The sequence below is a fragment of the Engraulis encrasicolus genome, chromosome 23 (assembly GCF_034702125.1).
Source record: "Engraulis encrasicolus isolate BLACKSEA-1 chromosome 23, IST_EnEncr_1.0, whole genome shotgun sequence".
In the NCBI taxonomy this organism is placed as follows: domain Eukaryota; kingdom Metazoa; phylum Chordata; class Actinopteri; order Clupeiformes; family Engraulidae; genus Engraulis; species Engraulis encrasicolus.
This window is the reverse complement of record NC_085879.1, coordinates 15,117,196-15,189,284: the sequence shown is the minus strand read 5'-3', so window position 1 is coordinate 15,189,284 and position 72,089 is coordinate 15,117,196. Positions and strand designations below refer to the sequence as shown.

Sequence of the window (72,089 nt, the reverse complement as noted above, 5' to 3'; positions counted from 1 at the left end):
ATTTCATTTGTCAATTCAATTGTCAATGTATGAATATGAAAGGGGCAGATATGGGACACAATTCTTTAGTGTAGCGCTCCCACTGCAATAGCCTAGCAGCAATTTGTCAGGTAATTCATGACTGTAGGCCTATCTGTATCTGAGGACTTCGAATGTGTCAGCGTAGCGTACAATACCGCCCCTTTGTGGCCACATTAGCTCAGTTGCTTGATTGATATGTGACGTGGGATTATTGAGGGAAGAAACATTCGTGCCGTCAGTATTTGTTCTTTATATAATTGAAAAGCACGGTGTGGTGCATACTGTGCATTGTGGTGCATATCTTTTGTGTCTTCTTTGACAAACTGACCGATTTATTTTTTTCACATGTTCTTACACACATATTGATTACCATGGTGCCCTATGTAATAACACTTAACTTTGATGTGAATTATTTCCAGATGTACATCGTGAAATGTTATTCTTCTTTTTTGGACGCATACAGCTGTGCGCCGTGCACCTTGTTAACTTGTCACGGTGATTGCACAGTCAACATGCAAAGAGATGAGAGACATGCAAAAACAGGTCTATGAGAAGTCCCATTGTGAAAATGGTTTTCTTTAATTATCTTCGAAATGACACAAGTTATGATCATTCTTGTTACGCATGTCGTTCCATGACCAGGTGTAGCGTCCGACACAATTGTTGTTTTCCTCGCACGACACCAGCGGCGTCGGCACAGTCCGAAATCTGTAAAACCTGTTCTGGCTGCGAAAAAATGAATTGAAGTGAATGGGACCGTAAAGTCCAGAGTAGCTGCGGGTAGCTGCGGAAAGCTGTGGGGCGCTTGACACCAGGTCAAATCAAGTGTACTTTATTGTCAAAAGTCTATGTAACAGGGTAAGCACCGAAGTTTGAAATTGCGATTAACCATAATCCAATGTGCAGTTAAACTAAACGTATAAGTAAGACATTGTCTGTAACCACACACACACACACGCACCCAAAAAACATACCCTACATACTGATAGCCTACATGAATTTACATTCTTCCTCTGTGTGACAGAGTGCTCTGTCTAGCTCCTCCGTACAGCACCTAGTTAATTGTCTCTGGTCACTGGAACAGGGGTGCACACCTGTATTTAGCTGACTAGCGGCTGATACCATCCTTTTAACAAGCGTCAGTACATGAGAAGCACACACACAGTCACTAACAATAACATTCATCCACAACGGTAAACACAGACTTGGCAACAAACATTAGTATTTACAAACATTTTTGCGCAATGCACGCGACTTCAAACAAACATTCATTCACACGAACACAAACACTGAAACTTTTCCCCCCGACTTCGGCTACACTCACGCGACAAATAGTAAACAAACACTCACCGAGTAGCGCAGGTTAAATCCTGTTTGATAAGAGCCCCCTTTCTTTGTGTTTTGTTAAGTTCTCCATTTTTGCCCAATAGTTTTAACTCCAGCAGCATTTGTTTGGGGAGGGTTTGTATGGTGTGCGCGCCGCCATGACAGGCAAACTCGAGCAGTGGGGTTGAGGGCTTGTTCAAGCGCCTCAGCTCTGCGCAATGCAGTGTGGGTACGGGGTAAACTACTTTTTACGGGGATTTTGATGAAGTATTGAAATATTGTGCTTTACATGGGGAAACTGTGCAATGATTATGATGCATATGAAGTGTATTATTTTGCAACTAACTACTGAATGTAGAAGTAATGTGTTAAAGTGCCTATTAGTGATTATTGTGTTTAAATGTGAAGATAGTATGACCTGTGGGAGGGGTTGAGCATTTGAAATACTGAGCTGTGATCATTCTGAGAGAGAGAGAGAGTGAGCAGAAGCATTGAGTACCAGCTCAGGTAAACTGTTGTACTTCAGATTGTGGCTGTAAGTGGAATTTACCTTTTTGAGACTGAACTACTTTGGACATTATCTTTTGCTTATTTTTGATGGACTTGAATAATTATTTTGGACTCTCAAATTAGTTTATTTTCTTTATTGAATTTTTCTTTTTTATTGGCCAACTTTATTTACAAGCCACAATTTCACGTTTTTGTCACTTTTTTGGATTTTGGGTGCACTTCAAATAATAAACACCCTGCACTTAAGTGCTGCTGTGGCGGAGCCAGTCTGTTTTTTCTAAAGGAACCCAACCTGAGCCGTGGTACTTTGTGACATATGGTGGCAGCGGTGGGATTGGCCAGCCACAGGAAGTGCATCACCAAATTTCAAGATGGCCGACGTGAAAGGTGAGAAGCAAGAAGAAGAATGGCAGGAGGCATCGGAGGTGCATGAAGAGGAGCCAGAGCCGGTGGTACGCTCGAAGATGACTTCGAGTACTCCGACAGAACAGAAACCCAAAGCCCGGTTCCAACCAGAGGTGACGGCAGCAGCATCACTGGAGGAAGCAGAACGGACATCAGAGAAGGAGGCGGAGCGTACAATGGGAGATGTAGCAGGCCTGCTGAGGGAGTTCCTGACGGTGCAGCAGCGTCGTGAGGAGACCATCCTGGCAGAGATTCGTGGCCTGGCTACACACCTGGGACAAGGACAAGCCGGAGGACAGCATGCAGCATCGAGGACCGCAGCTACGTCAGAGAGTGCCGTAGAGTCGGAGAGTCCACGGATGGGCCTCCCCACACTAACCCCCCCATCGTCGTCGAGGCACCAGAGAAGAGCCAGCAGACTTGTTTGATGAGCCGTGGTCAGTTCCTGCTCCAGCGCAAGACCAGCCTGCTGCAGTTCAAGATCGACCTGCTGCAGCTCCAGCTCAACAAGCGCAGCCAGAGAGGGTTGTGCGTAAGGAGCCCAAGATGCCGGTGTACCAACAAGGTGAAGACATAGAAGATTACCTGCTTCGTTTCGAGCGCATGGCCAGAACGTGGGCGTGGCCAGAGAGAGACTGGGCGTGCCGCCTAGTGCCACTGCTGACGGGGAAGGCGCTTGCTGCCTACACAGCGATGGATGAGGAGAAGTCCAACACCTACAAGCATCTACGAGAAGCGATCCTGGAGAAGTTCGACGTGACGACTGAGACCTACCGACAGCGCTTCAGGACGCCGACGACACCACCAGGAGAGACCCCGACGGAGACGTACAACCGCCTGAAGAACCTGTATCGGCGCTGGATAAAGCCGGAGCAGCATTCCAAGGAGGACATCGCGGAGACGATCATCATGGAGCAGCTGATCAACGTTCTGCCGTACGACGTCCGGACCTGGGTGAAAGAGCACGAGCCGAAGGATGCTAAGACCACTGCAAAACTTGCCATGCAGTACCTCAACGCTCATCGGCGTGGCAGTCAGCGACCTCAAGCATCACCACACTTTCAGAGTAATCAGCGACCCCAAGCACCACTGCACCTCCAAGGCACTCATCGATCTCAAGCACCCCAGCGATCTCAAGCAACCCAAGATGTCAAAGACACACGGGACGGTAGAGGTACCATGGGTGGGGCTGTGAGATGGGATGGTTCGCAGAATAGAGGGCGAGAGATTGTCTGTTATAACTGTCAGCAGCAAGGTCATAAGGCTGTTGTGTGTCCTATAAGAAAGCCAAAGCTTAACGGGTTTTGCTATGTGCCGAGGGAGGGAGACTGTCTTGATGGGGATGATGATGATAATGATAATGCTGATGAAATGAAATCTGAGATTCTGTTGAATGGACAAGCTGTGAATGCACTGGTTGATACTGGTAGCTCTGTGACTCTCGTGAACAGATCCCTGCTACCATCTGATAACCTGAACTATGAAAAGAAAATGTTTGTGCAATGTGTACATGGTGATGAGAAGGAATACCCGACTACTGAAGTGACTGTAACTGCAAAGGGTCAAATGTTCCTGATTAATGCTGGTGTGGTGAGAGATTTGCCAACTGATATAGTCTTGGGGAGGGACTTACCAGTGTTGACAGAGCTACTGGATGCACCTAAAAGTGAAGCTGCAGGAGGGCATCTGTCTTGTGCAGTGTTCACCAGATCCCAAACGAAGGGCGGGCTAGAGCCCCTACCAGACTTGTGTAGTAGTTTGTACCAGGGTGGGTCTAAAGGCCCCAGGAAGACGCGCCAACAGCGGCGCATAGCGAAGCATTTGGGTACCCCGGTGGCTAAGCCGGAAACCACTGCTCTTAAAGCTGATGGGTTGTGGGAGGTGCCAGAGAACATGGGAGCATTGCAAGCTGGGGATGTGTCGTTGAAACCTTTGTTTGACAGAGTGAATGGGAAGGGAGGTGATCAAGTAGGGGTGGATGGGGAAAGAGTAATGTTGGAGAATGGGCTGTTATACATTGAAGGGGATAATGTTAAGCGCCTAGTTATACCGAGCACATGCCGACCTCTAGTCCTTCACCTCGCACACACACTACCCTGGGCAGGTCATTTGAAACTCCAGAAAACGTACCTGAGATTAAGCTTGCGATTCTTTTGGCCCTCCATGTATACCGATGTGCGTACATATTGTGCTAACTGTCCAGTGTGCCAGAAAACAGGTGCTGTGCGGAGAGCGGACAGAGTACCGCTGCACCCATTACCCGTGATCTCCACCCCCTTCGAACGCATCGCCATGGACATCGTCGGACCACTGGAGAAGAGCAGCTCTGGGTACCGATTCATCCTGGTGATCTGCGATTACGCGACCCGCTATCCGGAGGTCTTCCCGTTGCGGTCCATCACCACGCCTAAGCTCATCAGTGCCCTGGTCCAGCTTTTCTCCCGGGTTGGATTCCCGAAAGAAATTCTCACTGACCAAGGGACGAACTTCACATCACGACTGATGCACCAACTCCACCAGCAGCTGGGTATCAAAGCCCTCCGGACCAGCCCATACCATCCGCAGACGGACGGACTCGTGGAGAGATTCAACCACACCCTCAAGAGCATGTTGAGGAAATTCGTCTCAGACACCGGCAAGGACTGGGACAAATGGCTTCCCTTCCTCCTGTTTGCATACAGGGAGGTGCCTCAAGCCTCGACGGGATTCTCCCCATTCGAGCTGGTGTACGGTTGGCAGGTTCAAGGTCCATTGGACCTGCTGAAGAAGACGTGGGAGAGGCCAACAGAAGCTTCATCCGAGGTGGGCATCGTGCAGTACGTGCTGCGAATGAGGGACTGCCTGGACCAGTACCGAGAGGAGGCTGAAGAGAACTTGCGGAAGGCGCAGAAGGCACAGAAGCTCTGGTATGACCAGTATGCCAGGCACCGTGAGTACCAGCCAGGTCAGAAGGTCATATTACTGCTCCCCACCAGCACCAGCAAGCTCCTCGCGAAATGGCAAGGCCCATACGTCATCGCCAAGAAGATGGGTCCAGTCACATACCAGGTACACCACCCTGACAAGGGCAAGACCACCCAGGTGTACCATGTGAACATGTTGAAAGAGTAGAAGGAGATGAAGACTGAAGAAACAAAGGTGAAGTCGGAGCATTCAGAAATGAAGATGAAAGAAGTAAAGACAGAGATGGTGGACACAAAGATGGAGACAGCAGAGGTGAAGAGAAAAGGTGCCAAGGTGATGATGGTGCGGAAAGTGGATGCAGATGCAGATGAAGAAGATGAGGATGACATGCAGACCTGGAGGCCACGGAAAGAGGCTACAGTCACCCTTGACCACTTGAAGGCGGACATGAAGGCAGATCTTCTGGGGGTCTTCAACCACTTCCCATCACTGTTCCAGCCTAGACCAGGGCTCACTGGAGTGCTGGAGCACAAGATCCACTTGAAAGACCCCACTCCAATCCGGCAGAGGCCTTACAGGGTGCCAGAGACCCTGGTGTCTGGACTGAGAGAAGAGGTCCAGACCATGCGGGAGTTGGGTGTAATCGAGGATTCGATGAGCGAGTGGAGCAGAACGCCTAGTGGGCTCTTCCAATTCACCGTCATGCCGTTTGGTTTGCACGGTGCGCCAGCCACATTCCAACGGCTAATGGACAGAGTCCTCCAGGGGTGTGACGATTGCTGTGCTGCTTACCTGGACGACGTTGTGATCTTCAGCGAGACCTGGACAGAACACTGCCAGCATCTGCAGAGAGTTCTCCAACGGATCCAAGAGGCAGGACTTACCTTGAACGTCCAGAAGTGCGAGTGGGCCAGGGATGAGACCAAGTACCTGGGATACCTCGTTGGCCATGGAGAGGTCCGACCGCAAGTCGACAAGGTAGAAGCCATCATGAAACGTTCTCGACCTCGGACCAGAAAGCAGGTCAGGTCGTTCCTTGGACTTGTTGGATGGTACCGCCGTTTTATTCCCCATTTCTCCACCATCGCCGCACCTCTAACTGATCTCACCAGCAAAGCCGCCAGGAATCCAGTTCAGTGGACTGAAGAATGTGAGAAGGCCTTCACTGCATTGAAGACATGTCTTTGTTCCTCTCCAGTACTGCAAAGTGCAGACTTCACACAGCGGTTTCTGGTGCAAGTTGATGCCTCGTCAGTAGGGATCGGAGCTGTCCTGGTTCAAGGGAAGCCAGGTGAAGAAAGGCCAGTGCTCTATCTGAGCCGGAAGCTACTGCCCAGAGAGCAACGTTATTCTACAATTGAGAAGGAGTGCCTTGCAATTAAGTGGGCTCTGGAGAGTCTACGCTATTACTTGTTGGGCCGAGAGTTTGATCTGGATACAGACCATCGAGCTCTAACCTGGATCCAGACCATGAAGGACCACAACGCGAGAGTGACCAGATGGTATCTCGCACTTCAACCTTACAGATTCAAGATCCGACACAAATCCGGAAAGCAGAACATACCGGCGGATTACCTGTCCCGATTGCAGATGCTCTGCAATCTAGGAGAAGGGGAAGGTGATGTGACAGAGTGCTCTGTCTAGCTCCTCCGTACAGCACCTAGTTAATTGTCTCTGGTCACTGGAACAGGGGTGCACACCTGTATTTAGCTGACTAGCGGCTGATACCATCCTTTTAACAAGCGCCAGTACATGAGAAGCACACACACAGTCACTAACAATAACATTCATCCACAACGGTAAACACAGACGACATCTAACATTAGTATTTACAAACATTTTTGCGCACTACACGCGACTTCAAACAAACATCCATTCACGCGAACACAAACACTGAAACTTTTTCCCCGACTTCGGCTACACTCACGCGACAAATAGTAAACAAACACTCACCGAGTAGCGCAGGTTAAATCCTGTTTGATAAGAGCCCCCTTTCTTTGTGTTTTGTTAAGTTCTCCATTTTTGCCCAATAGTTTTAACTCCAGCAGCATTTGTTTGGGGAGGGTTTGTATGGTGTGCGCGCCGCCATGACAGGCAAACTCGAGCAGTGGGGTTGAGGGCTTGTTCAAGCGCCTCAGCTCTGCGCAATGCAGCGTGGGTACGGGGCAAACTATTTTCTACGGGGATTTTGATGAAGTATTGAAATATTGTGCTTTACATGGGGAAACTGTGCAATGATTATGATGCATATGAAGTGTATTATTTTGCAACTAACTACTGAATGTAGAAGTAATGTGTAAAAGTGCCTATTAGTGAATATTGAGTTTAAATGTGAAGATAGTATGACCTGTGGGAGGGGTTGAGCATTTGAAATACTGAGCTGTGATCATTCTGAGAGAGAGAGAGAGTGAGCAGAAGCATTGAGTACCAGCTCAGGTAAACTGTTGTACTTCAGATTGTGGCTGTAAGTGGAATTTACCTTTTTGAGACCGAATTACTTTGGACATTATCTTTTGCTTCTTTTTGATGGACTTGAATAATTATTTTGGACTTTCAAATTAGCTTATTTTCTTTATTGATTTTTTTCTTTTTATTGGCCAACTTTATTTACAAGCCACAATTTCAATTTTTTTCACTTTTTGGATTTTGGGTGCACATCAAATAATAAACATCCTGCACTTAAGTGCTGCTGTGGCAGAGCAAGTCTGATTTTTCTAAAGGAACCCAACCTGAGCCGTGCTACTTTGTTCATTCACTCACAACACAAATCCACATCCACACACACACACACACACACACACACACACACACACACTCAACTTTGTGTGTCTCGTGTAATTGAAAGTGAATTATGGTGTGCAGGAAAAAAAAAAACATTCATTCATTAGTTCATTCATCTTGTGCTGCTTTTTTTCCCTCCAGAGCTCAGTTGGTTGACTGTGACTTTGGCAATGACAGGAAGACTGGTTGTGATCGGGGTCTATACATTTATTGATGTCTATTCCACGGAACTCTTCCCCACTGTCGTCCGCAACATGGGATTGGGTGTCTGCACTATGGCCTCTGGAATTGCAAGTGCTGTCTCACCGTACATAGCCCATATTGGTAAGTACATTGATATGACATGCATATGATATGAAATCCCCTAAAAGTAGACATTTTGGTGAAATTACATACACAACATGAAATCATTTCTTTGCATGGAAACAGTCAAGGTGGTAGGTGATGATTGTCAAGGTGTCTTAGTTACCCTTTGCAGTAAAGAGCTGGGGAAAGCCCTGCACACTACATACTACATACATACATACACTTCTTGTATTCTTTTTCCTTTTAGGTACATATAACAAGACACTACCTTTTATTCTGATGGGCACAATCTCCCTCTTCTCTGGTGGTCTGAGCCTGTTGTTACCAGAGACAAAAGGAGAAGAACTCAAACAGCTCATCACCCAAGTTAAACCTATCCGGTGGTGAGTTATACACCTTTGCATTTGCATTTGTTTCACTGTCATTTCAGCATGGGATAATATCAAGAAAGGTTGCTTTGGATTTTTACAGGTATTGCCACAAGAAGAGAGCTGGATAGAGGTCTGCATTTGAGGCATGAAGAGAAGACAGACCAACACTAAGACAACAGGATACCATCACCAAACTTTGATGAAACACTTTTAAGCAGCAACTGTTTTGTACGTATCTGTGGGCCTGGTGTACATTACAGAGTGCGTCACTGCACTCATCCAGATTAAACTTTGGTGAACTACATTGTGTAAGACATGAGGTGTGGAGATATTGTGGTGCACTGTGATAATACATCACAACATACAGTCCCAGGAAAAAGTTTGTACACCCTTTGAAATTTCTTACATTTCTGTCAAAATTGGTCATAAAGCATGGTCTGATCTTCCCGGAAATCACAAGAAGGAACAACCAGAGTCTGCTTTAACTAATTCAACCCAAACATTTACAAGTTTACATATTTTCATTGGCCATAAGATGTAAACATTCACAGGACAGAAAGGCATAAGTAAGTACACCCTTGCATTCAATAGGTGTTAACCCTAAGTTTGTCGCAATAACCTCAACCAGATGTTTCCTGTAGTTGCAGATCAGATTAACAAAACAATCTGGATGTATCTTGACTCCCTCTTCTTTAGAAAACTGCCCTTCTTCAGCAAGGTTTCTGGGATATCTGGAGTGAATAGCTTTCTTGACTTCATGCCATATCATCTCAAATGTTTTTTGTCAGAGCTTTGACTGGGCTATTCCAGAATGTGTATTTCATTGTTATGAAGTAATTCAAAAAGTCAATTGCCTCTAAAGTATGGGTTGTTGTCCCATTTCAGCACCCATCCTCTTGTGTGCCTCAACTGTGTGACAGACTACCTCACATTTTTTCTGTAAAATATCTCAATAAACTTCTGAGTTCATTGTTCCACTGATAATAGCAAACTGACAAGGGCCTGAGGCACCAAGGTAACCGCATATAATGATGCTCCCGCCACCATACTCAAAGGTGGAGATGATGTTTTGGTGAAGGTGTGGTTCTCCAGTTCTCCTCCAAACATGATACTATGTGTTCCCCTGAAAAATTCAACTTTGGTTTCAACGTTGGTCTGCAGAATATTTAGCAGTAATTTTATGAAGCATATAAATGCTTTTTCGCAAACCTCAAAGGTGCAGCAATATTTTTTGGACAGAAACCCCATTAATTTTAGATTGGCAGAATGAACCCCATTTTTAGTTATTCTTGGTTACATCTCCACTTCTGAGTATGGTGGCGGGAGCATCATTATATGCGGCTACCTTGCTGCCTCAGGCCTTTGAAAGTTTGCTATTATCAGTGGAGCAATGAACTCAAGTTTATTGTGATATTTTACAGAAATAACGTGAGGAAGTCTGTCACACAGTTGAAGCACACAAGAGGATGGGTGCTGAAATGTGACAACAACCCATACTTTAGAAGCAAATCGACATTAGAATGGCTTCATAACAATGAAATACACATTCTGGAATAGTCCAGTCAAAGCCCTGACTAAAAACAATTGAGATTATATGGCATGAAGTCAATAAAGCTATGCACTCCAGACATCCCAGAAACCTTGCTGACGAGAGGCAGTTCTCTAAAGAAGAGGGAGACAAGATACATCCAGATTGTTTTGTTAATCTGATCTGCAACTACAGGACAAGTCTGGTTGAGGATATTGCAACTAACTGAGGGTTAAAACCTATTTAATGCAAGGGTGTACTTACTTATGCCGCTTGTGAATGTTATGGCCTTTTGGCCAATAAAAATATGATAACATGTAAATGTTTGTGTGGAATTAGTTAAAGCAGACTCTGATTGTTCCTTCTTGAGATTTCCGGGAAGGTCAGACCATGTTTTATGATAAATTTTGACTGAAATGTAAGAAATTTCAAAGGGTGTACAAACTTTTTCCTGGGACTGTATATGGGCAGAGTGCAATTCTGTGTGGGACATTTCCCAACCCACCTCATCTCTTTCTCCCACTCTCTCTTCTTCTGGCGCTTGTGGACTGAGTATGATACCAGCTTAATGACAGGCTACAAAAAGCCATTCACTTGCGCTAGCCTAGCGCCAGCGACCTCCAGAATTACAAGGACTGCTTGGAATATCAAAAAAGGCCTAAGGGCGAATCCCATTTCTAATTCTACGCCTTCCCCTTGAAACACAATCCCTACGAATTGAGACAGCCCTTGAACAATCACGGAATGACACCCATAGCATTCAAACACCAGCATGTCTACGGTTAGACCAACGATATTGCCGGTAAGCTTAATTACTCGGGCAACAATTTAAAAAAGGACAAAGGTGTTGCACAACCCTTGCAATACCTTCATGACTTCAATGCATTGTGTTGATGTTAATAGCGATTTTTTTTTCATATGCATTTCACGGAGACAGAATACCATTGCCATTACACATTGGGACAATGTTAAACTTAGTACAATGTAATAATTATTACCACTTTAAAACCGTCAATTACAGCGAAAATGCTTATATTTGTGTGGATGCCGCTAATTTTTAAAGGCATTCGCAATTCATTCGGGGAAATCTGTCGTAGCCCTCGGTTTGGAGGGGTAGAAAGCCATTCCCCTAACACCTACCCCTCTGTCTTAATGTGAATTGGGACGCCACTACCTGAGCTAGCTCTCTTCTGAGACTTTCATTGGGGTGTGTCCATTTCTGCACCACCCTAATTTACTCAAAAATAAATAATATGTTATGTAAGTCTATACAAGTTATATAAATATTATAAAACTTTATGTTCAACAAATATTGTATTAAATGTAGTTTATAGATATTGTGGAGATACCATGCACTGAATAGGGCTTACTCTAATTCTACCAGGTACCGCTTACTGTGGTGGTCGTCCATGAACCAATACAGTATATCACGAAAGTGAATGCACCCCTCACAGTTTTGCAGATTTGTGAGTATATCTTTTCATAGGAAAGCATTACAGAAATCCCACTTTGACACAATGATTAGTGACCTTTTAACAACATATTTAACCGCTTAAATGTCTTGTTCACTCAGAAAAAAACTAAATAAAGCCATGAATGTTTGAACATGTACTCACAAAAGTGAGTACACCCAAGATGAAAATCCGGTAGAGAAGGGGCTGTGTTTGCTAGAATTGTCTCGAAATGAAACTAAATGAAAAGGGATGAAAAGGGAGGTCATCAGTGTGCGTTTCAACCTTTCTTTGCATTGAACTTTTACATTTTGAGTCTGCATCTGGCTTAAATAGATTGGTGTGAGATTTGAATGCAATCCTATGGAGAATATCATGATCTGCTTCAGTAGTCACAGTGCATGTTGACATGCATGTTTCTTTTAGGTGTATTTCAGATTACCAATGTTGACAGCAGCCATGCATCCCCAAACCATGTCAGTCCCACTACCATGCTTGGCTTTTGATAGGATACACTTTTTTTTGTAAAACTCACTTGTTTACCACCACACATGCTTGACACCATCTAAAGTATATTTGTTTATCTTGGTCTCTTCAGATCACACAACATGGTTCCAGTGATCCATATCCTTGGTCTGTTCATCTCTCTTGAGACCAAGGTTGAAACGCACACTGATGACCTCCCTTTTCATCCCTTTTCATTTTGTTTCATTTCGAGACGATTCGAGCCAACACAGCCCCTTCTCTATCGGATTTTAATCTGGGGTGTACTCATTTTTGTGAGTACATGTTCAAACATTAATGGCTGTATTATGTTTTTTTCTGAGTGAACAAGAAATTTAAGTGGCTAAATAAGTTGTTAAAAGGTCACTAATCATTGTGTCAAAGTGAAATGTCTGTAATGCTTTCCTATGAAAAGATATACTCACAAATCTGCAAAAACTGTGAGGGGTGTATTCACTTTTGTGATATACTGTATATACTAGTTGTGTACCTCACTGAACAAGACCTTTTAATCTGTGTGGGTTTTTTTTTCAATAGTATTTTTACAGTAGCGGAGGAGACTGGGAATGGAAAAAGATTCCACTTTTTGTATCAGGATCTACAATATTACTTAGAAGCTATTTGGATTTATGGTTCAATACAATACATACACTTATTGCTTTCTCTTAATTGTCAAAACCATTTTAAGATAATTACAGCACAATTTCCATTTGAACAGTACAGTAAGGATGTGGGTACATGCACCCAATCCACCTCTGCTTGTGTCATGTTGTATGTAAAATATGTGGGCAGCTGGCAGTTATGATGGCAGTGCCTGTGGAGTAGTGTGTGGGGACAGTAGGTACCGTCCTCCAGGGTGCTTCAGTGACATTTCCTGCAGGTGAATGATTCCAGCCTGGTCATGGCTCCCTCTCCTGAAGCAGACAGCCTCTCCTACTCCACTGACCGTGGCAGAGAGACAGGCGTGGGCTACCCTAGTGCGACCTCTGCTGGAGATATCAAGAAAAACATGCTTGATGAGGAAGTGTATTTTACAAGAATCTCCTGCTAATTCCAAGTCCATATAATTATGCTTCTAACATACCTCATGAAACGTTTACTTAACGTGACAGCTTTGTGTCATCTACCATTCAGGGGCTTTTGAAATACAGTATGCCCTCCATACCCATGTGCCTGGGTTAAAGTTTTACAAAGTGCTTATGTTTTCTATTAGCGTATACATGGATTTTTGGATCTCAATATTCTTAATTTTGGGGCCGTTTTGTGAGTGGGATGAGCGCATTGGGGTCCTGGATTTCGCCACATGTTCATCACAGCTGTTTGATTGCAGTTTGGAACTGGCTTTCAATGGAGTCTTGGAATATAGTGGGCCCAAACTTGGGTTCCCATTACGTTGGAGCCCTATCTCGCGTCGTCGTAAAGTCTTCACGAACAAAATGTGGGAAATTCTGGGGGAAATTCTAGGCAGAATGTACAAGGGCGTGGTGAATTCACGTTATTGCCCGTGTTTCGTGGTTGATTTACGGTTTCAGTCTCGTGGTTGATTTACGATATGCATTGAAAACTACGTGGTTGATTTACGATAGGCCTATGCATGCGTTGGCATTTGCGTTGGCATTTTTGCACGGCCGGCAGCTTTTGTGATATGCACCGGAATTCTCATCCGCCCTGTATCTGCTTGTAGACCGAGTAAAGTTAAGTACAGGGTACAGTGGGGTAAATCAAATATACCTGTGTAACAACAAGACTCTGATCTAATTCCAAAGTGTAGGCATAACATAAATGACAGTCCCAAAACAATTGCTGACCATATCGAAGATTGTGTAAATCTCTGTTTATGTTGACATTCGGTTCCTGCCATACATTTGTCCCACATCGCTTGATGAGAATTCCGGTGCATATCACAAAAGCTGCCACACCGGCCGCGACAGAACACTGCAGATACATTCCTTTGATCAAAGTAGCCTACATCAAATGCACTGTAGCCATGACAGAACCGGCCGCCTCCCGATTTAAAACACCGCTGATAGCCTGATTACACTCATGCCCGTAGGCCTACTCCTTCCCAGTAAAAAAAAAAAAAATAACGATTGAATAAATAAGTAGCCCCTCGTGCCTCCTTTATCGGAATGAGGAGGTAGGTGCAATGAAAATATCGGAGTGAGGAGGTAGGTGCAATGAAAAGCGAAAATCCTTCCCAAAACATTTTATTATTGCCCGTGTTTCGTGGTTGATTTAAGATTTGAGTCTCGTGGTTGATTTACGATATGCATGCGTTGGCATTTGAAAACTACGTGGTTGATTTACGATATGCATGCATGTAGTCTACAACTTCTGTTTAAAATGACACGGGGAGGGAGTGACATAAGCCGCCTCCGGATTTAAAACACCGCTGGTAATTACACTCCTGCCCGTAGGCTATCTTTGAATTTACATGAAGCCGCCCACCGGCGATTTGAAGCCACGGGTAGGCCTACTGCGACAGGGCGGTGGGTTAGCGAAAATCCTTCCCAAAACATTTTATTATTGCCCGTGTTTCGTGGTTGATTTAAGATTTGAGTCTCGTGGTTGATCTACGATATGCATGCGTTGGCATTTGAAAACTACGTGGTTGATTTACGATATTGTTAAATGTAGCGCTCTTATTATGACATGGAATGTTGTATACTGTATGGATGGTTCAGCCAATCAATCACCTGCGTGTGATATAGCGTGTGATGTAATCACGCATACTGGTCAGTTCGGGTCCAGCATGAACAGACAGAAGTCATGCTGAAGTTCCGCTCCGTCTTTATTGAATAAAATAACAAAACTGTGAATCTCCGCTCCGCTCATTATTCGTCACGTAGGTTAAATCTGCTGCTGCCGGATGAACACCTCAACAGATATGCATGCATGTAGTCTACAACTTCTGTTTAAAATGACACGGGGAGGGAGTGACATAAGCCGCCTCCGGATTTAAAACACCGCTGGTAATTACACTCCTGCCCGTAGGCTATCTTTGAATTTACACTCCTGCCCGTATCTTTGACTAGGCCTATACACATGCATTTCCGCCTTCTGTTTAAAATGACACGGGGAGTGACATGAAGCCGCCCACCGGCGATTTGAAGCCACGGATAGGCCTACTGCGACAGGGCGGTGGGTTAGATAGAAGGTGCGGGGTTGTCCACCCGAAGTCCGGACAGATGGTCACCCTATGATCATGCCCAGACGTTGATGCTCCACTGATGCTGATGCACCACTCCTATTCACCTTTTCTCTGAAAGATGCTGATGCTGATGTAGGCCTAGTCACCACATTGACCAGTGGTTTTCAAAGTGTTGATTACTGTATTATTTTATGTGTTCTTTCTATCTATGGGGTTGTAGGTTTTACAGTATAAAGAAATGTGCCATTTATATTAAAAAAAACAACACAGATGCATACTTGAATAAAAATAACATTTTGTTAAACAGGTGCATGAGTTAGGGACAGCTCTTCCACATGGCTACCCATGTCAGGGGCAGGTGTTTGCTTACATTTCAAAAAAACATCTTCATTTATTCCCAATAACATTCAAAAGGTCATGCAACATCAGCAGACAACTAGCAAACAAACAGTGATACCTTTTGGGATAGTATTTGGATTAGGCCTATGTTAAGAAGGTTTTTAATGCAATCAAAGTCTGGCCCCATTAGATTAGCTCAGATCTCAGAAAGAGCTGAGTCAAAAAAGGCCAGCATCACTGGGTAGGCTACTGACAAGTCAAGGCTAGCATGAGCTATACAACGGCATATTGAAATTGGCAGAAGCTATCTTTTAAGAGGCAAATGGCTGAGTAATCCAGTGCCACTTTGATGTTATGGGCATTCTAATTTGCCAGAAATCACCAGACATAACCTTCCATTCATTTTCAATGTTTTTTTTTTTTTTTTTCTGGTGAGTTAGAATGTCCATACCACCAAAGCACCAAAACGTGGTATGGAAATCTATGGGACATAATGAAGAGGGAAGTGTGGGTGACCAGATCAAAAAACTTTGCTGACATCAAAGCATCAAGGATATCTGGGCTTCTATAACCCTCATGCAATGCCAATGCCCATTGACTTCAATGGTGCGACACCTTCCATTCTGGCACACATTGAGACACACTGCCATGCAAAGCAAGAAAGAGTGTGGGGAGATATAATCACAAATAGTAGCTACATTCCTGTCCTGATGCATCTGCCAGATGGCAATCTAGCAAAGAACTTGTGCCGAGGGTGCAGTAACACATGGAGAACCATGATGTGATGCCGTATGTGATGGTTTATTAGCAGTTTTGTGGTTGTAGTGTCTTCTACAGGGTTCACAAGAAGTGTAGATTTTGCAGAGGTGTTGGTGGCCCATGACTGGTCCTGGATGGTGCACCACCTTCACCGAATCGCCCCTGATGCAGATGAGTTGGACATGCTGGAAATGTCATCTGAAGATTAGAGGAGAGTGCGTGTGTGTGTGTGTGTGTGTGTGTGTGTGTGTGTGTGTGTGTGTGTGTGTTATTAACCTATTTCAGCCTGAATGCTGAATACACGATGCATTGTCCAAGGCAATTAGCAATGCATTTCTTTTTGCAGTGATGTAAGGGTGGGAATCAGTAATATATCCTTAGTTACAATGCAGTAACCATTTGACAGCATACTTTCTACAACTGTATTAACATAGGTCTAATGGAATCTTCCAACATGCAGCTTCCTACGAGTGAAATAGCTGATGCACACAGACCACACCACTGCCTGTGAGTCTGTGACCGTTCGAGACCAGTTGTAATCGGAAGGGGTGATAGTTATGGAAAATGAAGACACATTACTTGGCAATCTATTTTCAATCTAATATGAAATTAATCATTGTATAACATGCATGCCTGCGTTCACAAACTGTTCATAATGCAGGGGTGAGGAACCTATGTCTCGAGGGCCGTTTCACCAGGCCTCCGACATAATTTCAATGTTATGCAGCTTCACATGAAATAAAACATATTTTGTAAAGGAATCTTAGCAATGACATTTGCAATACGATTAAGTCATTTGCAGGGGACCAAGAGAAGGTGGGGTCTGTTTTACAGCTGGCTGCCTTCAATATAGGCAAGTGCAGGGGGAAATCCTGATTTCTGTTCATAGTGCAGCCCTCGGAGGACTTTGACAGTCCTTGGAGGAATTTGAAGTGGCCCCTCGAATGAAAAAGGTTGCCCACCCCTGTCCTACAGTTATACATTCACATCATATTGTTTTCTTCATTAGATACAAATCAACTTACTGCTTGAAGATTGCAGTCTGTCCCCATGTCAGTCTGTATGTAGGGTGCATAATAACATATAAACAGGTACATTAAACTATTAAAGTGTGGATCAAAAAGTATAGATAGTGGAGCTTTGAGGAAAAAAACAGTGAACAATATTTGTACATACTCACAAGGGGAGTGCTCTGAAAATGAGATTGAAAACTGAATGACCCCTTTTGCAATTTTACAACTGTGGGTGATAGATGGGAGAAGTTGTTAGCTGAATGCACTTACCAAAGCAAAAAGGTCCAAATGTTCCCACATGAGGAAATACTGAAACAATACAAATGAACAGGGATTAATAGGATTATTAGTGTGTATGTGTGTGTGTGTGTGTGTGTTATAATATATACAAGATGTAACACACACCTCTTTAAATGATGGACTCTTTTATTGCAAGTCTGATTCTTTGATAAGCAAATAAATCAATTTACATCACTACGAATTGTAGGGTTATTAGAAATTATTATACTTTCAAACCTAGTGGTGAAATGACAAGGGATTTTATGTAAACAAAATGCTTATTTCAGTAAGTGTACATACAGTAAACAGATCTAAGAGGTTCCCAGAGCACCCTACGATAGCTGGCATGGTTGGCACAAAGACCCAAAGAGCAAAATTGTCCCAAGATTGTCTTCCGAACAATTCCACTCCAAACATTCTCCTGAAATAAACAATGTCCATATCCAACCAAACCTCAGTAGGCAGCTATCTCGTCAGGTCGGCCTTACGAGTGGCCCGTAAATTTACAATCTCAAACGTCATCACCATATAAGCCATGGCACAACACAAGCGTTTTTTGAGAATAAACAATATATCTTGGCACGTTTGCGCTAGTTATCTGAACACTGTTTTTAAGGAATGCCCGAAATAGTGCAGAGCTAGCTGCCATTTATGTTATGCTAGCTAGGGTCAAGTCATCTCATCCAAACTAGCCACAGTAAGGGGGAAATTACGCTTCAACGTGAACGTGAATGACTCCAAACTTTAGAAATATATTGTTAGAATGTACCGTATACACGGTTAGTCTATGAGGTTAAATAGTTTTCTTACATATATATTTTTTAATATCCCAGTTACGTACCTTATCTTCTGCACGAATCGAGGCCTCCTGTTTCATTGGCACGAATGAATGAAAAATCCTGTCAGGGAGCGGAGCAGTTACTGCAGCCTTTTGTTTACAGTTGTTACCAGGGCAACGCTGCTAGGACCCCAAAGCGACAGATAAGGCAGAAGCGACAGATAGGTGCACGACAGGGGCTACTTATTTATTCAATCGTTATTTTATTTTATTTTTTTACTGCATTTGATGTAGGCTACTTTGATCAAAGGAATGTATCTGCAGTGTTCTGTCGCGGCCGGTGTGGCAGCTTTTGTGATATGCACCGGAATTCTCATCAAGCGATGTGGGACAAATGTATGGCAGGAACCGAATGTCAACATAAACAGAGATTTACACAATCTTCGATATGGTCAGCAATTGTTTTGGGACTGTCATTTATGTTATGCCTACACTTTGGAATTAGGGACTGAACGTTATTTACCGGGGGGGGAGGGCTGGTGCGCTGGAAGTCCGGTCAAAAAAAAAAATCATGGCCCCCCCCTCCACCTCAATTTTTTTCCCCATGGCCCTCCCCCCACTTCAATTTTGTTTTCCCATGGCCCTCCCCCTACAGGTACAAAAATGTAATATGTAAAATTGGTAGATGAACAACCATCATGGCACATAGAGTAGCCTACATCAAGGGCGGTTGTCTGCACTATTATGTGCTATCGATATCAGTGGATACCTATGAGAAGCCGCTAGAATCTACCTCTGCGGCTGCATGGGATGCCTTTTAACTCCACTGTCACCAAGACAAATTGCAGGGACGCAGGAACTCATTTTGACCAGGGGGTGCTGTAGTCAGCGAAGGGTCTGGGAGTCCTCTCCCAAAAAAATGTTTTTTTTTAGATGCAATTTCCTGCATTCTAATCAAGTTTAGGATGAAGAATGGCGAATCCCATCTGACTAACTTCTTCATGTTTTATGTAGCCTAACCAAGGATGACTAGATTTTACCTTTTTTTTGTTTAACATTTCACTTCAAAATTATTAAGTTCTTATGGAAGGGAAACGCGCACCTATGTGGAGGTGAGGGCGTGTTCAAGAGCAAATCGCGCTGCCGTGACAGTTTCTCTCTTCTCCATGGGCAGTCTACAATGTGTGAAATTAGTAGAAATGCATGACTAGGCTATGCGATGCACTTGTGATAGGTGACCGGGCTTTCAAACAATTTAGATTTTCTTGCAATTGCGACTGTGTATCTCAAGATGCATACGATCAGGACCCCTGCCTTGTCTCCCCGCCCGCGCACAAAAGCACGCACACACAGACAGGCATAGGCCTACTGCTTCCCGAATGTGATTAGGCTACACTCTGATGGCCAAAGAGTTTGTGCTGTGATCGGCGAGAGAAGTAGGTTAAGCGCCAAAGCAGCTGGTGCCATTGCTGGCTATTGATACAGGGAGAGTGTGAAAGCCACCTTTAGTTTGCATTTGACGTTGGCCATATTTAAGACGCACTAAAAGGTGCCGCTAAACGGTGGTCAAATCAGCAGCAAGAGGCAAAAGGAACAAATCGCCACCACTACAAAAGTCCAAAACAACAGCCATTTCACACCGCGGCAAGTTATGATAGACAAGCCACGCACACCATCGGCTGTGCTATAGATTCACCCCATAGCCAACTCCGAGGCTAAGATAGACTTCACCAGCAATAGGCAAGACCTAGCCTACCAATGTGCTACTACGAATCCAATCTCCACCGCAAGAAACAAAAGTCACTTCTTACCTGACACGATGCACAATTTTGGTGACATTCCCTTCTTCCGTCGCACTTTAAATTCACCTAATTCCTTACTTAGTTGGTCCGTTTTTGATCACCAAAGTGATGAGAAGAATTCTCTTCACAACAAGTTAGCTCCTCCAATGGGTTTAAGACCGTGTTGATGCATGCCCAAGCCAACATATCGCTGTTAATACCACTTTTATTAATACCTTGACACCACAAGCTAAACAAAACAAACGTCTCTCTCGGCGGTGCTATGCGACCATTGAACACAGATGTAAAGCACACGGCGGTGCCATTATATAAAATCATGACTTACCAGAGGCTGTGACCACCAGTTGACTACAACACAACACCTCTCCAAAATTCCTCTGGAAATGCCCATCCAATTCGTTGTCAAAACTTCCCAAACTGTTTAGCCCATAGGCCTATAGTTCACCTCAGCTAGTTTGATATTTGCTCACAGTCATTTTCTATGATGCTCAATAGCTGTGTAGATCGGACTAGATGTGATTCGATTAGTCTGATTGGAATGAAGTGTATACATTACATTGACCTCGAACGTTCGAATACCTGCCACGCGCAGTTACCAGGGACAGTGGTTAGCAACAGACCGGGCTATATGGTTGAAACTGCGATAAACATGAAAGTATCGCTTGCTTTATTTATCATCTTAGTCTTTCTGAAAGTGCAGCGGGAAGCGACACTGCTGTACTTAATCTTAATGTTCCTCCGTAGCACTAGCAATCCTACAGTGAAAGAGAGTCAGCGCGGGCAATCTACAGTAGCTGCACCTGATAGTTCTACAGATACACGCTTCAGTGCTAAAGTATGCACCCGGGACCTTGCATAGCAAAGCGATGTGTTTCAGAGCATTTCTTTATTATTATTTAAAATAATATATGAAAATAAAATAAAATAAATTAGTTTTTTTTCCCATGGCCCTCCCCCTAACTCCGATTTTTTTTGCCATGGCCCTCCCCTCCACCTCATTTTTTTCATCATGGCCCCCCCCCCCCCCCCCCCCACCCCCCCCCCCCCCGCCCCCCCCTACGCACCAGCCCTCCCCCCCCGGTAAATTACGAACAGTCCCTTAGATCAGAGTCTTGTTGTTACACAGGTATATTTGATTTACCCCACTGTACCCTGTACTTAACTTTACTCGGTCTACAAGCAGATACAGGGCGGATGAGAATTCCGGTGCATATCACAAAAGCTGCCGGCCGTGCAAAAATGCCAACGCAAATGCCAACGCATGCATATCGTAAATCAACCACGAGACTGAAACCGTAAATCAACCACGAAACACGGGCAATAACGTGAATTCACCACGCCCTTGTACATTCTGCCTAGAATTTCCCCCAGAATTTCCACCAGAATTTCCCACATTTTGTTCGTGAAGACTTTACGACAGACGCGAGATACGGTTGTACATTGTATGTATTGGGTAGGGGGTCCTTTTAGATGACTTTGTCCTGGGCCCCATGAAAGCTATACCAATGGCCCTGCTGACTGTGACTCTGATGTACAGTATGCTGCCTATGCATGGTGTGAAAAACAAGGCCCAAAATTTGAGTATGCCAGCTTGTGAATGTTAAGTCATTCTGTAACACTATTCCCAAGATGAACCTCTGCAACTGCAGCATTTTCTCGTGATCACTGAGGCCATATGGTAATCCTGGTAATCTGTAATAAAGACTCTTTATTTCTCAACTCTTTGTTTAAGATGGCCATTTTGTGGCAGCCCAATGGTGCTGCCCACACAGAGGGTGCTCGACACTTAATAAGTAACACCTCAAGGTAAACTTTGGTGTAGCTCTTTGTATTTACTCTATCTCTCAACTCCTTGTCTGTTTAAGATGGTAATTTGCTAATTGCCCCATGGCTCTGCCCACACAGTGGGTGCTCAACACTTCACTTCCCAAAGACCCAAGATAAACTGGCCTACATTCAGTCCCAGGACGTTGGACAATAGAACAAATTGTCATTTGATTCCTGGAGTTTGAGTTAACCAGCAACACAGAGAGATCGAAAGCCAATCAAGTCAACAACCATAGATCAATGTTGGGGACCATTGACAGGAATTGACAAAATTAGGCTAATTGTTGTTTTTTTTTCTTCAAAGTGGAGGTATTGCATAGTAGTTCCTGCTCAACACATTACACATTGCACGTACAATGCAGCAGTTGTTTAAGTACATGTTATTGATTACAGTGCCAGATTACAGGAGATATGGGTGGCATTTGAACCTACAACCTTCTGGTCCAAAAGAGACCTTGCCCATCTGCTCCCTCAAATCATGTATGAACTTTATAAATATCACTACAATTAAGAATACAAATATATGACGGTTGATAGTCTTCTCCTCCAATGGATTATATGTTGATTGGTCTGAAATTCTTATAGTAACATTGCATGATGAAGGATTATGAGAAAACATGTTTAGGGGAGTTGCTGATGTCATAGAAAGTCCCTCATGTTATCATGTCTCTTTGTAGATTTGCAAATGGAATGAGAACTTAAGAATGGAATAAGATTATGGAGGTACACAATCCCCTCCCACAGAACCATGTATTGATCCTGTCAACATGGATACTATCTGACGTTTGGTGGGTCAGTTGTCACAAAAGTTTAGGACTTAACCCTCAGGTTCAAAAGGTCAGCCTTAAGTGCTCACAGTAAAATCTTAGTCCTGGTGATACCAACCCAACTTCAACTCCACCCCTTCTTTCTGCCCACTGCCAGCTAATTTCCAGTTTACACTTTCTGAGGATACTCCAGATGTGCTGGTTGTACTGACTTATTACCTCTTTCATTGATATACCAAGATGAAGTATTATGAGGAAGCCATTAATTTTTTGGGAGAATGGGGTAATTTTCAAATAATGGTTTTCATAGTTTTGAGTCTAAGTTACATTCCCATTGGATTTATGTCCCTAGCAATGGTCTTCCTGGGAGACACTCCTCCTCATCACTGCAGAGTTCCATCCCTGAACAGCAGCTATGGAGGACTGGGCTACAATCTGTCCATCCCGACTGAGGAGCTGAAAGGGGAGACCATCCTGAGTCGCTGCAGACGCTACACTGAACAGGAAAACTCTGGCTCTGTCTACAGCAATGACACAGAGGGCTGTGTGGATGGCTGGGTGTTCAGCAAGGACAGATATGAGTCCACTATTGTCACAGAGGTGAGTCTACGTTTGAGCAGTGTTATGCACATGACATCTGGACTAAAAATGGCAATAAATGAACTAGTTTATTTTTTATTCTTTCCTATTCATCTAGGTCTTGCATTTTGAGTTGCCAGTATTTTTTTCAATTGCATGTTACTTTATTCTCCCATGGTCCAGTTGACATTTACATGCAATTGCCTAATTATCTCAAGATGAAATCATCATCTAATAAAAAATAATGATAATGCATTTTATTTTTAAGTACCTTTTAAAGCACACAGGGACACTATACAAAGAGAAACAATCATAAAAACAAGACACATTAAAAGATATGATGTCATAATGAATACGCTAACTGAAACCGCTGAGTTTTTAGTCTGGATAAGATAGGAACAGAGCAACTTAATGCAAAGATTGCAAAGATCAATGTGAAATGCATGATGAAATGCATGATCAATATGGCTAATGTCATAATGCTCTGCTCCAGCCTAGCCAGACTCTGACAGGAAAATGATGCGGAACCAAGCCTTTATCACATCAGTATAAAGGGGGATTTAGTATACTGTATACTGCAAAAAAACATGATTAGCTCTAGAGGTAACAGAACTAACATTAATCATAATCAAAAATCATCAATAAAAAATAAATACATTCTTGGACTCTGGGCACAGCCTCTATCGCTATCTCCTGCCTAGGTTAAGAGGACCCAGAGCTAGACACTGGACCCTCCCGGTGTAAGTCTTGTTATTGCATGCCAGTCTTGTTATTGCATGTGTATGTAAACAGCTGCATGTAGAGTAGAGTAGAGTAGAGTAGAGTAGAGTACAGTAGAGTAGAGAAATTTTATTGATCCCCAGGGGGAAATTCAGGTGTCAAGTAGCTACATAAATAAACACAGACACAGACACACACAGACAGACACACAGGCACACACACAGGCGCACACACACACACACACGGCAAGAGGTTTCCCGTGTGAGGCATGTAATATTAACAACTTTAGGTACGCTGCAAAGCATTGCGATGCATGCATTACTCACATCTTAACTCATTTAGATAAACTGGATAAATGGTCATCTACAGACAGTCTCTAACACCATTTCCTTATCATCATGAACTGAAGACTGCACATGTAATGTTTGCCAACAAGCAGAGTGTGGCTGCAGGTATGGGGTGGATTATACAGACATATACAGTGTATAGTCCTACCCAGAGGCGGACTTTCCATTAGGCAAACCTAGGCATTTGCCTAGGGCCCCAACCAAATCTGTTCTCCCAACTGTCACACCAGTCACGGTAAAAACACAACATACAAGCTTGATCATAATTTGTGACAAAGTAATTGAAGATATAAATGAGACAATACACTGAAATAGCATCGAAACGCTGAGCTTTAGGTCTATATAATGACTTTTGAAGGGCCCTTGTTTTTATTTCGCCTGGGGCCCCACAATGGCTAGATCCGCCCCTGGTCCTACCTTATGCAATATAAATTTGGCAAATAACAGAGTTATTGGCTCATATCGGCATATCGTGATAAATTATTGCAGTGGAATTTTGGGCAAAAAAAATGTATAGTGTAAATGAATCCATTGAAAGAAATATTGTTTACTTCAATGCCAACTTGAATGTTGTTTAGTTTAATCTATTTTATTAACTGCCGTGAAGTACCACTTTAGTGTGACTTATCTACCTGCAAAGATGTACTTGACCACTTACATAATGCACCTGAATGATTCAAGAATGTATTTTATTATTATTATTATTATTATTATTATTATTATTATTATTATTATTATTAAAAAAGGGAGATGTAACATACTGGCCTCTGAGGCTACTGTAGATGTGTGGCTACATCAGCACGCACCTCTGTGTATTTTAGGCAGACGAAATAGGACTAAGGTCCAAAGAGTTCATTTTAAGTGTTTCATTTGCATTTCCATATACAGTATTATTACAGAATCTCCACAAGATTTTTTTTTGTAGATGACAGAATCAAGCTGTATCTGGTGAACAAAAACCCATTTTCCAACAGTTGGCCAGATGTAGAACAGTGTGCATGAGGGAGGTGAATGCGTGTCCAAGTCAACAATCGAGAACAAGATCAAGAACAATCAAGAACGCTTCACCATTGTAAATTCAGAGGGTTTACCACAACATGTAAACAATTATTGAGCATCAAAAATAGCTATGCTAGATTCAGCTTTGCCAAACAAAGTGCGCTGCACTTTTGCTCTAACATCAAAACTCTGACATTTGGTTCCTTCAAATTGGGAGGCACATATCAGGGTATATACACCAATCTTGAAGTCAAATACTACCATTTAATACCTTTTTTCACTACCTTTCATTGTGAGTCTTAACAAGACTTTTTTTGCAAAAAGATGCCCGAAAGGAAGCAGTGCGGCAGGACGGTACCATGCTCAGCGTACCTCAGTCATGGAGGAGAACAAGGGAGAGCACTGGTTAATTACTCCATCCACCAAACAGGCGACAACTTTTGGGCTAAAAGTCTAACCTAAACACTTAATTTTGAATCAAAATGCTAAAAAAATAAAAATAATACCTTTTGAGCGAAAGAAAGAAATTGGATGAAAGGCTACAGAAATAGCCTATTGAAATACACTGCAGTAGCCTATCTGGTTGGCGTTCATATTTGCCTCTGTATTTCGTTGCGATAGCCTCACCACAGCTTTAAAGTAAATCGCTTTAACATATTGCAAGTATGTTAGCATAAGTGCACCATGGTTGTACTTCACCCAAATATCTTCAAAGTGCGCTTATGCAAAGTGCATTTACCCATCATGCACCATCATGCATGTCCCATCATGAACTGCATTTTTTGGAGCTAAATTTCTCAAACAGAGAGCCATTTATCTCGGAGGAATACCTTTGGTTTGCATGAAAATATTACTCATTGTTATATTCTGCATTTATTGTAGGGTTTTTATTTTATTTTAAGTGGAACACAAAAAATGGCCATGTTCCCACCATCATTGCGACGGTCAAGTATACAGTATGTATGTTCTGGTATATATATGCTCACACTTCCAATTATCTCATATTGGGGGGTAAGACAGAAGAAGTTGACAAAACTAAGGATGATGTGTCAAAGTAAATGTTCAAGTGAAGGAAATTGAAATTAGACAGAGTCAAAGTGATATGTGTACTTGAAATCTCTGGGAAGTTTCAATGACTGTGAATGGCAAATATGCTATGCATGCATATCACTAATGTGACCTGAGGATCTGGTTAATGTACACGTTCTGAGAAACAGTATGGATTATAGTATTACATTGATGTTATTTCATGTACAGTGAGTCCAATATGTATTTGATCCCTTGCTGATTTTGCCCGTTTGCCCACTAATAAAGACATGATCAGTCTATAAATTTATGATAATATGTATTCAAACATGGAGAGACAGAATATCAAAAAGAAATTCCAGAAAATAACTTAAAATAATATATTTTAATTTATTTGTATTTAATTTAGGCTAATAAGTATTTGACCCCTCTAGCTAAAGAAGATAAAGTGCTTTGTGGCAAAGCCCTAGTTGTCTAGCACTGAGGTCAGATGCTTCTTTTAGTTGATGACAATGTTTGTGCATATAGTAGAAAATATTTTTGCCCATTTTTCTTTGCAGATTATCTCCAAAACATCAATAGTTTGTGGCTGTAGCTTGGCAAATGGGAGGTTCAGTTCTCTCCATAGAATTACTATAGGGTTAATATTTGGAGACTGTCTAGGCCACTTCACGACTTTAATATGCTTCTTATTGAGCCACTCCTTCGTTGCTTTGACTGTATGTTGTGTATTATTGTCATGTTGGGAGATCCAAAAATGGCCCACCCTTCAGTGTAGTGGTGGAGGGAAGGACGTTTGCACTCAGGATTGCACATTACATGTCTCCCTCCATCCATTCGTTGACGATGTGAAGTTCTCCTGTGCCTTGGCCAGACAAACACCCTCAAACCATAATGATACCACTTTCATGCATGATGGTGAGGAGGGTGTTCTTGGGATCATAGACAGCAGTACTCTTCCTCAAAACACATTGAATTGTGTTAATGCCAAACAGCTTGATTTTGGTTTCATCTGACTACAGCACCTCCTTATCATATCCTAAACCAGCCTGATGTCCGTTGGCAAACCTCAGGTGGGACTGCACAGGTTCCTTCTGAAGTAGAGGTACCATGTGTGCACTACAGGATTTTAAACCTCTGTGACATTAATTTCTACCAGTAGTTTTCTCAGTGATTTTGGTCCCAGTAGCTTTGATATCATTGCCTAGTTCATCCCGTACAGGTCTAGGGTGCTTTCTTTCTGTTCTCATGGTTATCAAATCCCTACAAAAGGTCAAATCTTGTATAGAACCCCAGACATGCTGATGTATAGTCATTTCGTATTCCTCATATTTTGGAAGAAATGCATCAACAGCTGGGTCATTAATACCCAGTCTCTTTCTTGTGGCTTTGCAGCCCATTTAATCTTTGTTCAGGTCTAAAATCTTGTCCCTGATATCATTTGACCGCTCTTTGGTCTTTCCCATGATGGTGAGGTTGGAGTGTGACTGATTCACTCATACTATGGACTGATTCTGCTGATTAAATGTGTCTTTTATGCATGTTAGTATGTACAGGTGTCTTTCATTCAGATGACAAGTTGAACGGAAGTGCCCATCTGGTCTGTGAGCCCGGAACTGTAATCAGTTGGCAGGGGATTGAATACTTATTTTGCTCGATGAAATGGAAATAAATTAATATATATTCTCTTAAGTCAATTTCTGGATTTTCTTTTTGATATTCTGTCTCTCCATATTAGAATACATATTATCATAACATTTATTGACTGATCATGTCTTTGTTAGTAGGCAAACCAACAAAATCAGCAAGGGATCAAATACTTATTGGACTCACTGTACTTGGGAGTATGCTGTAAACGTACTTCAAACATACCTGTTAATACATTTACAATACTTAATATGATATACTTTTTACAGACTTGAAGTGTTCCAATGTAGTCCAAAGAAGCATGAAGTTAATATACTTTTATTGAACTTCAAGTAACAATAAAATGTCATAGAAGAGTACTCCAGCACACTCTTAATGCCATACGAATGCATGAAAAGTGTGTTTAGAGCAGTGTTTCTCAACTGGTGGGTCGCGACCCAAAAGTGGGTCGCGGAGGGGTCATGGGTGGGTCGTGGAGCCTTGGTGTAAAAAAAAACGTAATTCTAAAAAAAAAAAAAAAATCCAACTTTTCCTGCAACAATTTACAACTTTTATTTTGATAGGCTAGTGAACTCCGTGTCATCTGTTGTCTTAGATACAATCTGAATGTTTATGCGAGTTAGATAGCGTGCAGTCATTCGAGTCTTGGTTACATTTTGAGAATTGCATTGAAATGACTTGAACGCTAAAAAAATTGGGTCGCGACCAAGGAGAGATAGATAGATAGGAGGGCTTACTCACGTCATAACAGCGTAGTACAAAATGATGGCGAGGGGAGTACGGAAATTGTATTCTTCTTCTACGGTCAGTATTGGAAGCATCAGGGAAGCATGCAATGCCACTTCCGTGAGGGTCGGAGTGTGGAACAGGTCATAGGACAGCGTGAATGTTTGTCAGCTGTCCATAATTACCCCCACCAATTACTGCTGACCAACAGCTGCAGTTAATTTGGCCACAAATTATCCATCATGGTGTCGCCCCCACTGACCATGCGCAAGAGAGTACGGAAATTGTATCCATCGCACCCACTGACCAATGACCATGCACGAGGGAGTTAATTTTCCANCCACTCGTGTCCTCAGGCAACGCCCGCGTACTACACCGTGGCCAATCCATTTCCCCCCAAGAGATTGTTCTTCTCTGTCGAATTTCTTTTGTCGCGACCGAATGAGAGTGGAAAATGGTGGGTCCCAAGACTGTTCCAGTTGAGAACCACTGGTTTAGAGCATACTTTCAAAAGTATGCTCGTAGTGCACTTAAAGTTGTCCAAAGGTTGTCCAATTTAGCAGCCTCAGTGTGCTGCAAGTGTGCTGAAGTACTGCTTTAGCAGTGCTTCAGTGCGCTAATAGTGCAATGAAGCGCACTTTAAATCGCCGAAAATAGTACACTTTGTACATAGTACGGTCAAAAAAAGTACACTTTAAGTATATAGGTTTTCACCTGGGGTGAGTTTGTTAAGACCATGTGCAGTGCAGCCAAAAAGGGTGAGTCGTTTTATTTTCGCGGACAATACATATTATTGCCAAAATAATGTTCTGACCTTATCTAATTAATTTGGCGATATCCCTCACAACAGTGCAACAACACAGAATAATGGCGAGAGTTTTTCACTCGGCACGTAATGAAAGCTAACCAGACGTGTACTGACAACGTGGTGCTGCTGAAGGACAGCGCCGGGGGGAAAGAATTAGCAGGTGTGAATTGCATTGGTTCGGCTCGGCTCAATTTGGTTCGGTTTTGTCAGTCGAACGGAAGACTTGTGGATATGAAAAAATGAACAGCGATTTGTCAAGACAGCTGCAGGGTAGATATTGCCGTCAACAAAGCATTTGGATAATTCGCGCGACAGGTAGCCTATCTGTGGCCTACTGCAGTGGTTCCCAACCTTTTTCTTACGGGACCCATGTTTTTACTATTGTAAGCTTTGGTGACCCAACCACGCGAGCGCCCGCACGAGACGGAGTCACAAGATGCCCTCCGTTTCCTGCGATAACTCATTTTAGTTATTTTATTCCTCAATTCGTCTTTGGTCAAATATAGAATAAATGTTTAATGTAGCACTTACAATTTGTTGCGTCTATGCATTTATTAGTTAAATGCTTTGTCTTTTATTCAACATGGGCTATATATATTTAAAACGAAAACCCTTAAAATCAAGAGGGCTCCGCGACCCCCTGTGGATCTTTGGCGACCCATAAGGGGGGTCCCGACCCATAGGTTGGGAACCACTGGCCTAGTGGACTGGTTGTCTACCTAGCTTTGCGAGTGTATGGTGGAATGTAGCGTCACATGCAGGACGGCCCGGTACTGGCACCTGTCACCACACAGAAGTGAGCAAAGAAAGGGAAAGGGTCTCTACGCTGAGTTGCTATCTGTTCTCTGTTCATTGTGTTAATGGAAATTATGATATGAAATGTACTCTATTTAAATGTGGGAAAACAAGAGCCTCAGCTTTTCCAACTAAATAAAAGCAGCATTTGCAATAGGCCTGAATAAGTTTCCATGTGAAACATGTATTTCAAAAACCTTTTTGTTTTACTTCAAAACATGACCTGAAAGGGGGCCTACATGACTATGATCAGTCATCACAGCCATCACATTGACTACCATATAGAAATATAATTACTAGTTACTATTAAAACAAGCTATTCAGTGTAATGACAACTATCACACCTAACCACTTTAGATTTTCTGTTGCCTTAAGACATGTACATTTTTTACTTTTACTACTAAATTTTACATGTCTTAGGCAAAAGAAAATCTAAAGTGGTTAAGTTAAACAGTTAGACATAATGAACCTAATACATAAACCATCACACCTATTGTATGGCCCATTTGAAAGAGGAGGTTGTCATCTTCAAAATAAGACCAACTTGACTTACTGTGGTTAATGTATGGGTTGATTATTTGAGTCAAATAAGTAACAGTATTCCGAACATATCTGACCAAATAAGTAACAGTATTCCTTACAACTTCATTACATTAAAACAGTGCATTACCAATGGTTTTCATGCGAGATATAATGCTGGTGTGTTTGTTAAGTGTTAAACTAATTCTTACCCCTTCAAGAAAGAGTTTGAGTGAATATAACACGGTAAAAATAAAATAGCAACCGCGTACGGAAGTACTGTTCTTGGCTGTTCTATACTATACACTCGCCTCCAAAAGAGTTGTCGCCTATCCATCTGTTTGGAATAACAGCTAATAACCTGACTTTCAATTAATCACTTGGCTTCAGAAGTCACTCATATGAAAGCTACAACCCTCTCGAATGAAAATGTATGTACAAAAATAAATGTCATGCACCAAAGAAAGATTGACCCTTCAATGAACACAGACAGGGCAGATTTTGACAAGACAAAAGTTTTGTCGCCTATCGAATATAATGTGAAAATGAGCAGATAAGTCACTTCAAAACACTTCAAATACGCAGATCGGGTGTCATACTTAATCACTGATTCACTCACACCTCTCCGGAAAATCAACTTTGGCCTTAGGTGTATGTTTAGGGTCATTGTAATCATGGAAAGCAACACAATGAAAATCAATGGAGTTCAATGAGAGATGGTGACATATTTGCTATTCGTAGAGCAATACATTTTTAACTTCATGATGTAATCAATGATAAAAGCCCTCACACACCAGCAGCATGCATGCAGGTCCACATAAGAGCTGTATCCCTCCCATGTTTGACTTTAGGCACCATGTATTTTTTCCAATTCTTCACCTTTAACACCAAAGAAGTCTCTCCCACTGTCCTGTCCAGCCAAGAGCATGTCAGGCCTAATTCTGACAAAAATTAAGGCTAATGGGACTCATACTCTGAAGTCAAGATCCCAAGATCAACCATTTTAGAACTGATAGCATCAAAACTATATGGTGTTGGAGATGAAGAATATGAAAAAAGATAAATGGTGCATAAAGTGAAACATGGTACAGATACAGCTCTTATGACGAGCTGCATGCATGCTGCAGGTGTTTGAGGGCTTTTATCATTGATTAAATCATGAAGTTAAACATGTATTGCTCTACAAATAGCGAATATGTCACCATCTCTCATTGAACTCCATTGATTTTCATTGTGTTGCTTTCCATGATTACAATGACCCTAAACATACACCTAAGGCTAAAGTCGATTTTCTGGAGAGGTGAGAGTGATTCAGTGATTAAGTATGACACCCAATCTGCGTATTTGAAATGTTTTGAAGTGACTTATCTGCTCATTTTCACATTATGTTCGATAGGCGACAAAACTTTTGTCTTGTCAAAATCTGCCCTGTCTGTGTTCAATAAAGGGTCAATCTTTCTTTGGTGCATGAAATGTATTTTTGTACATACATGTTCATTTGGGAGGGTTGTAGCTTTCATATGAGTGACTTCTGAAGTCAAGTGATTAATTGAAAGTCAGGTTATTAGCTGTTATTCCAAACAGATGGATAGGCGACAACTCTTTTGGAGGCGAGCGTATTTATAGTGCAGGCTATGTGGGCCAACTCTAATACACCTTTGAAATGATCTCGCGGGACAAATAAAATGACTCCGCAGACCAAATTTGACCCCCAGGCCTGAGTTTGACATCCCTGATCTAGTCGATGAGACGTAGCCCAACTTGTATTGTGTTTGGGCACTTATTTGTCTGTTTCCCAAATACTGATTTCCATGTTGTCTTCCACAGTGGAATCTGGTGTGTGATGATGCATGGAAAGCTCCCTTTACATTAACTGTGTTCTTCACTGGAATGCCAGTTGGATCTTTTTGTGCAGGACTTTTGTCAGACAGGTAAGCTAAGGCTTATGCTGAAAACTGTGATTACACTGAGGTTTCATTCATGTGCACACACATTTTGACAAATGCACTGTATGTTTATCATCTGTTACAAATGAATGTATCTCTATTCATGAGCCACACCAAGGAATTCAAGAGTTATATTGGCTTTCAGCTGAAAATGCTACAAATTATAGTTGACATAAGAGGATTTTGGAGCATTACATTTACAATGTAAATTAAGATACAGGGTAAAGAACCCTCTGTTTCATTTGAATTGTACCAATTCCTTGGTCCTCTCGTTCCAGGTTTGGCAGGAAGATCACTTTTGTTTCCACAAAGGCCCTGGAGACTCTCATCTCCCTACTCCTGGCTTTCTCTAACAGTTGGGAAATATTCTGTGTGGTTTACTTTGTTTTTGGAGTGATGTCGACCGCCTCTTGCTGTGCCTGCTTTGTACTTGGTATGACTGAGTTGATACAACACAGTTGAATCAGGGCATTTCAAGAACTACTATACAACTGTATAAGCATTGGCATTTTCTCTCTCATCATATGTGAAACTGTTCAATTCCTTGAGCTCCTGGCATTTAGTTTTTTTAATTCCCTCGCTATTAGGTTCAGAGCTCCTCAGTAAATCGGCACGTGAGAGTTTTGGGATCCTGGGGGTCAGTCTGTGCTTCGCAACTGGCTATGCCTTCCTTCCACTCTATGCATACTTCATTCGGGATTGGAAGACACTGCAGATAGGACTGTCTCTGTTCGGAATTCTATATATGCCCCTCTGTTGGTAGGCCTACACACACACACACACACACACACACACACACACACACACACACACACACACACACACACACACACACACACACACACACACACACACACAGAGCGCACATGTACCGTTGCAATTTATAACAGTAAGACACACATATAAGAGAACACCACTGGTTTCCTCAACAGTTTTTTTCTTTCCTCCCATGTGTTTTTCCCAAAGTGTCTCAGAATACAGCTTTACTTCAAACATAAGCCTGCTGTGTTTCTGTTCCCCTCAGGTTCATCCCAGAGTCCCCCCGCTGGCTCATCACTCAGGGCCGGTTGCAGGAGGCAGAGGCCATCATTCGAGCTGCTGCCAAGAGGAACGGCATCACGCCACCAGAAGACATCTTCCAGTTGGAGCATAGTGCTGACACTGAGGTGAGTCAGGCCAGGAGCAATACGAGTATTATTTCTGAGCTCCAGAGAAATCAGGAACTGTGTTCAAGACAATGGCGTGGTTGAAGCGGAGACGCTCTATTGGGACTAAGAAAATGTTTGCTTCAAACTTCATCTCAGCCTTTTCTGGCATGAACCAGTAGCAAAACAAGGGAGGCGGGTTAACCAGGCCATTTGGGAAACACTACCTTGGCGGAGGTAATAATTTTCGGTCGCGTTGTTTTGTCTGTCTGTTTGTCCGTCTGTCTGTTTGTTTGTCAGCAGCATGACTAAAAAACGAATCAACGGATTTGGACGAAACTTTGTGGAGTTGTTGATAACGACCCATTAAATTCTGGTGGTGATCCGGATCACAAACCGGAACCAAGACTTTTTAAAAGATTCTGACAGCAGGATAACTCAAAAACTGATCAACTGATTTGGACAAAACTGTGTGGAGTTGTTAGTGATGACCCAAGGAACAAGTGATTCTATTCTGGTGGTGATCCGGATCACGAACCGGAACCAGGACTTTTTAAAAGATTCACCATTGCTGGCCTATATATCTAGACGCCCATAGTGACCAGAAATTGAATTGTGGGGAATCCACAAAAAGAAGGCAGAGAGACCTATGGTGTAACAGTCAAATATTCTATCAAACAGCTTCCTGGCGGAGGTCTGCGCTCTCTGAGTGCTTCTAGTTCTTTATCCTCTTGGTCAGACCAACATCTCGGTACGACATTTGAAAGTCGATGATAATCAAGCAAGGAGAATGGCTGAGATCCCTGGCTTTGAGAGCGCCATGCTCAGCATCTCTATGTTGGTACACCTCCCTCTTAACACCTCAGAGTTCATGACTATTCAGGAATGCTAATGTAACCAAGTGGTAAGGACAGGAGAGTTTTAAACTCTAAATTTCACAGTTTTTCTTACTTCAAAATAGACTACGCCACCCAGGGATAAGAATGGGAACTACAGCCCAGGGACTGTATGAAAACCTTAGATTTGACCCCCACACAAGTTCTGTTGCATTAATGAGGAAACGTGGATTCCGTAACAAAATAATGTCTTTATTGACAATTTCACATATAAATATAAAAATCCGGACATTTAAAATATTTCCCACCACAATGCACACACACACTCACGCTCATACACACTCACACAAATCAGTACAGAAAAGGAGGGTTCTCAACTACAGGGCAGGTGCACCCAAGAGGGGGGAATTATACTAAGCCCCCTGTATAGGCCTTGAATAAGTACACACAAACACGCATGCTCATGCACACACTAAGTGAAGGTGAATTATTGCACTCACACACAGGTAACACTGCACTGCACTGCATTTCACTGCACACCACGTGACCGGACCCACCAACAGGGGGGAAGAGGACCTCCCTCCGGGATTACCTGCACCTGTTAACTCATTGGCTGCCTTGGGCGGCGAATGACGTCATTTCGAATAGTGACGCCCCCTGCCTTTGGCGGCGTCCCCCGATAATTGCGTTTTTTTTACAGCCACGCCTTGAGGACGGTCTGACCTATGTTGTGTATGAATTTCACGTCTCTACGCATGTTCTAACTGTTCCTGTACGTGGCAGAAGTGTCCTTAGGAACAGTCAGGGCAGGGCATTAGCTCAGAGCAAGAGGAAATGTCAAGACAAAAACATCCCCATTTACTATTATAATCTCAAAAGTAGCATAGCAAAATCATTTTTGAAAGTAAAACACCTGTGACAGTAGTATAGGCCTACTTTCTTGCCCTCTGATTTTAACACAGGTAGGCTTCTGATTTTAGTAGTGTCAGAGCCTCACAAAAAAACTTCCTCTCATGAACAAACACCCTTTTGATATCTAGCTAGTAGGCATTGTAGCTAGCTTGCCCAAAATACACCATGTTCAACCAGAGATGATCTGTGTGGCAACTGTTTCATTTTGGATATGTGATCAGCCTACACAATATCAGGATGATGCGTTCAAAAGATCATCTAATAGGAAAATGCACTAGTATGGGGACTGGTGGTGATAATAGTCACCTCAGTTGGGGATGCTAGTTCGCTACGCTAGTTAGCTAGGATGAAATCGCTAACAACTTACAACTAAGCCTAAATAAAGGAGCCTGGGTAAGTCAACTAATTTAACTCATTCTGCTGTAACTTTTTATGGATCTGTACAGTATGATCAGCTTACTGTATCATCAAAAAAAGACAGGGGGGTTGCAGATTCTTGGAACAAAGTAGCCTTGTGTGGTCAGATGCATTCAGCTCACAGAGCCCATTCTTGGGGAAAAATCAACTACATGCTTCGTGGTGCCGCTACGATATAGCCTCATTTTTCGTAGTTGGGCAACGCACGCTGTCGTCGAGAGTGGGTGAGGGAGAGTTAGTGAGAGAGAGAGACCACCCGAGCAGCGTGCGTGCATTCCGGGAGGGGAGCGCTGTCGTTGTGTCAGCTTCATGCCATGTCTCCCTTCCTCCAACATTATCCCTAACCTTAACCCTACACTTAACCCTAACCCTAACCCTAAACTTAACCCTAAATCACTTGTTTGAAAGGTTTGATTACCTTAGTTTCCAGTTAGCCTTCAGTCGCGCTTGTTTGTTGACGTCCGTCCGCAGTATTCTTCCCCCCAGAACCAAACTACCCCAATTGTCAGTCCCCCCTTTCGTCGCCCAACCATGAGAAACAAGGTTATTCGTAAAGGCACCACGAGGCTTAAAGTGGATTTTTTTCTGTTTTTCTCGTAAAGACTTCACGTTTGGCTTGAGTTACTGTTGGCTCACATGAGAAAGCATTGTTTAGCCTCAGACCAGCTAGCCTTCACCACTCCAATCGGCTTGTGAAATGTTGTAGGCTATATGTGATCAGTACTTTATCAAAAGAAAATGCATTGAACAATATATGACAAGATCACTATAGCAGAAACCTGATGACAGTAATCATCAATCTGCAAATTGTCCGCTCTGCCAAAGAAGCAGCAGTAAGCTGGACTGCCTGCCTCCCCTTCACACACACACACACACACACACACACACACACACACACACACACACACACACACACACACACACACACACACACACACACACACACACACACAAGGTACTGGAGGAAACAAACCAGCTGTGATTGTTTATTTGTGCTCTCTTCTCGTTGGGGAACCAGAGGGAGGACGATGAGACTGTATTTCTGTGAGTTACGTGCACCTGCTGTCATGATCCATTGTGCGCGCCAGCAACAAACCAAGACACTCTTGCTTTCGAGCCCACCCCGTTATATTTCCGTACATTATTAGGTTGAAAAGATCATACAAACAATCTTTTGTTCAGGCTACAGATGACAGAAGACTCTGTAATTGCATCTGATAGGTTTGGTGTTGTTAGGACGATGTCATTATGGGTTTGCAATTATAGTTTTACTTCAAATGGCGTTTTCTCAGCTTTTTGGCTAGAAAGCAGCATTTTGGCGGATTCCACTTATTTTCAACAGATGATTATGAAAGAACGAAAAGGAGTAGAGAGACACCGTTTTTTCTGGTGACAGATGAGAATCTAATCTGTGTTTTAGGTATGGTGTTAACATAGAAACAGAACTCAGTTTTCTGTGAGCCTCCAGAAAACACTCAAAATGCTGAAAAGTCTCTGGCACTGTGGCTTACTCTTTTATGAAAATGACTGGCAGCCAATAAGTTAACAGAAAAGAAAGGGTAAATAAAGGGGTAATCAAGGGCCTGCCACTTGCCCAGCAAATAAAGACAAACAGAACAAAATAAACAGAATTGCAGAGCCCACCAGCAAAATTCAACTCGCCACAGACCCAAAGAGGTTGCTACAGGCGAGAGCAGGACTGATGGAAATTAGTAAGCATTGGTTTAGCCGGCGTCCCAGCTGGAGTGAAATCAGCTGTGAGATCAGCTGATAGGTCGGCGTTACGTGATGACGCACGCACCGCAAATTAAAAAGGAACGTTAAAGCCCACTTTGCTACACTAAGGCTGCATTTTTGTCCACATGGGAGCATGTCTTCCTTCCAGTCTGGAGATGCTAGCCAATGGACTCTCATCATGATGACCTCTGGTACATTACTGCCATGTCCCAGACAAGATTGGCGCTTAATTGGATTATCTCCATGACAGCACAACACAAATCATCTTTATTAAGTGCAGATGGAGTAGACTGTTATATCTGGTTTCTTTACCAGTTGGGGGTCAGTGTGTACTCATTACTAATAGCATAAATAATCTCCATTTTGATATTAATTTCTTGTACTTTTTTCCCAGGAAACTGATCAAGAATCTAAAGCTCGGGACAAGTACACTTTCTTTGATCTTCTAAGAACTGCAAATCTGAGGAACATCACACTTATATGCATCATGATGTGGTTAGTGAAGGTTTTTGAAGTTAACTATATTTTTATAAAATGCTACCTATAGCGATCTGTGTTCATTGGCATGTTATTACACTTTTAATGTTATAACTGTTTATAACTGTGTGTCATTACACCTTTCATACCATTTTGCATTATTCTTCTGCTATTAAAATGATCCTAAAATGATATATTTTTCTACAGGTTTACAAAATCCTTGATGTACTACAGCCTGTCCTTAAACACCTCCAATCTGGATGGAGATCCTTATCGCAACTGCCTAATTTCTGCTGGCACAGAATTCCTTGGTTATACTTTTGTGTGGTTCGCGGCACGTTATGCTCCTCGCCGTTTTATTCTGCCATTCGCTTTTCTGCTTGGAGGTTCTTTGCTGCTGCTCATCCAGCTTGTGCCCACAGGTTTGTATGAGTTTACAGTAGTACGCATTACGGTACAAACACACACCGACGGCACGTTTCCTTAACGTCTCCATGAGCAGTGCGAGTTCAAGGTTCACGGGCTGCCTTTCACACTGCACAGTCAACGTCCATGTTCTATCCGCGGGCAGCAGCCATTCATTTTCAATGGGAGCCGCGCATTGAACGCGGACGTCCGCTCAGGAAAATAGACTCGAATTCTATTTTCAAGGAGCAATGCGGAGATGTCCGGTCGGGACGGACATCCGCCGCGCTTACGCCGTCCTCCTGTGTACAAGGCATGATCTGTTTTCATGTATTATCACCGTTTGGATTGATAACGGACACATGAAGTGGACGTATAGTGGACGTCCACGCCGTTGGTGTGAATGCACCGTTAGACAATTATGTTGATCTCTGTTGATTATCAGCCACCTGTGTAAAATGAAAATTCAATCTAGATAGTGGACAGGACCCTGCCCGATAAAGCTTGAAGACAAGTGTTTTATTGTATTTATTTATTTTTACCTCGGCCAAGGAGGCTATGTTTTCAGCCACTTTGGTTTGTCTGTCTTGTTTGTTTGTCTGTCAGGATTACTCAAAAAGTTATGAAGGGATTTGAATGAAACACTGGAGTTGTTGGAAATGATGAAAGGAAAAAGTGATTCAATTTTGGTGGTGATCACGATCTTTAACCAGGATTAAAAAAAGATTATTCACCTTTGCTAGCCTAGAAATCTTGACGCCACTAGTGACCGCAAATTGAATTGCAGGACAGGTAGAATTTTCACATTCCAGTTTCTAACTCAACACGTTCACATTTGGGTCGTTTGTGACATGTGTGGCAGACAGATTATTTATATGAAAGAATTCCACTTTCGATCGTTACACATAATGTTGTCAAAAGGGATGAAAGGCACCATTAAGTTAAACATTTAATACAAGATCTAAACATTAGGCCTTTCTTTCAGAAAACTCAAAATGATCACAACTTCTTTCATAAGTTCTTATTATACCCTTCTTGTTCATACCTTGCGGATCTTTAGTCTGTATGATTTTAACAGCATATAGTGCTACTCTGGCTAGACTAGAAGCTCTTTTGTCAGTCTTTAAGCAATCATCACAATTCTACTGTACATACAGCAGCCAAGTCCAAGTCAAGTCTTGAGAAAATAGCATTCAAGTCAAAGTCGGAAGTCATTTGTAATTTTGCCAAGTCTGAAGTAATCCAAATTGGTGGTTTAAATCAATCATGCCCACATTAACGGTTGTAAACTATTCAAATACTGTATAGTATATTTAATGCTAGTTTGGCTACCTGTAACCCATACCAAACTACCTGGACCCATCATAAAAGCTTACTCTTAGCTTCACTTGGGGAGCCTTTTCTCCATGCTGTTAAACTTTGAAGTTAAGTCAGGTTAAGTCAAGTATACTTTATTGTCCAAATTCTATGTAACAGGGTAAGCAGAGAAGTTTTAAATTTGAAGTAAGACATTGTCAATAACCACACACAAACACACACACACATGCAACCACCCACAAAACTAACATACTGATGCATGAATTTACATTCTTCCTCTGATTCACTCACAACGCACATGCACATTCACAAGCACACACACTCAACTTTGTCTGTCTTGTGTAATTGAAAGATAAATTATGGTGTGCAGAAATACAAAAACATTCATTCATTCATTCATTCATTCATTTGTTCATCTTGTGCTGCATTTCTTCCTCCAGAGCTCAGTTGGTTGACTGTGACTTTGGCAATGACAGGAAGACTGGTTGTGAGCGGGGTTTTTTCATTTATTAATGTCTATTCCACGGAACTCTTCCCCACTGTCGTACGCAACATGGGAATGGGTGTCTGCTCCATGGCCTCTGGAATTGCATCTGCTGTCTCACCATACATAGCCCATATTGGTAAGTACATTGATATGATATACAAATGGTATGAAATCCCCTAAAAGTATATACAGTATTTTTTTTGGTGCAATTACATACACAACACAACACAACTCGATAAAAACGAAAGTTCGAGAGAAGCGTGGTGAAATTTGGCATGCCTAATTTACCACCTGCATTCTGTTCTCCACTTAACTGTCATTTGCCTGAATTCAGTGCGAAAAGATAGGCACGCCTTTTTAATCATCTGCATCTCATTCTCCGCTGTGCCGTCATTTGGTGGAATTTCAGCGCACTGGAATTTGGAACGCCCCTTGATTAACTATACAGCATTTATTCTCTGCTCACCTGTGTCCAGCCAGAAATGTTCTTTCTCGCTCGCATGACTGGCTTCCAGGCGACCAGGATGGGCTTGGTCTCCAGCTTCGGGTTCCGACCTCCATGACTGCATCCCTAAATTCTAATCAATTCTACTCGCTTCCGGTTACGGCATTAGGCTGAGCGGTTGCAAGACAGGGCTCTCCTGAACCAGAGTGTACATATAATAGTTGTACAATATTAAATATTGCGTTCAGCACAAATATTCAGCCACTCCTGTGTTTAAACCAAATCAGCAACTAATATGCCGTCAGGCAAGCCTCCTAGACCTCCGAAGTTGACTACAAAGACGGACGGCTCGTCTAGCCCAGCACAACTAGCATCGGACATCGAGGCCGGTGGCAGTTTTGGCTCACGCTAGTCAAATTATCACTGCTCTCGAGTCGATTAGGCAGGATTTTGCTGCGAAATGTTATACCTTTTTTATCACAATTCAGGGAACACAAGGCGAACTGAAGGAATTGTCTGGACGCACTACAGAAGCCGAGGAGAGAATAAGCAGTAATGAAGACGAAGTTACGGCTCTGCGGGCTCAAGTGCAAACAATGCAGGCGACAATAGAAGGGCTGACGCGAAAAGTGGATGACTTAGAAAGTCGTTCACGTCGCTCCAACCTCAGACTGGTCAGGCTTCCTGAAGATGAAGAGGGGCGAGATGTGTGTGGTTTTCTTGAGTTACATGCTCCTTGAGGTGCTTGGTGAGTTCCCAAGGCCCCTAATTATCGAGAGGGCACTTCGAGTAGGTAGTGTTCCGGTGCAGATGGCGACAAGGGTCCCCCTCCGCTTCCAAGGGTGATTTTTATGAAGTTTTTGAATCATGCTGATAAGGAGCGGGTCATGAGAGCTTCGAAAGAGGCGGCCGAGATAACATACGTCGGGAAGATTATGTTTTTCCTTGACATCTCTGTTGCCCTGCGCAAACGGAGACAGATCTTTGACCCTTTAAAGTAGGGTGACCAGACATGTCCTACTTTTGAGACCTAAAAAAATGTCCGGGGGGAATTTCAGAAATGTCCGGGATTTTGTTGGACTGCCTGAAATATAGGCCTACACCTAATTCATCTGCACTGTAATTTTCACTCCGTTCCATTTGACTCCACTCCAGGTTTCTCTCTACCGTTCACAAATTACGTTGTAGTCACGCCCTTCTCATTAAATCGCACCATGTGTCCGAAAGAAGTAGCCTAGGGGACTAGCCAGTGCGCCCCATGTTTACAAGCGAATGCCTATCTGTCTGCCGGTTCGACGGACTACAATGCCAATAGAAACGCAAATGCACGTTCGCGGTGGAGTTGAAAAAAATTCCCGCGTGTGAAGCCAGGTATGAAGGTAATCTAACACAGGAGTAAGCCTAGTAACACCACCAAATCCATCTTTTAGGGAGGTTGTCTACAAGTTTTGTTACACCTTGTTGTCACAAGACTTAGCCTAAAAATTCTTTCATGATCTGACATTTGCAAAAGCAATTTCTCGGAGCTAGAAGGACTCATGAGTTAAGAAATTAAGCTTCTTCTTCATCAGCTTCGTCTTCTGTCTATTGCCTTTGCAGTTATTGATAACGTTGTATGGGTTATCTTATTACAGTTTTTCTCGATTGCTTACACAAATTTTTCGGAATCAGTTCTCAAATTCTCAAAACTCTACACACAAATCCAAAAACTCACACACAACGGGCAAAACTCCTCACTACCTCTGAAAAATGCACGTCTTGTCTCAAAACAATGTACTCTCTTCTAAAAAGGCAATTTTGTTCTCAAAATACACACACAAGCAGTCATTTTAATACCATCTTATGTGAACCATTGAACACTAATATGCACAAGGTAAAACTCTATACTCAACTTGAAACACAGTAGAAACTTATTTTCTTCAGTGTTCTACTTACTAAAGAGGGTAATTTTCTGTAGTAAAATACTGAAATATTGTTTTTAGACTCGGAGTACACAGATGTGTATATATTTTACATATTTTTCTGACATTTAAAAAATTGCACTAATTTATTGTAAAATATTGGGTAACCACATGAAAGTGATGTCTTGTGTAACATATTTTCGAGTTCAAAACTAAACAAATGTGTTTTCTCCTTGCATCCTCTCATTTTTCATCAATATGACATGCAATGTGTGTCCTTATGGGGTGATGATTTCAGATTGTAAACCGGTATGAAGAGAGTTTGCCCATGTGATGAGGAAGTGAACTTAGTATGGCAGTTGATTTTAGTATTTTGAATGACAGTGTGTTAAATGCGACAACCAGGGCTTTTCTTCATGGAAATTGTGTGTAATCCAGAGAATTGTGTGTAGTGGTTTGAAAAGAGTGTGTTTTAAAACTGAAATGTGAGTGTAAAGAAGGAATTGTGTTTAGTGTTCAGTGACATTGGTTAGGGGAGTTGGGAAATGGGTGAGAGCATGGGCGCAGATAGCGGGGGGGACGGGGGGGACATGACGTACCCAGATTTTCATTCACGTGGACCCGTCCCCCTCACTTTTATGGAGAAAATATCTGATTTCTGCCTTTGCATTTTGCAATGTGCGAAATAGCGCCTCCCTGGACCATTCACTTTCATATGTGGCAAAAAACGGCATTACACTCTATAAACGGCTCTGTCAGCTCACTGTGTCAGCTGACTCAACAGTGACACCAGGTAGCGACATAGAATCTCTATGCTTGCGATGGTGTGGTGAGGTATTGCAGAATTAAGCAAATGCATTGAAGTTAATGGCAGTAAATCTATTTTTTCATTGGCTAACAGCCACTGAAGTCCCAGATTTGAAGCGCCATAAGCTTTTTGCTTCTCACGGTGATTGGCTTTTGACAGAGCTAGATTCAGGAAGTGGAGAAGAGCAGGCGTCATATTTACATTATATTTGTGGCTCAGACCAGTTGCTTTTGTTATAGCCTAAAAGTTAATGTCGACGACAGTCCCTTTCTTGCTAACTGTGATGTGGATTACAAAAACTGTGGAACGTGAACGATGGTGGTGGAACGCATGGATTAAAAGTTGGGATTTAGCTGCTTTCAAGACAACGTTTTAAGGTAAGGTCACTATGGGTTCATATCCGCTGTGACGCTGTTTGTAGTTGCTGAAGTTAACAAATGTTAATTATTCAGAAGGGTTTTTTGTGTCTCTGTCGTAGACCTGTTTTCGAGTGAAAAGACAGCTTTGTAGGGCCATGCCATGCCAGCTGTCAATCAAAGCCAACGCAAGTACTGTAGCTGTCGTGTCGGTCTCTTGTTTTGTAGCCTAGGCCTATGCTGTGAACATCGGACTCAATGTCTTTTTTACGGATTTTTGGAATGATGATTGCGGTGGTGTCATTCTGTTGGATGCATTTACTGTGGGTTGTTAAACGGCGGTATTACAACGCAAACGTGTGGATTGCATTAAGTGGTGGAGTGAACTGAAGGATACAATATTCACACGCAGCGTGGTAGAAAAATGACGAGTAGCCTAGTGGCAGAGAGGTTGTCTGAAGAGCTCAAGAATCACCATTTAAGTCGCTTTTATCAAAAATGTCTAATCTGGAGGAGACCATATAGCCTAGTTTGACTTGGTTAGGCCTACCCAGTTTCTTGCTTAGCCAAACCAATATATCAATCACACGCCCCAAAACCGCGCCTGGACTCAAGTTATGTTTACATGCAAAACCACTGCGAGACTGGTCGTCTTAAAATTTCTACAGCCATAAATCACACACTGTTGCATAGCCTGCTGTAGGCCTACATTAATACAACGTGAAATTTGTTGACAGTTCTCCTGTTTAAAGTTTAAATTGGTTGGGAAAGTAGCACTTGCTGATGGGAAGGTGTTTAGAAGCGCGCACTGGGGCGGGGTCTTGGTGGGAGACTCGTGCACATTCTGAGTAGAAGCTGGAGCGGTTTAAACATTTGTGATGTTTTAATTTTTTAATCAAGATTTATTTGTTTTAATGTAGTAGACCTAGGCCACTAAAGCAAATACAATTATTTAGTGGAAGATGAATAGGCGACTAACAATAAAAAAACGATATTCAGTGTATTATAATCAGGGTAGGCTATAATAGCCTAATAACCCACCCCCCCCCGACTGACGGTCTGTTGTGAAAATGTCCCCCTCAGTTTTTAAAAGCTATCTGCGCCCATGGGTGAGATGTTCCGAGAATTGTGTGTGAAGTACCAGAAATTGTGTGTAAGCATTCGAGAAAAACTGTAATGGTAGGTAAAACTCCAGTTCCTCTCTTACAGTTTTTCTCGATTGCCTACACACAATTTCCGGGATCGGTCTTCGAATTCTCAAAACTCTACACACAAATCTCCAAACCTCACACACAACGGGCCAAACTCTTCACTACCTCTGAAAAATGCACGTCTTGTCTCAAAACAATGTACTCTCTTCTAAAAACCTCATTTTGTCGTCAAAGGCAAAAGACAGTAACTCACCAGAGTGTGAAACTGAGAAAAATGATGTTAAAGTTATCTTAAAATAAATTAATGTCACCACAATCTGGTTATAGCTACAAAGCTGTAATTTTCACAGTTTGTAGTGTATGCCTGCCTACATCTATTCATAAAAAATAATTTTACAAATAGTTAACCTTTGACCCTTTTTTGGAAGTTACTGTGTTCTGCCTTAGCATTTCCCCCGGAATGCCAATTAGTCATACTAAGGCAGAAGACAGTAACTTCCATTTTAAATCTGAATAATAAGCAACAAATACAACTTTCACATATAATTTAAGCAGTATACACACTATTAGAGTCATTATGACAAAATGTCATGTTTATTAACATATAAATTGTTAATAATAATAATAATAATATAATTATAAATGGGTTTTGTGTGTGTATTTGTATTTCATACTACCTCAAATAGTAGTTACACACATTGCCTAGCAGGCTGATCATGTTTCATAATATAATAGTTTCATTTTATATTTTTTTGATTATTTACATGACTGAAATTTAAAGAAGGAGTTTTAACTGTTAACAGATGAACAGTAACTGAAGTTACTGTGTTCTGCCTCAGTTTGGAACATCAGAGTTCCAGAATTCTGCAGGTCCAGAGCAGAAGGCAAAAAGCAGTAACTGAAGTTACTGTCTTCTGCCTTAGTTTACCCAAAGGATTTTCAGCTTGTTTTACTTTACACCTTTTTTTACCCTCAAAACAACTGATTTCAAACTCCATGTTTGTTCACATGATAAAACTGATGCTTATTATTGCAAATATGACAAAAACTCATTTTTGAAAAATTTGAAGTTACTGCCTTTTGCCTTAGCAGGGCAGCACAGACAGTCACTACAATACACATTTGCAGACCCATTAAAACACTGTTGGGTACAGGGTAAAACTAATTTCTCCCAGTAACTTGGGGTTTTCTTGTTCTGGATTGCATGGATACTGTGACATAAGAAAAACTTAATTCCCACAACACACAAACAGAAACAGAAAGATATTTATGTATTTTTCACAAAAACAACACAAAGATAAACCCCATTGCCTATTTGGCAGTACAAAAAAACCATTAGGCTACATTACTGTATAGCCTATTGCTATGAAAAAACCTCTATACTCAACTTGAAACACAGTAGAAACTAAAGAGGGTATTTTTCTGTAGTAAAATACTGAAATATTGGTTTTAGCCTCGGAGTACACAGACGTGTATATATTTTACATATTTTTAAAAATATTTAAAAATTGCACTAATGTATTGTAAAATATTGGGTAACCACATGAAAGTTATGTCTTGTATAACATATTTTTGAGTTCATATTTTTTAGTTAAAAAACTAAACAAATGGGTTTTCTCCTTGCATCCACTCATTTTTCATCAATATGACATGCAATGTGTGTCCTTATGGGGTGATGATTTCAGATTGTAAACCGGTATGAAGAGAGTTTGCCCATGTGATGAGGAAGTGAACATAGTATTACAGTTGTAGTGTTGTGAATGACAGTGTGTTCCATGAGAAACCCAGTGTTTTTCTTTATGAAAATTGAGTGTAATCCAGAGAATTGTGTGTAATGGTGTGAAAAGAGTGTGTTTTAAAACTGGAATTTGAGTGTTAAGTAGGAATTGTGTTTAGTGTTCAGTGACATTGGTTAGGGGAGTTGGGAAATAGGTGAGATGTTCCGAGAATTGTGTGTGAAGTACCAGAACTTGTGTGGAGGCAATCGAGAAAAACTGTAATGGCTGCAGTGCCCATTGCTAATCTCTGAGATCTAAATAGGCCTAATGCCTAATGGATGACAGTGGAGGGGTAAATTGTGAGGTGTCTTATAAACATATTAAGCCTAAAATGTAGCCTAATAGAACTTCATTATCAATTCAGTTGAAAACCACAAATGTTGTGTTTTTTATATTTAGTTTCCAGTGTTATATAGCCTAATGCTGTTCATCTTTGTGGGGAATGGCTGAGATGGGCCTACATGATGGTGAATCTATTGTTAAAAACCTAATGTAGAAATTAGAATAGGCCTATGAAATTGAGCTGCATTGTTATGATGTTAAGCTACACCAATATAGGTGTTAGGCCTACTATCTAGGATTGTAACAAAGGCACACTCTGCATCATATGATCACACAAATTATGTGATAGGCCTATAGGCGTAACTGAAGAGATTTTAATTGTCATTTATGGTAGACAAATGAATGTGCATGCCAAAAAGTTCGAGTGGCTTTTAAACAAATGACCATTTTGGATGCGTTGATACTTAGGCCTACTATCATACCTCATACCCATATATACTTTCATACCTGTAGATACAGATACACCGATGCCCCCTCCCCCGCCCCATCCCCCCCCAAAAAAGTGTCCTCCTTTTTACAAACTCAAATCTGGTCACCCTACTTTAAAGAAGAAACTGGCTGCCCTTTCGCTTTCGCACCCGACACTGCGGTACGGCATCATCCATCCTGCTACACTGCTCTTTGCTCTATATGCCTCTGCTTACTCTTCTGCCCTACATGCCGCTGCTGGATGCACTACTCACTGCTGCCGCCCTCTCATCTGCTTGCCACTGCCGGCCTCTGCTCTCGCCAGTTTACCCAATGCCGCTGCCACCCTTTTAACCAGCAGCTGCATTCCTCTCACCTTCGTCTGCTGATCTCTATGTTGCCCTCCTCAGACGGCCTCTTGCTGCCCCATGCATTCGTTACCTCTAATTGGGCCCCTGCTCCCCTGACGGCATCAGATACCGAACTAAAATAATGAGGCCGCCATCTTCAACACATCTTCTTCACACACCACTCCTATCCCGATTCCTATGCCGCTTAGGTGCTGTTTCCACGTAGCTGGATATTTTTATATGTGGATATTTTTTTCTCCTGGTTGCATTGGTTTTGGCCTTCCGTTTCCATGTAGCAGATATTTAAAATCCAGGTATAAGAAGCAGGAGAAAAAAATATCCTATTTTGGAGGCTGAAACGCATTTGTTACAATGGAGGGTTTATTTTTATCCACATGTTGTGTTTACACCTAAACAGGAGAAAAAAATACCCTGATAAAAAAATATCCGGCTACGTGGAAACAGCACCTTAATCTGGATGGCCGCTTGCCAATGTTCTCACTCACCAAAGCTCATGCTCATGGTCACCGCTTTCCACTGTCTCATTTGTCGTTTTGGAGATTCACGACATTGGCGCCTGATGCTGACCCGGACCCGATGCCCTTCCTTCCATTCTCAGATGCAATCTTCCGATGACGCAGCCCCTACAGTGCCTCCAGACCCATGCCCTACACATGACTCTGGATGCCGTGGCACTAAGGACGCTACAAACCAGACCGTTGGGTGCTGCTTCAAGATACTTCATCTCAGTCATGCCACTCAATTCCTCTTTTCCACCCAACACGTTTCAGTCTTCGTTACATACTCCAACGTCATCCGAAACAATGGTGCTCCACGATCAAGGCATACTTAGCGAGCATCCATTTTCTCCCGTCTGTTCCTTTTGGTTTGCCCTGCGAATCCTGCTCGAGTCTCTTCCCATCTCCTGCCCTACCAAATGCGGGCTCGTTACATCACTTTCCACTCTTGCTGCGCAGGCTCGGCTGGCACCTGGCTTGTGAAATCGCTTGCTCGGTCCTGGCCCTGGTTTTGCATTTTTGGGGTGCCTCTCTAACCTTGTTCTTTCCATTACTGATTGTTGATTTTCCATTGTTGCTTTTTTTGGGGTGTCCGCTCAGAGCTCGCATATACAGTATCTGCGGGCACAGATACTGCCCGAGCTCTCAGTAGCGCCCCGTACTCCCGAGCTCGAGAATGTTTGCTGCATAGACATTTCTCGGCCGTGGCAGTACTTCAGCACCACGGCCAGCGATCTTGCCCAATATGCCACGTAATCTCTCTCAGCTCCTTGAGTGCAGTGGTCCCTGCGGACTCTGCGAAGCACTTTGATGATCAGTCCACCGCATGGACAGCCACTCTCCTGCGAGAGCCGCACGATCATGAGAAGTCCATTCTCCAGCGAGAACAAATATGTATGCATACATGCTTAATAAAAATTTCAGAGAGTGAACTAATAAAATCATTATTTTGTAGGGGAATCAGTCAAGGTGGTAGGCCTAGGTGATGATTGTCAAGATGCCTTAAGCTGGGCTTACACTGTGCGACTTTTGCCCCGATTTTGCCCCGATTTGGCACTCGCACAACTTTTTGAGAGTTGGGCCGATTTCTTGCTCAATCGCAGGTCAGTCGTGATTCTCGCATCGTGCAGTGTACATGGGGTAACGACAAGCGATTTCGCCTCACGATCGTGCAATCGCATGGTCGCAAGAAAATCAAAACGGTTTGAAATTCTGGTCGTGGCTCGTGCGTAAATCGCAGAGTTAAAGCAGTGCTACGACCCGATTTGACACTTCACATGCACGAATTAATATGGCCGTGCGATTCGCTGTTGAGCGCGACCTCATCTCCACCTCAGGTGTGCATGTTCCCTCCTCTGCAGACCGGGGAAACATGCCAGTCGCGTCGTACAGTGTAAGCATTTCGGTCGCATCCGACTGTCGGCTCGTGTAGTGTGAGGACGTGAGTCGTGAGCTGTGAACTTTTAAACAGTGAAATTCCATCGTGCAGTGTCAGCAGAAGCTTAAGACACACGAGTGAAAATATCGCACAGTGTATGCCTGGCTTAAGTTAGCCTTAGCAGTAAAGAGCTGGGGAAAGCCCTGCACACTACATACACACAGAGATACAACTACATACAAAGTGTTTCATGTATTGATTTTTTTGCTTTTAGGTACATATAACAAGACACTGCCTTTTATTCTGATGGGCACTGTCTCTCTCTTCTCTGGTGGTCTGAGCCTGTTGCTACCAGAGACAAAAGGAGAAGAACTCAAACAGCTCATCACCCAAGTTAAACCTATCCGGTGGTGAGTTATACACCTTTTCTATTTCATTCATCTTATTTTGTGCCTTTTTGTTTCATTAAACATCATTTGCAGGCCTCCTTAAAACTGTTGTAGGCCTACTGCAATATAAAGAAACCTGCTGTTTCAGGCCTACTGCAGTAGGCCTACTGCAGTAGGCTATATTAGTGTGTTTTTGTAGGTGTGAATGCAGTTATTTACAGGAAACTGTGATACGGTTACACTCCTGGGGAAAAATGTTTTACAGAAGGCACAGTCTTTGCATCTCTGGTTACATTATTAAGGAGAGAGTTTGGGTCCTAGGCAGCAGCCAGATCAACTGTAAGACTATTATAACACATTGGTGTGATACATCATTGGTTCCCAACCTGGGGGCCGGGCCCCCAGGGGGTCTTCTTGGTTGGCGGGATCCTGCCACCGCGCCCTCAAGAAAATCCTGGGGGAAACCCTGCATTTGCATTTGTTTCACTGTCATTTCAACATGGGATAATATCAAGAAAGGTTGCTTTGGATTTTTACAGGTATTGCCACAAGAAGAGAGCTGGATAGAGGTCTGCATTTGAGGCATGAAGAGAAGACAGACCAACACTAAGACAACAGGATACCATCACCAAACTTTGATGAAACACTTTTAAGCAGCAACTGTTTTGTACGTATCTGTGGGCCTGGTGTACATTACAGAGTGCATCACTGCACTCATTCAGATTAAACTTTGGTGAACTACATTATATAAGACATGAGGTGTGGAGATATTGTGGTGCACTGTGATAATACATCACAACATATATGGGCAGTGTGCAATTCTGCGTGGGACATTTCCCAACCCACCTCATCTCTTTCTCCCACTCTCTCTTCTTCTGGCGCTTGTGGATAATACCATGTCTGATGAGCATGCACATGGTGATCTGTATTATGTATTATGAATAGATTGAATATATGGGGTGGGAATTAGGCATTGCTTCTACCCACTCCTTCCCACTCCTTTTCTTGTGTGCAGTGATTGTTTTTCTTTTTTTGTCTTTCTATGGCTCTGTTTTGTTTTGAGCCAGGTAGGCCTATAAGTCTCTTGCACATTCACTTGAAATACTGTATCAAAAATCAATCAAAAAGTCCACCCTTGTTGGCTAACCTGTCATTGCATGATTTAATTACAATGCATCACCCTTGGACTTCAATGTTCCATGTTCTATTTTTCCATCCATGCCAATGTTCCAATGTTCAATGGTCTAATGTTACACACACACACACACACACACACACACACACACACACACACACACACACACACACACACACACACACACACACACACACACACACACACACACACACACACACACACACACACACACACACACACACACTTACACATTAAAAGAAAAAAGGACATATATATTTTTGTATTTTGCCATAATTTGCTGCCAACATTTCCAGTTATTTATTTAAAGTGTATTGCTTAACAATTCATTAAGCAACTTACCTTTACAGAGTGCTTGAGTGATTGAGTTCTTGATCAATTATTAAAATGTAGCACCCTAATTTGCTAAAAAATGAGTATGTTATATAAGCCATGTAATGAAACGTACTTGTATGTTTTACGTTCAACAAATATTGCATGAAATGTAGATTATGCATATTGTGGAGATATCGCACAGAATAGGGCCTAGACTTATTCTAATTCTTCCAGGTACTGCTTACTGTGGTTGTCGTCCATGAACTTTAGATGTAGCCTGAACCAAAGTGGCTTTTAATATACGTACAGTAGTTGTGTATCTGTTTTTTTTTTTTCTTTTTTTTTTTACAGTCGTGGAGGAGACTGGGAATGGAGGAAAAAAAATCCACTTTTTGTATCACCCAATATTACTTAGAAGCGCTTTGGATTTATGGTTTAATGCAATAGACTTGTCAAAAACATTTAAAGATGATTACAGCACAAGGTCTACAAGTTTTATTTGAACAGTACAGTAAGGATGTGAATACATGCACCCAATCCACCTCTGCTTGTGTCATGTTGTAGTAAAATATGTGGGCAGCTGGCAGTTATGATGGCAGTGCCTGTGGAGTAGTGTGTGGGGACAGTACCTTCCTCCAGGGTGCTTCAGTGACATTTCCTGCAGGTGAATGATTCCAGAGAACTTAGAACACAGGGAGAAGATTCACACTGATTGGTTCCCATTGTAGTTAGCTTTGCATGCATACTACAGTTCCTATGGAGTGTCCACTACTTTCCACTGAAAGACATAGTATACAAATATCCTGCTTTTTTTATTTCCACGCACTGCAGATTACACTGTGGTATGGCTGAAGGTCTTAAATACAGCCAAATGATCCCCAGCCATCCACTAGTTGGCGAGCGTTGGTAAGTCTTTCATGTGGGAAAATGTGTGGAATGGAAAGGGGAACTCACAAGCTCCAGCCACAAACCTCATCATCAAAACATTCCTGATAAGCACTATGGCTGGTGTTTAACAATAGGCTGTGTTGACAAATCTTTCAGGTGTGTAGTTTTACAGCAGGGAAGAAGATTTCGACCTGTACTCGCTAGCATCCCGCTATTGTTTATGGGTTTGGCCCATTGAGCTTTGTGACCCAGTACATAATAATCTATTGGCGCAAAATAATTGAAACGCTACTCAAATGAGGTCTTATTATTTCTAGCTTCGAACTGGATATTAATATTTCAGGGCAAAAAAATATTAAAAATTACAAAAATGATGATAGTAGAAAACTCCATTGACACCCATTCATTTTGCACTTAGGTTGGATTAGGGTTAGCCAGTTGTGGCTAGTAGCTAGTTCCGTGAGTGAACCCCCGCTGATGATTCCAGCCTGGTCATGGTTCCCTCTCCTGAAGCAGACAGCCTCTCCTACTCCACTGACCGTGCCAGAGAGACAGGCGTGGGCTACCCTAGTGCGACCTCTGCTGGAATGAAGAAAAACATGCTGGATGAAGTATTTTTCTAACTAAATCTCCAGTTAATTCTAAAACTAAATCCTATTATGAGTCCACCCAATTTTACCTCTGACATACTTCATGAACCATTTACTTAACAAGTGACAACTCGGTCTAGGCTCTGTCTAGTATTCCTAGTAGTATTAGTATTTCCTCCATAGTCTAGTTTCTGGCCTGCTGTTTTGCTAAGTGCTGCTGAGATGTTTTCTGTTAATTTGTAAATACATTTGTAGGCAATGGGGAATAGAGAAAAACATGTATGGCCCTTTAAACCTGTTGCCCATGTGGTCTGTATTTATAGCTTGCCCTGTGCCAAAGTGGCTATTAATATACAGTAGCCGTGTGCTTCACTGAACTACAACAGTTGAGCAATGAAATGGGCATGTGTTTCATTTACAATAACGTCTTGTTTTCAAAGATCATATGCGATTTTTGCACGTGTTTTGCATAGTTCTAGTTCTTACTAGTAGGATTTTTTGCAGGTATTTGTCTGACTGAACTTTTCTGATGAGGGACTATGAAGAAATCGTTGCTTTCCTTGGGGAATGGGGACCTTTCCAAAATCTAATCTATGCTCTTCTCAGTCTGAGTATCATTCCCAATGGATATGTGGGAATGTCAATGGTTTTCCTAGCTGACATTCCTCCTCATCACTGCAGAGTTCCATCCCTGAACAGCAGCTATGGTGGACTGGGCTACAATCTGTCCATCCCGACTGAGGAGCTGAAAAGGGTGACCATCCTGAGTCGCTGCAGACGCTACACTGAACAGGAAGACTCGGACTCTGCCTACAGAAATGACACAGAGGGATGTATGGATGGCTGGGTGTTCAGCAAAGACAGATATGTGTCCACTATTGTCACTGAGGTAAAATGACTGCAACCAGTTGCCCTTTTGCATGAGACCATGACAACCATGAGAAGCATGAGAATGCGATACAACAGATCCGTAATCTGTAAACTATTAGGGTCAAATGTATAGGCCAATTGTTTTGGTCTGGGGGGCCGTGAGTGGATGCTAGGGGGGCCGTGGTGGGATGGCAGGAAAAGCATAGCTTAACAAAACTAATAATTTAATGAATTGAATAACTTAAGTTAATTAGATAAACTACAAATAAGCTTAAGTCCCAGTGGGGCACTGCCTCATACACCTAAACTGTCATAGGCCTATGTGAGTCTTAACCTTATGTCTTAGTATGTCCATTACCTGCCTGCTGTTTGCGCATGATATGAAAAGGGTAGACTGATGGAGGATTGACTTTATCATTTTGTTTTTCTGTGTTATGTTGTGTTATGTTATGGGTTATTTTTGTGTAATGGAGGCCAACTAGCAGAGTGTGGTTTGGAACGTTAGTAAACCTCCCTCCAGAAGCCTCAATACAGTGCAGTATCGTTGGGCTATGGGACCGTCCCTTTAGCTCAGCGGTCTCATACTGTGCCTCCCATTGCCGAAACGATGCGCTGACGAGGTGGTGAGTTCGTGGCCCGAGATGGACAAGCTGCATGGGAACACCTCCATCACATTGGTGCCGTTCACCCAGGATGGGAGTGAGGTTTAAGAGGGAGAGTGTAACAGAGGCCAACTACAGCAGAGTGTGGTGTGGAACGTTAGTAAACCTCCCCCTCGAAGCCTCCATTCAGTGCGGTAGTGTTGGGCTATCTGACAGGCCCTTTAGCTGAACGGTTTTGTACTGTGCCTCCCATTGCCGAGCCAATGCGTTGACGAGGTGGTGAGTTTGCGGCCCCGAGGGGGACGAACCGTGCGAGAACACCTTCGCCATATTTGTATGTTTGTTTAGTTTTATGTTGTTATGATTTCTGTAGCGCGTGAATGGGTTTTGGAATCCACCAACCTCATAGAGTTTTTTTTAACTTAAGAATTAATTTATGCAGCTTGCAATATTTCGGCCTACCAAAAGTTGCCACGTGTCATATTTAAGTTATGTTTTGGCAATACAGTAATATTTTCACTCACCCCACAGTGGAACCTGGTGTGTGATGATGCATGGAAGGCTCCCTTCACACTGACTGTGTTCTTCTTGGGAGTACTGGCTGGATCCTTTTGTTCAGGTATTGTCTCTGACAGGTGAGCCAGCCATAATGAGGAAGCCCTACAACACAATTTAGAATGTACTGTAGTCTTTGAGCTATAAACAATACAAAAAACAGACAAGAAACACGCCTTGAAATTTCCCTTCTTTAAAGTGGAATTTGCAAAAGCTCTTTTTCATTTTGTCTTTGTCTTGTCTCTCCTCCTCAGGTATGGCAGAAAGCCTACCTTCCTCATAACCATGGTGCTACAAACTCTGGTCAGTGTGCTACAGTCCGCCTCCAGCAGCTATGAGATGTTCTGCGTGCTTTACTTTGTGGCAGGGATGGCGTATGTTTCCAATTACTGTGCAGCCTTTGTGCTTGGTGAGCTTAACATGTATGTGAGTCACATTCTTACTCTTATTTGTCATCACGTGAAAATGAGATTGACTAAATGCCTTCCACTGACAGGTTCTGAGCTGCTCAGTAAATCGGCTCGCATAAGTTTTGGGATCCTGGGAGTCTGTTCCTGCTTTGCTGTTGGCTACACCATTCTGCCACTGTTCGCGTACTTCATTCGTGACTGGAGGACACTCCAGTTGGTTCTGTCTCTGCTGGGGTTTCTATACATTCCCCTTTGGTGGTAAGTTAACACACACACACACACACACACACACACACACACACACACACACACACACACACACACACACACACACACACACACATTAGAGTAACTTTATTGACATGTACAGTACCTTCTTCCTTGCATTTAGAAAAATGTAATAAATAATGGGCTTATTGTATTACATGCATTCAATGTATGAATTTAACCTTCCATTGATAGACAATAACCGTCTCTGCATTTTTGTTTATAACTGCACATGGCCAAGAATTGACTGTGTCTTATATAGTGTCTAAATATTTTCTAATGGGAAATAGATAACAATAAACCAGTTGTGGGTGAGCTCTTGCTGTTAGCTCACCTAGCAAGCCTGAATCCTTACTAGCGGGGAGCTACATTGCTAACAACTTCAACAAAGCTTGATAAAACGGGAATTACGTTATATTGTAGTGTTTAAAATCTTATCTTTTTGTGTTCTGCTATGCAACAGTTAGTACTAATATACCTAGCCTACTTCTGAAGAAAAGCATTTAGCCTGTAGGCTAGGTTGAAAAGCTAGTCAGAGTCAGTAGGAGGATGATGGGCTTGTTGTTATGTCCGTATAACTCCTGAATAACCACACCGGTAGCCTGGTGAACCAGCGCCACCCGCTGGACGACAAAATGTTTTGTCTACGGGTGGGTCTGGCCTCGCATAATGATTCAATGAAGCCAGAATGCCATGAATCTGGCAAACCAATTACAACGCAAAGATGTGTTTTGAATCAAACCGGTTTTGAGGGAAGGTTGTTCTCATCAACAATCTTCAGATGTATTATGCATCGAGGCCAGACTAAATTAGACATCCACATTTAGTCTGGTTTATCAGGCTACCACACCGGTGTATTCCACATGCCATGCTGTTTATTGACTGACTTCACGGCAGCACGCACACACGCTTTAGGGCAACTGCCGTTTCAATCACAGTTTCATTTAAAGGCCAACTTCCGATAAAACACAGTTTTACTCACTCCTTTTGAAGATCGGACGGTCACCCCAAGTTAAACTCACTTGCAAGGCTCTCATAGCGGTGCGTCACCTCGCCTGGCTGTGTTTCCCGGTGTTTCCCAATTTACATTAATAATGCAGAGAAACGAGCGAATCACGAAAGCCTTTCTGTGTTTCGTCACGTCGAAAGAAGGCGTTGCCCACAAAGGTTTATTTCGACCCATTTTTCTAAAAACATGTCGAGTAATTTTTTTCTGCTTGTTTTCAATACAAGCAACATCTGGTGGCCCGAAATCTAGCATAGCTTAGCTATCAGCTGGTTGCTACTCTCAGGTACACACACAGCACAAAGCCTCATCCATACAGCAAGCCCACTCTGGTTGCTCCGTGCCTTCAGCTCGCCTAGGGGTCGCTGTCGAAAGAGCACAGCCCTGAATGGAGCATGCACGCCTCCGTTGGCGCCCCTATAGTGCAGTACCACCCGGAGAAGTGGCGACTCTGTTTCACATTACATTCTATCCAAGAACAGGAGGACTGAGCCAATCAGAGACGCATTTCCACGAGAGCAGGACGAGTGAGCCAATCAGAGACGCTTTTCCACGAGAAACACGGAACACCCTCTCGTTTCTCCACAAGCCACATTGCTGGCTTGCAAAAACGGCTTGAAACAAAGCAACCAGAACGTTTTTTAAAACAGGACCAACGCGTAACACATTCAATAACAATGGGGAACACAGCAATATTAATCAAATGACGTGGAGGCCATCTTTAAAGGAACAGTAGCAGAACTTATAGAATGAATAAGGGAACAATATTCAAACATAACATTTACCTTTCATAAAAGCTAATCACAAACAAATTCCAGCTTTTAAAGAATGCATATGATTTGATTCATAGCCACACCTACCTCTTATTTTTTTCTTTAAAAGCAGAAACCCACGATATATCACCACGTTATCACCGCCTGCTCACTGGTGTCAGCTTCCCACTCGGTAGAGTTGACGTGACAGAATTCGAGAACCTTCTCTGGTACAACTTTGCAACAAAGGAAAAAAAAAGAGAAAAAGTTTCTGTTTGCCTTTGCAACATTCCAGGGTAACCATTTGGACTGCCTGTCCCTTGCCCACAAATTGTGGAATTATATAGTTAAACCATCAGTAGCCTAATATTTAAATTTGAAGTGGCCACTCCAAAGAATGGTCAATGAATGCATAACCTTTTATGCCCTGTGTCTCTCTCCTTACACATTGGGAGGCCTGCCAACTGTTAGGACTATGGAAAAGAGGGAAAGCTGTTTGCACACTAGGCTAGGCTTTGACCAGACACACTGCGACCTACAAATTCAGTCTTTTCTTTTCTTTTCCTCTTTTTTTTTCTCTTCACATGGCCGGCCCCTGTTGAAGTTGGTCTGAGCATGCCCTCCATCAGCCCTTGTGACCTATTTGATCGACAATACATAATTTAGATGTTCTCCCAAGTTCTGAATTTTTCAGATTCATGATATTTTTGAACTTCAACTTGGATGTGGGCTTTTGCTTAGTATTCACTGAATCTTAGTAACTTTTTCATGACAGGAAATATGAAATAGACTTTCAAATGTCCATCCACATTAGACTCTGCATTGTCTTAGCAATGTTGTTATAATGTAATTGAGAGATTTCAGCAGAGTGCATAGGCGTCGGCGGGCCCATCAGTAAGATGAAAAACAAGATGCGGAATTGAATAAATGACTGTGATGTTGAAGAGAGAGTGAAACATGGTTCATACTCCTGATAGACATGTCAGCATGGATATATTTTTGATAATTATTTGAAGATTTCGACAGCACAACAATATTTTGTCACAACAATTGTGGGTCCCAAGACTATTCCCGTGAAGAATAATTGGTCTATTCTCTAGTAATTACAACTGGACTTTCGAGTCAGTGTTATCTCATTAAGTCTGTCAGACAAGTGTTTCCCCAGTCACATGCAAAGATGTTTGATAAATCCACGTATAGAAGACCTATGTCTATGCCTATGCCTATGGTGTGTCATGCATAAACAAATACTGCTGCCTGCTTGTCTCATTCTGCTTTCTGGCAGGTGCATGCGTATGGTTCTCATTGATTGGCTGCCTTCTTAATGGGTGCTGGCATACAAAGCTGCCCTACAAAGTAGTGGTGTCAACAATGATCGATTCGGCGATCCGAATCGATGCGGGCCATGGACGATCCAGAATCGATCCGGCAAGTTCCAAAATCGATCCAGCAATTTTTTTTAAGTTTCAATTACTTCCATGGATATTTCGGGAGCAAGTGAATGTTGAATTAAATAAAAGCACTTCAAAACATTGCAAGACTGATACAGACTGATACAGAAAACAGCCAATAAATTGTTGCTCAGTATCTGACTACTTGTATTGCCTCATCATGACTGATTAAACATTTGCTTTGCTTTCAGTAGAAATGTAATGCATTGCAATGCATTGTAGAATTGGATCGGATCGGATCGCTACCTCCCGAATCGTGATCGAATCGGATCGTGAGGGCAGTGCCGATCCACACCACTACTACAAAGGCAAAGTGCAGTAACTACAGCAACTTTGAAACTGAGAATAAGAATAGCCTTGGTATTAGGTTGGATATTGTAGTTACTGCCAATTTGACATGGTAATAGCTCTGACATGGGACACATTTGGACCATAAGGCTTTTTCACAAGATAAAGGAGGTGTCAAGAGCACCATTTTCAGTGTAAACTCAATTTTGTCAAGATATGTAGCCTACTTTATTTTTACAAGCCAGAAGGAGTCTTCTATTCCCATTTGTTCTCATTCTACCACGGTTTCTCATTCAGCAGGATGTGTCTGGCACCACTTCCACTGCTCTGTGTGGTGATGAACACACATTGGCTTTGTTTACATGAGACATTTAATTCCGAATTAACTTACTTTAATTCTGAATAAAGCTTAATTCCACTTTGAAAACGTCATGTAAACTACTCAATTGGAATTAAATGAAAGATCAAAGTAAATTCGACAACTATTTAATTATTAATTCGGAATTAAAAATGACATGCAAACGTAATGATTAATACCTTCCAAAAATGTGATTCCTGCATTTGGCCTGCTTCCTTCATGATACCAAGGCCACCTGATGATTAGGAGGAGGATGAAGATAAAAAATGGTGGCAATGACTTTAAAAAAAGGTATGGTTTGGTTCCCTCAGGTTCATCCCAGAGTCCCCCCGCTGGCTCATCACTCAGGGCCGGTTGCAGGAGGCAGAGGCCATCATTCGAGCTGCTGCCAAGAAGAACGGCATCACTCCACCAGAGGACATCTTCCAACAGGAGCTCATGAACGACACAAAGGTGAATCACCAGAAGCTTACTGTAGATCTGTAGTGCACAGGTTTACTTTGTTTATTATTTGATTGCGGTTGGGGGGGGGGGAGGATAGCGGTAAAGAAATGTCTTTCTACTTTCGCCCCTGGTGTTTATTTAATCGTAACTACATCCTCTCCTTTGGTTTGTTTCCAGACCAATCATACTACTGAGAACAAGTACACATGGTTGGACCTGCTAAAAACGGAAAACATAAGGAATATTACAATTTTAAACATCATCATTTGGTGAGTTATAGCAAACCTACTGAGTGTCCTTACTCAAACCGTACAGGGTTGGAAGAATGGACCATTTCCAAAGCTTGTACATGTATTTGTTTGTTTCGTAGTGGAAGGTGCACAATCTTATGTTGTGAGTCAACATCAATTATCAATTGCTACTGCTCCACAGGATCTCGCTAACAATGAGCTACTATGGGCTGTCGTTCAATACTCCCAATCTGGATGGAGATCCTTACCTCAACTGTCTCTTTGCCGCAAGTACCGAGTTTGCGGCCTACATTTTCATCTGGTTCACTACGCGCCATGCTCCTCGCCGCTTCACGTTGCCCTTCACTCTTCTTCTTGGCGGGGTGGTCTTGTTGCTCATCACTTTTGTCCCTGAAGGTTTGCAGAGCATTTCTACTCCTTATTTCTACTCCTGATCAGTGTTGCCAGATTTGTCTGATCAAAACCGGCCCAAAAGGTTCTCAAAAACCGCCAAAATGCGCTAAATTCCGCCCAATTTCAACAAATTGCATTGATTTCAACGGGCACAAAACTGCTTAAACAACCGCCAAATGGCCAATTTTCCCGTTTTTACCCGTAGACGGACATCCCAAGTAGCCCAATTGTGCGGGCAACTGTCCAATCTGGCAGCACTGCTCCTGATCCTTTGAATCTTATCTTTGACCTTCTTTGACATACCGATTATCTAGGTTCGTCTTTTTTATATCATGATTATTATGCATAGACATTCAATAACTGGCAGACTACAGAGATATGGTACATCATGGCTATGTAAATAACCCCTTCTTCATCATTGATAATACATAGTTGTGTAGAGTAGACATCCACATTAAAGCCGTCGTTATATTTCTGTACTTCAGAGCTGAATGGCTTGACCCTTACCCTGGCGATGACGGGGAAGCTTGTGGTAACCGGTGCCTATGCGTTTGTGTACTTCTACACCATGGAGCTGTTCCCCACTGTAGTGCGCAATATGGGACTGGGAGTCACCTCCATGGCGGCCAGAATAGGCAGCACTGCCTCTCCATACATAGCCTACATTGGTAAGTCCATATGTGTAATTTGCAAAACCACTGAGTTTATTTAGTAGCACTTTACCTTTCATGAGTGGAGGTGCAAAACGCACACCAGAAGCAGAGGTGCTGGCAACCAGAATATACAATTGTAGAAGGAGAGAGGTGCCGCACACTCACAAGTTAAATAAACAGTTTTTTAATGTGACAACGTTTCGGCCTGCCGGCCTTCTTCAGGTCATGTGTGCCTGAAGAAGGCCGGCAGGCCGAAACGTTGTCACATTAAAAAACTGTTTATTTAACTTGTGAGTGTGCGGCACCTCTCTCCTTCTACTTTACCTTTCATGAACAGCGTTAATTTAACATGTGTTATGTGTATTAATATGTGTTGTTCCTCATTATTGTATTGAAGATATTACTAATTATTAATTAATGGACACGTCACTTTTACATGTTGTAATACTATATATACTATATATAACTATATATTGTGTAGCACATGTATATTAAACTGTATTGTGTTTAATGACGATTGTAATATATATTATTCATATTTTGCTCTTGTTGACTTTTTTCTCAGGGACGTATCATGAAACTGCACCTTACATACTCATGGGTAGCATTTCCATAGCATCTGGCGTACTGAGCCTGTTGTTACCAGAGACAAAAGACGAGGAACTCCCAGAATTCCTCAGCCAAGTGAAACCGCTCAGATGGTGGGTTCCAGAATAACATGTTTATTTGCTTACCTTTAACTACACCATTTTAAACCCCCTCTCCTCTCACCTCTCTTGTTCTCTCTCAATCTCCTCTTGTTCAACAGGTTTTGCAAGGAAAAGAGGCCATTGGAACAGAACACGCGAGACGCAAATGGACATGTACAGAATGTAGTAGATCTGACATCGGAACAAATTTAGCCTACAAAGCTACTGCAGGTTCCGCTCCGGCTTACCTGAGGGCGATGCTGAAGCCATATGTTTCTTCCAGGGTGTTGCACTCAATGGAATAAGCTAGTTGCTACAAGAGCAGGGTCATCCCTCTCAACTGTCAAGAAGCTTGTGAAGACTCATCTTTTCCAAGATAACTACTCATCTCTAATCCTGGGCACTACACTTAATAGGGTCTCCACTATTTATACTGTATATTACTGCTCTACATCTATTCCACATTGCTTGTATACTCCAATACTCTGTATTGACCCCACTCTGTACTTTCTTGGATGTCCTCTTTTTAAGTCGCCTTGGTTAAAAGTGTCTGCTAAATGAAATGTAACATAATGTGAAGTAAAACTGTAGAGAACTTATCATCTTCTGAGTTACTTTGCCAAGTATTAAACATTTATATTTGAAAAGTTGAAGTGATAAAGTGTACAGGGATAAATTGACTAATCGGATATGCTACGTCCAGGGCCTGATTAAGATGGCCTGGGGCCCCTAGGCTCCAGGTTCCTGTGGGCCCCTCGGACGGCATATTTCACAACAAATTTACATAGGCAGTGTCATAATTATGAGCTAGCAATTAAGGGTAACATGTACAATAACTGCAGTCAATATGACAGATGAGGTTTTCATTTTTGCATCTGACACAATTGTAGGAGCCAAAATGAACTTTTTGTTTATTCTTACCATTTCCCTTTTTTGGTCTTTTTATTAGTGTGTGTTTGTGTGAGTGAGTGAATGAGTGAGAGAGTGAACTTGGCCACAGGTGTGTCTGACCCCACCTAGAGGATGACTGGGGTACTGGAGCCCAGGTGGAGGTGGAGCCCAAGGAGAAGGCCTTAAGGGGCAAAGGTCACGGCATCCAGTTTGGCTGAGAGGGCACACAGTCCTTTGACCGTGTGGGCTGGACTGATCCATAGCATATAGTAACTCTCAGTTTTTTGTCTTTATCTTTCAACAAGTTTTAAGTTATTTGTAAACAATCATCATTATCTGCATTAAATGGACAAACTGGAACATCAACTTCTCCTCATCATTCACCTGCACGAGTTAAAGATAAAATCCAACTCAGTCACCAGTAGTGGTCAACAGGAAACAAAGGAAAATTATAAAAAGCTACTACAACAATTATGCAATTTTTCACTTTTGTCCAATCAGGGGGCCCCTGGCAGGTGGAGACATATTTAGCCTGTACGCTAATACGGCCCTGTCTATGTCAAGATATATGTGTTCATTGGAATGCTTTGGGGATTTGTAAAACTAAATATTTTTGGAATCCTTTGACTCTGAAGAGTGACAAAAGCAATGTTTGACAATTTTCAAAATTTAGTGATTTTGGGTCTAGAAATGGATGCTGTTGTTACACTGTTACACACAATGTAAGGTGAATATTTGTACAGGAGTTTTTATACAAAAAATTAAGATAGTTCAAAGAGCCCTTAACAAAGATTTTCCAAACATACCTGTACTTAAGTTCAGCCCCCCATGTTCATGGGCTATTCTGATGCCCATGAATCCACCATAAAAGTCTTGCATGTTGGAAGAATTCACCTCCAAAAGCTGACCAGTCCATTTACCTACACCCACAGTGACATCACAGCTCCCCCTATCTGTGATTTACTCTCCTCCAAGTTCCATCAAAAATGTTGGTGACAGTGAGTTTATAACATATCCTCTGCACAAAGGGGTTAAGTAGTATTTAAGCCGAAGTAGTATGTAGGTATGAGGCACTCCTTTGGTAATACTGTATATCAGGGATAGACATCAAATCAATTTAATTTTATACATAAAATACCTTTCCTGACAAATGCAGACAAAATGCTTTAACATACCAGTAATACATGTGTGAGGAAAAGTAGTATATGTGTGAACCTTTAGTGATGATGGGAGATCTGTTGCTGAGATATTGACAAATGGGCACCTCATACTTAAGTGCTACTTACTTAGGCCTAAGAACTATTTAGTGCTTAGTGCACCATCCTGGACAACTAAAGGTCTCATAACACGGGACAGCCTTTCTACCCAAAGTTAACTTAGGTCCACAGTGCAACGTACTCAAACCCGTTTGAAAATATGGATAAAAACATTTAAATTAGTTTGTGCATCGTTTGTGCACAATTGTGCAGGCAAAATGAGCATACTTTTATTCATATTTGCAACATATGGAGTGCCAACTTCACACAGGTCATACACGAGCAGCATTGAGTACCACACTGCCTACAGTACAGTAATGTATTACAGTATTATATGTGACACTTTTGTACTTGGATTACCACATTACTCTTTTCAATGTCTAATTAAATGTGTACAGGTAGCCTATGTATGTATAAAGATGTGTGACTGATATGTTGGATGTTTGTAGTATCTACTTTACGTAGGCCTATGTTGATATGTAACAGCAACAGTATGTACCAGTATATGCTGTACACCTGAATTTCAGTTGAAATTACTGTAATAGTTTCTCAGTACACATACTGCTAACATGCCAATGGTTCTTTTCTGTCAGATAACATGCACATGCGCATGCACACACGCACGCACGCTTACGCAAAGTTAACACAGCAGACTGCCATAAAACTATCATTCTCAGAATATAGTGACAGTAACAATGGGAGGATGATTTAAAAGCTATTTTCTGATGCCGTTTCGGTTGATTTCTCTTGATTTTAAGTTATGTGAAGCTATACAGTATATTTTAAAATGAAAAACAATAGAAATTTGCCACTGTAAGGGGGAAGGGGATAGGGATATGGCATAGGCCACTGACACGTACATGGAACCATGATTGTGAACATATCAGAGTCTACACCTCATAGATTATACAGTTTATCATCATTTCATTATTTTATTGTTAACCCTTTTCAGTTGCTGAGGCAGACTTTGTGGACATAATCATTTGCCTTGTGAATGTCTGTTCAAATCTTAGTTGTGCATTTCAGTATCTAGTTTTATTTTTGTTTTCTCATGTGTGCTCTGTCGTTGGCTATTTCCTATTTGTGGTGTCTACTGTGGCCTACTACATGTGACGTAGTACGTAGGCCTAATGTAACTTGTGACTTGACTGCCATATTAAGCCCTGTAGATAAAGCAAGGCCTGCTTTTACAAAGCAAGCGCTGGCTTTCAATAGAATAGCACGCACAACTGGTAACAATGACCTCCCCGATGGCAGAAAGTAAGTGCTTCTCATCTAATATCAAGTAAATATAAGGGCCTAATTGTGATTGGTATCGTTCCATATCTTTTCTTTTCTTTTCAGTTACAACATTTGCAGATTTGCACATTTTTAATACATCCTTCAAGACAGGTAAAAAATGTTAACCTATCTATTTATAGGACTATGAACACATTTTCTTACAGGTTGTGGGGTCACCGGCCACCCTTGGTATTAAATACTTTATTATTACTTATGAGTTGTTACTCTGTTATTGGTCTTGTCTTGCAATTTAATGCCTGTTCTGTTAATGGCAGTCCTGTGTATGTTTATGTCTTTGAGAGAAACACAACTTCACGTTCCTTGCATGACCTAAGCTGACTTGACTTGATTTAGAGTGACCTATGGTCACTAAATCAATTAATTGCATTTTCTATACTTACCCATTTTTATTTTATTATGTAATGCATGTTATGAACAACATGCTCTGCAATCTATATTTTGTTAATATAAGTGGCAATGGTCATCTCTACTAGACCTGATAATTCTTTAAAAAAAAAATCTTTCTTATATATGTTTTTCTATCCTAGCAAGTCTTTTCGCTAAAGAATCCCATGTTTTTGAGGGGGACAGCATCGAAATGAAGTGTGCCGTCCTAAATAGGAAAGAGAGCACATTGTCGCATGTGTATTTCTGCAAAGACGGGGTCGGGTTTTATGTGGAACCCTTTTGGGCTGGCATGGACGTCCATCTGAACATTCCAAATGTCCGCATGGAAGACAGTGGCAACTACAGCTGTGTGTATTCCAGAGTGAGGTACCTCGCAGACCATGTGCACACAACAGGCCAGGGGTCCATTTTCATCAAAGTAGGTATGTTTGTTAGACTTCAAAGCTTTCAAGTAATCTTCAGTGTCATTGTACTTTGTCAAAGGGCTCGACATTGACAGAGGAGGTCTTTGAAAGAAAATTGTCTTAGGTCTAGTGTGTGTGTGTGTGAGAGAGAGAGAGAGAGAGAGAGAGAGAGAGAGAGAGAGAGAGAGAGAGAGAGAGAGAGAGAGAGAGAGAGAGCGTACGTGTGTATTCAGCAAAACAGTGAAAGGGCCACCCTATAGTCTCCGTCAGTACTTTAAGAATATTAAGGAACACATAAGAGTCCAGACAGCATACTATATTGTATGATAATGTGCTATACAAATACTATTGGTACTGGTATTGGTACTGGTAGTCATGACGACAGTCTACATATCTTCTTTTTCAAAGCCCAAGCATGAGACCACGACAATCTCTTCCATGATGGAGGGCTTTGGTATGCTGCCTTTCTTGGTTACCGTATGTCCCTCATTGCAAACACTATCGCTATTGGGGCTCACGTTAGGCGAAATGTCTTCTTTTCCAGAGTCCAAGCACAAGAGCACCACTGTTGATACCACAACGACCTCTACCATGATGAACGGCTTTGGTGTGTTGCCTGCCTTGGTTTTGTCCCTCATTGTCTTGTTGCTGTTTGTATACCTCTTCAGGAAGAGTAAGTGATCATGTCAATATCCTGGGAGTTGTATACAGTATTTATCCTACATGTATATCCTGCAGTGTTCACCATGTAAATAAGTCACAACACATTTCATTTAGGCCAGGGTTGTCTAACTCAAATTCACAGATGGCCAAAATCAAAATATAGGATGAGGATATTGAGGACCAAATTTCACTTTTTTTTTATGAGCCAAAAATTGTGCATGCGTGCGCACTTAATTCTCAAAGGCAAATTTCATAAACACTTATGGTTGCTTAAATGTACCTGAACATATTCTGTTATATGGGTGGCAAATGTTACATTGGCTTCTGCCCACTTCTATTCATGTTCAAGTCTTGTTATACTGTATATGTTGTTGACATGCCTAATTTAGGCAAAGAATATTGACATACCTTGTCTTCACAATGCTCCTTTTTTACAGTAACAAACCGGCAGCTCAGGTATTGATATGATATTCAATTGTATTTAATTATTTTCCAGCCGATTTCAACATGCCGTTGTGTTGCTCACTCTATCCTAGCCTCTGTTGTCATTTGATTCCTCTATCCTTGACTTTGCAGTACCCGAACATTATTTCTGTTCAGTCCTTTCAGAGATCTTGGCCAGGTAATTGGGGTATAGGTCACTATTTACATATTGCATACCTTTTGCAATGATATTTGGAGTATGTTAAGATACTGTATTTGACATACCTGTACCATGTAAACAAAGGCATGCCCCCTCCACTACCCAGGATCTCTGAAAGGGCTGAACAAAAAATGATGTTTCCGGGTACGGACAAGTCAGGGGTAGAGTGAACACTACAACTGCGTGTTGAAATCCACCATAATTCTCCTTTAGGAATATAATATACAATATATAAATAGGTGGCACAATAAAATTCTAAATCCTTTCCTAGTCAAAGACAGGACATAGGCCAAGACACACACTGCATTCAGGAACCGATTTATCTACCCATGAAGTCCATAGCAACTAAAAGATCAAGGTGTGTATTGAAAGTATTTTTAACACTTGACGCAATATGTACTTCTGGCAGGGTTGCTGGCAGCTTTGGCTGGACACAGAACAAAGTCATCTGAAATGGCGCCCCATCCCAAAACATATAGTGTAATGAGGACCCAAGTCTGGGCCCCATCTCTCCCCAGGCTCTGGACAACTAACCCATTTGTCCTCCCTTATTGGCTTCCCTGAGTATTGGGATTCTGGAATAAAGTATTGTGATTAACATATCTTAAAGACGAAATGAAGCAGTGACCTAATATAGGGGTCTATAACACCAGTAAGATAAGCCAGCAAATATATATTTTTTTGAAGTCTGAAATTTAAGCCGTTAATAAAAAAAATAAAGCACAAACACGTAACGTTTCTGTTAACGTTTCCAGCCAACAGCGGGTGACGTCACGCGAATGGTAGTGTCCTATTCTAATGCTGTTATGATAGTAGTGAATTAAACATTTGGGCCTTGCGTGGCTGATTATGAGCTTATTTGCTTAACCCAAATGAAGCAAGAATACGTGTTTGGGTGGGACAGAACAAATATGAGGCATGAAGGTAGACAAGACATCCCATCACATGAACCACAGGTAAACAAGCAGCTTTTTTGCTAAGGTGACAAGTCGCTAACAAATTTTGGCATGAGCCAACATGATCACTTTCATAATCGTGCAATGTTGCAGTTCCCTACCTTCATCTTCCGATGATTTCGCCAACATCTGAATTAATTTTACTTCACGTGCCCACGTTTATCGGTGTTATCCAGTCAAATCCAATCCAGCCAGTTTGAGGATGCATTCGCGGCTTTTATAACAAAATAGTTTAATACAATAGATGCAGCTACTTTAATAAGCATGCCATAACTTAATTTAGGACATGATAGTTTAATGTGTGTACTCATTTCCCGTGGCATCAACTTCAAATCCCCAAAGCTCCTCCAACTCCGAGAGCGAGACGAGAGAGGGGATGGGATAGCCACACACACACACAGGCTGCGTCCCTTCCCTTCACAAAGCTTTCCAAACTTCCGCCAATTTTGCAAGTTATTTTCTATAACTGAATTGGACCACATAGCCAACTTAACGACATGGGCTTTCAGATTAGCGTCCAACAATGCAGGAAAAAGACGTTATTGGTGATGGTCTGTCACTACAAACCTATGAGAGCGAGCAGCCCCACAGTCCTGACTCCTGTCCTATGTGGATGCAATGGGTGGATGGCTGCAGCTATCCCGATACTCGTAGCAAAGGCTTTTTGACACAAAGTGATAATGACACTTGGCATTTCTCTTTCATCTGATAGTAGGTCTATAACATAGAAGACCCAGGGACAATGTAAAATGAACCCCTCGTCCTTCTTTCTGCCCCCCCTCCCCCCGGTTTTGTACAATGTCTTCGTCTTCACTGCTTATAGCCATAAATGAGGTTTTTTGTTCTATGCCTTGATATTGTAATGTTTGCAATGTGGAGCTATGGAATCTTTTCCCCCTCATCCTTACCCAATGTTGTCTAACACTTGTCTAAAACCAAGATTTGTGAAGGTGGATGCGCGCAGTGCGCAGTCGTTCCAGGTGTGCTAAACTTTGTATTAGTTTTTGCTGCTACTAAGTATTGTACCCGAAACACAATTTCGTTGCCTTTTTGACAATGACAATAAACTCTTGATTGATTGATTCTTCAATTTTACTGCCACGATTAGAGTCAGTTAGTGCTGTAGTTAGCACACGCTAACGTTAAGTGAATGGAAGGTTACATTAGCCACCAACGTCTACCATTCGCGTTACGTAGGCGGCGAACATGGCTGCGCCCTTGTGGCGAAACTCGGTAATAACATGTCATTTTTCAGCAAAACTACATAAAAGTGCAGTCCAACGAACATCCATTCGTTTATGAAAATAAATAAGCCGCCAAAAATGATAATAGTTGTCAGTGCTTCATTTCCACTTTAATGCTCTAGAATGAGCACACCTAATGTCTAATCTGTATTAGATATCTAGGGAGTCTTTTGAGCAGTTTATGCAACAGCGTTTAAGTTGTCTTTTTGACCATCCATATGTTTAAAGAAATCATTGAAATATATCAGTCTTTAAATTTGCCATTGGAGAAACCCATTATGTCAGGGCAGCTGATCTCAGACTACTGTCTTTCATTTGACACTGCAACTCAAAGCAGACAGAAACCCGGCAAATCCATGTAAATACCTTCATTTGTTTAATCTTTTGCCTACATTGTTGAGCAACACTCAATGATTAATGGAGTAAATTATACCTTGTTTGATACATTGAATGTACTCAACTCTCTTTCTGTAGCAAGATGAAGCAACCGATATACGAAAATGTCTCAGGTATGTATAGTAGGCCTTTATTCATACAGTACGACTCATGTAATTACGATGCTTCAGAAACCACCACAGTTACATATTGGTCACAAGGGCTTCTAATCTACCGGGTAGTCATCTACAGCTTGTGGCCGCACGTCTATGTATGTATGCTACTGTGTGTTTGGGGTATTCTGAGCTTTCACATGGCTTTAGTTTTTGTTTCCATTCAGACCGGCTATATCAGGCAACACTGATCATTTTGCATATAACACTGTATGTGAATTTGTTAGGCTTTCAGAGACAGTATCTTCAGGAAATACAAACAACATAGTTTCTGATTGTTCTGTGCTTAAGTTAAATTCTGGAATACTAAAGCCTTTCAGGCATGTTCAGGGCCTACTATACACCAGATTGGGAGTCTTTATGGGAGCCATGCAGGCATTTTTTAAAGCAAGTGACTGAACATGCTTTGGACATCTTCATACACATGATATACAGTATGTATGCCTTAGAAGACTGATAGACGGATCAGAAAACTGTTATACAGTATCATTCAAAAGAGTAGACAAACATCCCTCACACCATCCAAACTTGCATTTGTATTGCTCACAACTGACACATAGTGAGCAATACGAATGCAAGTTTGGATGGTGTGGTATAGTTGTTTACTAGCCTGGCGAGCCAGACCCGTACAGCAAAAAGCTGTACAAGGGTCTGTGCGAGCTCGGAGAGAGTGTGGGCGGGATAAACGGTTGTCTATCAAAATGCCTTGGCACTCAACGCCACGGAACAACCAATCCTCACACACTTCTGTGTAACGTCACAGCTGTCTTTCAGAACGTACACGCGACACACCCCTTTGGTGAAGCGGCAACTTCGTGGAGTGAATGCGTGTGATCACCACAGCCACAAACAAATTTCTTAATAAATCGTGTTTTCACTTACACAGTTCAAAAATGTTTTCAACCACACGGCCCTTCTTGATCATCCAGCGAAATGTTGAGCAATTTGGGGCTTGTTAAATGGTTATATTTATGATTGTTGTCAACAAGGCATGTTCGGTGTTAGCTAGCTAGTTGTATACCCATAGAACTAATACACGGCTGGATACCTAGCNCTGTGTTATTGACGACAGGTTGGCTAGCCATTCCCATCTATTTAGTAAGCTACTCAAAGACTTTCAAAGCTCCCAAATGTCTCGTTTTTAATGGCATGTGTCTTATTAGAAATTGGGGCAGCAATTTCATTCTATTTGTGTGCCATAAGTTCATGGTGTATGTTTACATCAATCCATGTCAGCCACGAAATATATTATCATCCAGGCTTTTTAAATTAAAGTGTATATCGCAGGTTAACCACTACTTTGGATCAATGTGTACACACTGTATTCAATAAATGATCCACACATATAAGTCCCTCCAAAAACGAT

At 42.1% G+C, this 72,089-nt stretch overlaps 3 protein-coding genes across 3 annotated transcripts in view; all 3 read left to right on the top strand.

Annotated features, from left to right (window-relative positions):
• LOC134439925 (organic cation/carnitine transporter 2-like) overlaps window positions 1-13,158 on the top strand; it is a 22,365-nt gene extending 9,207 nt beyond the window's left edge. The window contains exons 8-10 of the mRNA XM_063189851.1: window positions 8,089-8,271; window positions 8,501-8,636; window positions 13,002-13,158. Of these exons, the coding sequence (XP_063045921.1) occupies window positions 8,089-8,271; window positions 8,501-8,636; window positions 13,002-13,158 (476 nt within the window). The remainder of the gene's footprint in view (window positions 1-8,088; window positions 8,272-8,500; window positions 8,637-13,001) is intronic.
• Window positions 13,159-23,062: 9,904 nt separating this feature from the next.
• LOC134439924 (organic cation/carnitine transporter 2-like) lies at window positions 23,063-53,473 on the top strand. Its single transcript, XM_063189850.1, has 10 exons — window positions 23,063-23,422; window positions 32,816-32,919; window positions 33,213-33,367; window positions 33,522-33,693; window positions 33,959-34,125; window positions 38,389-38,476; window positions 38,666-38,880; window positions 40,621-40,803; window positions 50,377-50,512; window positions 53,338-53,473. The coding sequence occupies exons 1-10, from the start codon at window positions 23,063-23,065 to the stop codon at window positions 53,471-53,473; spliced, it is 1,716 nt and encodes a 571-aa protein (XP_063045920.1).
• Window positions 53,474-53,764: 291 nt separating this feature from the next.
• On the top strand, window positions 53,765-63,665 carry LOC134440516 (organic cation/carnitine transporter 2-like). Its single transcript, XM_063190618.1, has 10 exons — window positions 53,765-54,329; window positions 55,444-55,547; window positions 55,722-55,876; window positions 55,964-56,135; window positions 60,311-60,452; window positions 60,621-60,712; window positions 60,876-61,090; window positions 61,573-61,755; window positions 62,306-62,441; window positions 62,549-63,665. Exons 1-10 carry the CDS (start codon window positions 53,970-53,972, stop codon window positions 62,640-62,642), a joined length of 1,653 nt encoding a protein of 550 aa, XP_063046688.1. The 5' UTR covers window positions 53,765-53,969; the 3' UTR covers window positions 62,643-63,665.
• Window positions 63,666-72,089: the final 8,424 nt, after the last annotated feature.

Excerpts from the sequence above, each read along its gene's own strand:
- LOC134439924 (XM_063189850.1), top strand. The coding sequence starts at position 23,063 with ATGAAGTATTATGAGGAAGCCATTAATTTTTTGGGAGAATGGGGTAAT. Across the intron at positions 40,804-50,376 it reads ACCATACATAGCCCATATTG|GTACATATAACAAGACACTG; the intron begins GTAAGTACATTG and ends TTTTGCTTTTAG. Across the intron at positions 50,513-53,337 it reads CAAGTTAAACCTATCCGGTG|CCTGGTCATGGTTCCCTCTC; the intron begins GTGAGTTATACA and ends TGATGATTCCAG.
- LOC134440516 (XM_063190618.1), top strand. The coding sequence starts at position 53,970 with ATGAGGGACTATGAAGAAATCGTTGCTTTCCTTGGGGAATGGGGACCT. Across the intron at positions 55,877-55,963 it reads CTGTGCAGCCTTTGTGCTTG|GTTCTGAGCTGCTCAGTAAA; the intron begins GTGAGCTTAACA and ends TTCCACTGACAG. Across the intron at positions 60,713-60,875 it reads ATTTTAAACATCATCATTTG|GATCTCGCTAACAATGAGCT; the intron begins GTGAGTTATAGC and ends ACTGCTCCACAG.